Source organism: Bubalus kerabau, chromosome 9 (assembly GCF_029407905.1).
Source record: "Bubalus kerabau isolate K-KA32 ecotype Philippines breed swamp buffalo chromosome 9, PCC_UOA_SB_1v2, whole genome shotgun sequence".
Classification (NCBI taxonomy): domain Eukaryota; kingdom Metazoa; phylum Chordata; class Mammalia; order Artiodactyla; family Bovidae; genus Bubalus; species Bubalus kerabau.
Window position 1 is genome coordinate 110,643,836 of NC_073632.1, and position 68,367 is coordinate 110,712,202.

Here is a 68,367-nt window from a genome sequence, read left to right on the forward strand (position 1 = left end):
CGTCTCTGCTTTTTAATATGCTGTCCCTTTTCTAAATCCAGCTTGAACATCTGGAAGTTCACTGTTCATGTACTGCTGAAGCCTGGCTTGGAGAATTTTGAGCATTACTTTGCTAGCGTGTGAGATGAGTGCAATTGTGCGGTAGTTTGAGCATTCTTTGGCATTGCCTTTCTTTGGGATTGGAATGAAAACTGACCTTTTCCAGTCCTGTGGCCACTCACTGCTGAGTTTTCCAAATTTGCTGGCATATTGATTGCAACACTTTCACAGCATCATCTTTTAGGATTTGAAATAGCTCAACTGGAATTCCATCACCTCTACTAGCTTTGTTTGTAGTGATGCTTTCTAAGGCACTCTTGACTTCACATTCCACCATGTCTGGTTCTAGGTGAGTGATCACACCATCATGGTTATCTGGGTCACTGAGATCTTTTTTGTAGAGCTCTTCTTTGTATTCTGGTCACCTCTTCTTAATGTCTTCTGCTTCTGTTAAGTCCATACCATTTCTGTCCTTTATTGAGCCCATCTTTGCATGAAATGTTCCCTTGGTATCTCTAATTTTCTTGAAGAGATCTATAGTCTTTCCCATTCTATTGTTTTCCTTTATTTCTTTGCATTGTTCACTTAGGAAGGCTTTCTTATCTCTCCTTACTATTCTTTGGAACTCTGCATTCAGATGGGTATATCTTTTCTTTTCTCCTTTGCCTTTCACTTCTCTTCTTTTCTCAGCTATTTGTAAGGCCTCTTCAGACAACCAGTTTGCCTTTTTGCATTTCTTTTTCTTGGGCATGGTCTTGATCACTGCCTCCTGTGCAATGTCATGAACCTCTGTCCATATTTCTTCAGGCACTCTGTCTATCAGATCTAATCCCTTGAATCTGTTTCTCACTTCCACTGTATAATCATAAGGGATTTGATTTAGGTCACACCTGAATGGCCCAGTGGTTTTCCCTACTTTTTTCAAGTCTAAATTTTGAACTCCTTACTGAGTTCATGATCTGAGCCACAGTCAGCTCTTGGTCTTATTTTTGCTGACTGTATAGGGCTTCTCCATCTTCGACTACAAAGAATATAATCAATCTGCTTTCAGTATTGGCCATCTGGTGATGTCCATGTGTAGAGTCGTCTCTTGTGTTGTTGGAAGAGGGTGTTTGTTATGACCAGTGTGTTCTCTTGGCAAAACTCTTTTAGCCTTTGCCCTGCTTCGTTTTGTCCTCCAAGGCCAAACTTGCCTGTTACTCCAGGTATCTCTTGACTTCCTACTTTTGCATTTCAGTCCCCTATAATGAAAAGGACATCTTTTTTGGATGTTAGTTCTAGAAGGTCTTGTTGGTCTTCATAGAACCGTTCAACTTCAGCTTCTTCAGCATCAGTGGTCGGGGCATAGACTTGGATATTGAATGGTTTCCCTTGGAAACAAACAGAGATCATTCTCTCATTTTTGAGATTACACCCAAGTACTGCATTTCGGACTATTTTTTTGACTGTGAGGGTTCCTCCATTTCTTCTAAGGGATTCCTGCCCACAGTGGTAGATATAATGGTCATCTGAGTTAAATTCATACTCACAAAGTAAATGTCAGCTTGGAAAGGAACTGATGGGGCTCCAGGGTGTGGTCGGCCATTCTGGTCCAGCCACCGTGGGCCTCACCTGGGTCCAGGAGTGTCTCCTCGGAGCAGGTGGAACCAAGTCCTGGGGAGGTGCGAGTGGGGTCAGGGGTTGAGGAACGACCTGCCCCGGGGGTGACCTTCGTGGGGCTGTGTGGTGGGCAGGGTGGGCCCCGGACTGGCGGCATGCAAGGCCGTGAAACAAGCCTCAGTAAATTGAAATGGGCAGAAATCAGATGCAGTCTGTTATCATATTGCAATAGAGGGAAGCCAGGAATTAATGACAGAGAAGACTCTGATGAATTCACAAATATGTAAAAATTAAAAACACCTTCTAAATAACCAACAATTTAAAGAAGAAATCCAAAAAGAGATTAGGAAATATTTTGAGATGAATGAAAATTAAGGTTCCACACACCAAAATTTATGGGATGCAGCCAAAGCAGTGCTTAAAAGGAAATTTATTTAAGCACCTATATTTTAAAAAGAAGGTAGATCTCGTGCCAATGACCTAACCTCACCTCAGGACACACTGGATAAGGAAAATGAGACCCAACCTAGAAGAAGGATGGAAACACTAAAGATTAGAACAGAAATAAGAGGAATAGACAAAAGGAAAGCTATGGGGAGAATCATCAAAACCAGAAGCTGGCTCCTGGAAAAGATGCACAACATTGACAAGGCTTTAGGTTGACAGAGAGAAGACTCACGTTAATACAATCAAGAATAAAAGAGGGCTTGACTGCCAACCTTGCAGAGATAAAAAGGATTATACGAAAATACTGTGAGCAGCGCTGCGGACTGATTAGATACCTGGGGTGAAATGGTCAAATGCTTTAAAGACAAAACTGCCAAAGCTGATTCAGGAAGAACTAGAAAATGTCAACAGAGCTGGAAGAAGTAAAGAGATTAATAAATGAATAAAACCCTCACAGAGTAAAGCCCAGGCCCAGATGGCCCCACTGGCAATTTTTACCAAATGTTTACAGAGGAGCTAACTCCAGTCTTTCCCAAACTTCCAGAAAATAAAAGAGGAAGGGATGCTTCCTGCTCCGTGAGGACAGAATCACGCTGACACCAAAGCCACACATAAGTACCTCAGGGAATCTACAGAGCAGAGTCTCTTACGAATCTAGATTCAAACTTTAACAAACATTGGCAAACTGAACCCAGCAGTGTACATAAAGGGAAAAGGGTTATACATCATCACTAAACTGCAATTGGATTTATCCCCAAAATGCAAAGTTGGTCTAGCAACAAAAATCAGTTAGTGTAATAAACCACATCACTAGAATAAAGGCCAAAACCTCCACCCTTATTTCAATCAACCCAGAAAAAAGCATTTGACAATATTCAGCTCCCCTTCGTGAAAAAGCACTCAGCCATCTAGGAACAGAGAGGACTCCATCAACCTGATAAAGGGCACCCATGCAAACCCACAGCGACCATCAGGCCTTGTCCTTAATGATGAATAAGAGGAAGGTGCTTGTTGTCCCTGCTTGTGTCCAGTCTCATCCTGGCAGTGTTAGTCAGGATGATTAGATAAGATAATGGGGGGGTGTGTGGCATGTGGATCAGGAAAGAAGACTATACATGACATGATCTCATACACAGAAAACCCTAAGGAATTCACACATCCCCCCACCAAAAAAACACCTAAAAAACTATTAGCACTAAAAAGTGAGGTCAGCTATGGTTTTTCCAGTAGTCATTTAGGGATGTGAGAGTTGGACCATAAAGAAAGCTGAGCACTGAAGAATTGATGCTTTTGAACTGTGGTGTTGGAGAAGACTCTTGAGAGTCCCTTGGACTGCAAGGAGATCCAACCAGTCCATCCTAGAGGAAATCAGTCCTGAATATTCATTGGAAGGACTGATGCTGAAGCTGAAACTCCAATACTTTGGCCACCTGATGTGAAGAACTGATTCATTGGAAAAGTCCCTGATCCTGGGAAAGATTGAAGGCAGGAGGAGAAGGAGACGACAGAGGATGAGATGGTTGGATGGCATCACTGACTCGATATACATGAGTTTAAGCAAGCTCTAGGGGATAGTGAAGAACAGGAAAGCCTTGCGTGCTGCAGACCATGGGGTCACAAAGAGTTGGACATGACTTTGCAACTGAACAAGATGAGCTCAGCAAGGTGGTGGGATACACGGTCAATACACAGAAGTCAGTGGTGTTTCTACTCCATAGCAGTGAGTGGTATCAGCCAAGATAACCAGATGTTTTGGAGGGAATTTGCCCCCAGAGGGTGGGTAAGGCTTGCCCTCTGAAACAGTGCTTGGGGCCACCAGCCACCAGGCACATCCAGACCAGACCCCAGCAAGGTGCTGCTGCACACTCCCTGGAGGGCGGTCATCAGAAAAACAGACGGCAGCTGGGCGGGCCGGAGGAGCCGGAGTTCATACACGCTGCTGGTGGGGGTGTGAAATGAATGCAGCCCAGCGTTTCTTCCACCGGCTACAGACGGGTCCTGCACGCAGTGCCAGTCCTATGGCACGCTCAAGCTTGAGGAGAGCGTCCTCAGCAAAAGGAGGGACTCTAAGAGCAGCCCCGTTCATCACAGCCAAAGAGGGGAGGCCGCCCCGCTGGCCCTCAGCTGATGAGTGGACAGGTGTGGCCCCTCCGAACAATGGGATAGTATCAGGCAATAAAGAAACGAGATGCTGAAACATGCCGCAATGCAGTTATGCCTTAAAAACGTGTGCTGAGAGGAGGAAGCCTGTCACAGAGGACGCCATATCGTATGATTCTATTTACAGTGCAGAACTGGCAGAAATGCAGGAACTGGAAGTGAGTGAGTGGTTTCCCAGCGCTGGGTGTGGGGAGTCAGGGGTGATGAGGTGGGTTTCTTTTGGGGGTGGTGAACAGATTCTGAAGTTAGCTTCCGTGGCTGTCGCACAGCTGTGAATGTGCTCGGAGTCTCTGAGCCGCCCGCTCAGCTGGCCGGGCGGTGTGTGAGCTGTCGCTGAGGACAGCTGCAGCTGGGGGCGGGCGTTGACCATTGCACCTGTCGAGGTGAGAGCTGGTGGGGTCTTAGGATTAAGCGAACTCTCAGGGAAATATTTGAGGCGTTATTTTTTAAGAGGTAAAATTGACTGCGTTGGATAACAGAAATCTAGATGGCTCCAGGTTTCGGGTTTTCTCAGCAGTCACAAAGAGTTCACATGTTCACAAAGTTCACATGTCCTGAACTGACCGGGTTCCTTGTGAGCTGCTCGTCAAAGCCTGGGGGAAGGAGGGCTCCCCAGCGGGAGGGCCCCGCCTGAGCCCGCCTTCCCGGGAGCTGGCACTGTCCTCTCCCCCAGACCCCCAGGAGCTGCTGCTCTCAGCATCTGTGCATGGCTAATACTGAGACTCCTCCGCCCCAGCTCTGCAGCTCCTTCCTGCCTGCTCACACCTCCCTCCCGGGCTCAGGGAACCCTCGCTGCCGTGCCCCAGGCTGACTGGCCTTCCCTCTGTGCCTCCGCTTGCTAAGCTCACTCCTGCCACATGGCCTTTGCACGGGCTCCCGCCTTCACCCGCCCCCCTCCAGGGAGTGGCCTGTCCGAGCTCACATTGCCTGTTTCAGTTCTAGCAGAGCTGCTACTCTGTCCACTCACTGGCTCCATCCACGGGTGTGTGAGTTACCCCACAAGGGTGCTGACCCCACAGGCCCTGGAAGGTCCCCGGCACACAATAGGTTTCTAACAAGTGTATTCTGAGTAAGTGAATAAAAGGAAAGAAGCAGTGGGTTTTGATGAGCAGCATCTGTGGAGCCCTGCCTTTCCAGCTTGCGTGTGCCCACCGTGACCTGGAGAACTTACTGAAATGCAGACTTGGGTCCATTTGGGATGGGAGGGTCCCAGATTCTGGGTTTCTAGCAAGCCCCTAGCTGCTGGTCTGGGGCTCTCACCTGGGCCCCGGGGTCGCAGACAAGGGCCTGGGGGTCCACCAGGGCCCCGGGTGGCCCTCCTGCCCCCCGCCGCAGCCTGCTCCCCTCCTTGCCAGCCAAGAGCTTGCAGCCTTGTGTAAGCCATCATTCTGGGGGTGGAGGCAGCTGCTGGTGACTGTCACTGACGCTGGTCATTTGCTTTCTGGATCCTTGGTTGTAGGCCAAAGAGGAGAGAATAGTTGAGCTGGAAACGGAGAATGCTCTTCTTCACCTGAAACTGGCGGAGGTAATACTTTTACGTGTCTCGCGGTTGGGATGAATTATGTCCAGTGTGTGGTGACTCAGCATCCAGATTTGTTTCAGGCTCTGCAGAAGGAAGTGTTGAGATGCTCTTCTTCCCTCAGCAAGGACCCTTTAAAGTATTTTATGCTGAACCATCTGTAGGTCTGACTTCCTATTATCTCTGTGCTCATGAATATTTAGGAAGTAATAAATTAACAAGGTGCCTGTGCTTTTAAAGCCAGCTTTATTGAGGACTTACTCAGGTACCAGACATTCACTCGGGTGAAACGTATGGTCCGGCGTTCAGTAAGCTCACGGCTACAATCCCAGCACCGCGGTCAGCTGTGGACCTCTCCCTTCCGCCCCAAAGACGAACCTGTGTGTGATTCTACCCGCGTCATCTGCCTCCCTCACCACAGCCAGAAAAAAAGGAGGCAGAGCTCAAAGCAGTGCTGCCCAACTTCTCTTGCAGATTTGTCCTTCACTTTGACAAATGGGGAACGCTGGGGGATCCTGCTTTGCCTTATTCCTACGTGACTGGCTGTGGCCACCTTTGGTCAGCTGAAAAGTGGCCCCCAGAGATGTCCGTTCCCTCCTAATTCTGGACGCTGTGGACGTGACCTTGACCAGCGATAAGACCTCTGCAGACGGGATTGAATTTGGGGTGGGGCCGACCCTGGGTTATCTGCGGGGCCTTGGTGCCTTCCCATGAGTCCTTGTAGGATGGAGGCAGCGGTGACGGAGGACAAAGAAGGGAAATGCTTAAGACTCAAGAAGAGGGGCCTGACGACATCAGGACCGGTGGAGGGGGAGGGCCCCCTGAGCCTCGGAGGGCACGCAGCTCTGCCCTGGGTCTTGGAAGTCTGGCCTCAGGACGGGAGAGAAAACGTTCACGCTGTCCAGCCTCCCAGCTTGTGGTGCGTTGTTACAGCGGCAACAGAAAACCGACCCACCCCCATTGAATCACTCCCGCTCCCTGGAGGGACCTCTGACCATCCCCGGGGGAAGCAAGCTTCAGGCTCCAGGCGCCCTGCAGATAACCCTGTTGTTTCACTGAAAAAATGTAGTCACACTAAAACTGCCTGTTAATTTAGGGCTAGTCACACTAGCTTTAAACAAAACACATATTAATTTATTAGCTCCCCTTCAAGTCTGTGATTTTCTGGAGCTTCTGAGCACACTTATTGTATGGCTTCTCTCGGCCTCCAGCTGGCCTGAACTGATGGAAGGCGACACCCTGAACTCATTCTGCGGCGTTTCCCCGGCCTCATCGTCCTGGACTCAGGCTGCCCCGGCTGGTCACTGCCTGGAACCCCTTGTGGCCGGGGCTGCTCACACCTGAGAGTAAACTCCCCGCGCGTGTTTGGGGTTTCCACAGTGTCTGCACCATCAGCACAGGAGGTGGTTCTGCAGCCGCTCAGGCGTGTCCGACTCTCTGCGACCCCATGGACTGCAGCACTCCAGGCCTCCCTGTCCGTCACCAGCTCCCGGGGCTTGCTCAAACTCAGGTCCATCGAGTCAGTGATGCCATCCAGCCATCTCATCCCCAGTCGCCCCTTCTCCTCCCACCTTCAGTCTTTCACAGCATCAGGGTCTTTTCCAATGAGTCAGTTCTTCGCATCAGGTGGACAAAGTATTGGAGCTTCAACTTCAGCATCAATCCTTGCAGTGAATATTCAGGACTGATTTCCTTTAGGATGGACTGGTTGGATCTCCTTGCAGTCCAAAGGACTCTCAAGCGTCTTCTCCAGGACCACAGTTCGTTCCACCAGTGGGAGAGCTTCGGAATGCCAACCATTTTTCCAGTTTGTCATTGAGACAATTTTTTTTGCTTGTTTTACATGTAAGATCATTAGATATAGAATGTCAGATACAGCCTGTAAAATTTCGAGCATTTATAAGTCCCTGTATTCTTTTCTGAAAATTGACAGAAAAATCTCAGTCTCTGTGGCCCACATCCCCCATCCCGTCGCGGCATCCGACACCATCAGCTCAGCCCCCGGGCCTCGGTGGGAGCCGACTCTGTGTCTGCGCCGGTGTGTCCAGCACTCAAGGACCCTGCCACGAAACGGTGGTCTCATTTTCACCCCCTGCCGTGCAGGCCGAGACAGCTGTCGTCCCGATGGTAGGATTGCGGCCCTCCCAGGATTAACACTCACTCCTGTGTTCATTTCGCAGTCGCCTGAATGAGCCCTGTGTCCTTTGCCCGAGGGGCCATGTGTGTTCGTGTTGATCTTCATCCAGCCTGACTCCTGGTTCTTTCCCTCTCCCTGGGGGTCGCCCTCCCTAAGAAACATCCGAAACCTCCTCCGCTCTTCCCCAGCCTCTGCTCCTCCAGCCGCTGCCACGTGGCCCCTCGTCCTGGCAGGGGCGCTGGCCTCTGGTTTCAGTGGGGGCTTCCTCCCCTCCAGGGTCTGACACTTGTGTCGGCTGCGTCCCCTGGCGCTCTGGGCAGGGCTGCCCTTCCTGCGAGACTGGCTGCTCAGCTGCCGAGCCCCATCCCCTGGGCGGTTGGCCTCTGCCCAGAGCTCAGCGTCTGGTGCCGCCCTCGCTCGGTCCTGCCCGGCCTCCGGGGTCCATGTGCCCTCTTCCAAGCACATGCCTCGGGGCCTCTGTCCTGGTGCCCCCTGCAAATGGCATTACCTCCAGTGTCCCCTGCGCCCCTGCCTGGAGGCCGGCGTCCCACCAGCCGTGTGCGGGCCCCCAGCACACTCTCCGGACAGGAGGGCCTGTGTCCTCACCAGGATGCCCCACCGGACCCCCGGCCGTCTCCTCTGCCCTCTGCCCGCCCCGGAAGATAAGCAGCGGTTCCCGCTGATGAAGTGGAGTGCGCACCCACCTCTCATGTGGCTTCTGAGCCGTGTGTCTGTCTCCCGGGCAGGTGGTAAAGTGGGGTCATGGGTGGTTTAACCACACATTCTCACTGCGTGGGGACGTGTGCTTGCTGTTCTGCGGAGAAACTTTGCAGCGTCCTCTGGCTCGTGAGGACGTAGTGTGAGAGCGCAAACTCCTAGAGAAACCCCGTGGGAGTCAAACGGAACAAAGGGAAACCCAAGCTGGCTGGCTGTGCCCGGGGCCTCAGCGCCCTCCCCACCAGCGGCTCAGGCTGGAGCCCGTGTTTCCGTCCCATCCTGAGAGTTTGACCCATCGCTGTTCACACGATGATGCTCTGACATCCAGACCACGAGGGCCCATCGTCCGCAGTCTGAGCGCCTTGTCCCCTTCCGCCCCGTCCTCCCCGCAGGCACCAGCGTGAGCTTTCAGAACGTGCGCCTGGGCTGCAAGTCCCCCGCAACGTGGCACCACCTGTGTCTCCTCCAGGGAATCGCCCCACGGCCCTCCCCCGCTGGAGATGGTGGGGGCCTCTGGGCGCCCCCGCTGTGCCCCCAGCCATGGGCTGCTCCCCTCACCCCAGGGCCTTCCAAACGCTGCTCCCGCTGCACCCACCCTGCCCCTGAAGCAGCGCTGACCTGGGCCCTGCTCGCCCAGCCTGGTCCTTGCAGGCTTGTTTCCGGGGCCGGCGCCCTGCAGTCCCGCCACTTCATGGCAAATCCATGGGCAACAATGGAAACGGTGACAGACTTTGTTTTCTTGGCTCCAGAATCACTGTTGGCAGTTCTGGGGAGAACTGCAAACAGTGACTACAGCCATAAAATTAAAAGACGCTTGCTCCTTGAAGAAAAGCAATGACAAACCCCAACAGCGTATTAAAAAGCAGAGACATTACTTTGCCTACAAAGGTCTGTATAGTTAAAGCTGTGGTTTTTCCAGTAGTCATGTATGGATGTGAGAGTTGGACCATAAAGAAAGCTGAGTGCTGAAGAATTGATTTCTTTGAACTGTGGTGTTGGAGAAGACTCTTGAGAGTCCCTTGGACTGCAAGGAGATCCAACCAGTCCATCCTAAAGGAGATCAGTCTTGGGTGTTCATTGGAAGGACTCATGCTGAAGCTGAAGCTCTAATACTTTGGCCACCTCATGCGAAGAGCTGACTCATTTGAAAAGACTCTGATGCTGGGAAAGATTGAGGGCAGGAGGAGAAGGGGATGACAGAGGATGAGATGGTTGGATGGCATCACCGACTCAATGGACATGAGTTTGAATAAACTCTGGGAGTTAGTGATGGACAGGGAAGCCTGGCGTGCTGCAGTCCATGGGATCACAAAGAGTCGGACACGACTGAGTGACTAAACTGATGCCCTGTGGCCCCTGAGCTTGCCCGTGGCCTGGGCAGCAGCTCCTGGTGGGCAGATTGGCACCCTGTGGACAATCAGGAAGTGTCTCTGTCAGAGAAAAGGCCCCTGTGTCTGTCCCAATGCTCTAAGTTGTCTTTTCCTCTCTTCTGGGCCACAGTCCTGGGAAGTGACCGGAAGGGACCGCAGGGCAGAGACGCGCACGCTTCTCGGAGAGCAGATGCCCCGGCGAGGACACTCTCTCTCCGCCCTGACCCGGCTCTGCTGCGCCGCCCAGGTGAGGACTCCCTGGGGTCCGTCTTCACTCGCAGGAGGAGCGTTTGTGTTCAGTCAGGAGAGTGGTTATTTTCTGGGGAATTGTGTGAATCGTGCGGGTCAAGATAGATGTGCTCTGCTTTCACTTTCACTTTTCACTTTCATGCACTGGAGGAGGAAATGGCAGCCCACTCCAGCGTTCTTGCCTGGAGAATCCCATGGACGGAGGAGCCTGGTGGGCTGCAGTCCATGGGGTCGCGAAGAGTCGGACACGACTGAGCGACTTCACTTTCACTTGTCACTTTCATACATTGGAGAAGGAAATGGCAGCCCACTCCAGTGTTCTTGCCTGGAGAATCCCAGGGACGGGGGAGCCTGGTGGGCTGCCGTCTATGGGGTCGCACAGGGTCGGACACGACTGAAGCGATTTAGCAGCAGCACAGCAGATTATCCAAGAGAGCACCTCCTTTAAAAGCACCGCGGCTCCTGGCAGGAGCGGGGAGGCGTAGGCACACAGTCCACTGGCAATTCTCCAAGGTCGGCGCCTTCGAGCGCTGTTCACTTTTTGTTACAAACAGTGTGACCTGGGTAAAGATTAGAAGGAAAAAAGATCATCATTGCAACAATAGAGGCACCATCTGTTAATAGGATTAGTTTGCCCTGGGGTGGTTCCTCGCCCACCCCAGCATGAACTGCATTAGTTTATTTAGAATGGGTTTGTATGGAATTAATTCTTCATTCTCTTCCAACTGGGTAAAATTAATCCATCCTTCAATGAAGTATATACCTTTATCTGCGTTCCACAAAGTGAAAATAATTTAATCCAATTTAGTTTTGATGTTTTATGAAAATGTTTCCTAAACACACTGAAACGGTCTCCACTTGATAGCCAGAAAAGACTTAACGAAAGGGACCAAGAACATGTATTTCAGCTCAGTTAGGGTTCCATGAGTTAAGCGTTTGGTATTAAAGGGCAGCACCTCCGTTCTTTCGCTTCATGGACCGGTCTTCGCGCCAACATACCTTCAAGTTATTTCAGTGCTGTTTAGCTGGGCTGTTGCATTGTTCCAGGGGCTCTGGAATCCAGTGTTTGTGTGCCTGGAATTCCGCTGTGCACGTTTATAACCCAGGCGGGCATTGTTCTCATGCCTGGGGAGTAGATTAGAGCTTTGTTCCCGGGAGGGGAGCCCCCATCGCAGGAAGTAAACAGCAGGTGGAAAATCGTTGCAGGCGAGCTCTCCACCGGGCCATGGGCTGCGCTTCCTACCGAAGCTGGTGAGAGACCTGATTTTCTTAAGCACTTCAGCTGTACAAGTGTGTAAAGCCACCCAGGCTGCTTTGTGAAGTGCAGACCCCAGGTCTGGGCTCAGTGCTGGGAGGGAGCCGGGGCGTGTCTGTGTGCCTGGCGAGCGTGCCTGGGTCTGGGTTGAGGACTTCGGCCTGACCAGATCTGGGTCTGACCGACCGTGTGTGGTCGTCAGCCTGACCAGATCTGGGTCTGACCAACCATGTGTGGTCGTGCCGGGGCGGGCTGTGTCCTCACCCTGTGGAAGTCCGGTGAGTGCGCCGTGACGAGCAGCAGCCATGCCCATCATGTTAGTCGTGTGGGTCCTTGTTTTGCAGAAGCTGAAACAAGAGATGGAGGCGCTTCGGTCCTCTTCTCGGGGGCTTCTCCAGAGTTACCGGGAGGAGTATCGGGACTGTCTTTCTGAGATAGTTCAGGCCATCCAGACGGCCCAGCTCCACTGCGAGGCTCTGCTGGGTAAGACAGACCCCGACCGAAGATGCCGCGAGCAGCCCGCCTGGGGCCTGGGCGTCCAGCCCCCTCGGTGCTGGGGGCCTGACAACTCACGGGCAGGGCCGAGTCCCTGCTCTCTAGGTGACCGCTTGACCTCTTGACCTTAACCTGTGGCTGAACAGGGCCCTCTGTGTAAGGCCCCCACCATGGTGCCCCAGGAACCCATCTAGTACCCCCCACCCCACCATGGTGCCCCAGGAACCCACCTAGTACCCCCCACCCCACCATGGCGCCCCAGGAACCCACCTAGTACCCCCCACCCCACCATGGTGCCCAGGAACCCATCTAGTACCCCCCATCCCACCATGGCGCCCCAGGAACCCACCTAGTACCCCCCACCCCACCATGGCGCCCCAGGAACCCACCTAGTACCCCCCACCCCACCATGGTGCCCCAGGAACCCACCTAGTACCCCCCACCCCACCATGGCGCCCCAGGAACCCACCTAGTACCCCCCACCCCACCATGGCGCCCCAGGAACCCACATAGTGCCCCCCACCCCACCATGGCGCCCCAGGAACCCACCTAGTACCCCCCACCCCACCATGGTGCCCCAGGAACCCACCTAGTACCCCCCACCCCACCATGGCACCCCATGAACCCCCCTTGTGGCCCCCAGCCCACCATGACACCCCAGGAACCCACATAGTGCCCCCTGCCCCACCATGGCACCCTAGGAACCCACCCTGTGTCCCCCACCCCTGTCCAGACCATGGTGCAGGCCATCAGGATGGAGATGAGCATCCATGGCCGCTGTCCTGAGACCCAGGGCCTTCCCTGAGGCTGGCACAGGCTGTATTCCGGTGCCCTGGCTGCCAAGGGCCCGGCCCGCAGCGCACTGGACCCAGGGCTGGTGGAAGGGGTCGGGCCCTCCGGAGCCGCTCCGACGGGGTGACCTTGCCTGCAGCGGCCTGGCCAGCGGAGGCGGGGCGTCTGGAGCAGTCCCTGCGGGATGTGACCGAGCGCTGGCAGCGGGAGCTGCGGGAGCGGCGGCGGCTGCAGGAGGCCCTGGCGGTGGGTGACCCTCCGCCCGACCCTGACAACGGGGGCAGCGTGGGCGGAGGTCCCTGTCCCACCGCGGGCCGCCGCCTCCCTGGTCCTCTGGCTGCTCTGTTGGGGGCAGGGCTGGGCCCCCAGGCCAGGCTGGGCGATGCGGTGGCGGGAGGTGACCGCCCAGCACCTGGGGGGCCTTCGGGCGGGCCGGCGGGCGTGGGTGGGGCAACAGTTTGCAGAGGGGGAGACCCCCAAGCAGGACAGGAGCCCAGTAAAGATTGAGCCGCCTCTGAGACGCTCGCGGGCACAGGGGGCAGGCCCTGCCTCCTCACCAGCTCTTGTCCAGCCAGCCAGCGTCTGCGCAGAGGTGACAGCTGGGCAGGCCTGGGGATGTGCTCCGGCCTCCGGCCAGACCCGGACTCTGCGCCCTAATTACATGTGACGATAGAAATAAGCAGGCAGGTTGATGACTTTGAAGATACCAGTTTGGAAGGACTTGATCGCAGACAGGTTGAACAGCAAAATATTTCAGCAGGCTGCACCTGGCCTGTCCCCGGAACACCGGGCACTTGGTGTGGGGACCGGGTGTGCCCCGCCAGCGACAGCGCCGCCTGGCTGGGCCGAGGTCCATTTCTAGGCAGACCAGCAGGTTAGAGCCGACGTCTCCCCACCCTCTGAGCCGCCGTGACTGCGGTTACTAGTGGGCCCTCTGGCCGACCTGCAGCGCAAGCTCAGGTGACAAGTTTCCCGGGGTCGCTGTCCCTTGGCCTCCAGGCTCCTCTGACCTGCCTCTGGCTGCCCACCTGTCCTGGGAGGTCACGCCTGTCACTCGCAGCTGTGATAACCCCCGGGTCACTGGTGGTCTCCCTTCAGCCACTGCCTCCGGGCGTCCCCCACCTCGTCCAGCGGCTGCCTCTCCCCAGGCCTCTTGGGTCCCAAGGGTCCGCACGGCTCCCTGAGAAGCCGCGGCTTCTTCCCCGCATCCGGATTTCTGGCCTGGGGTGTTTGTGGGCATCTGGCAAGCCTGCAGCTATTTCTCCTGCTTTCTGGGACTGTCTCCAAAGGCTGAGGAGCTAGAGGAGGAGCTGATAGCTCCAGAGTCCCCTGGGCACCAAGGCACGGGGTGTCCGTGGAGTCCTGGTTGGGGCTGGCCATTCATGTCCATGGTTGCCAAGGAAGCTAGTGGTTTACCCAGTGGTGTAGACAGAAGCCCCCTCCAAGAAGGAAGGGGGTCCCTCTGCCTAGAGACGTGCTTCTTGTCCCCAACACGACGCTTCAGGAAGGATGCGGAAGGGCTGGGTTGATCTCAGCTGTGTCAGGAGGACGGTGGACGTGCCCTGGAGAAGCGAGGGCTGGCAGGGTGAGCAGGCAGGGAGGTTTCCGGGGGATGCAGGAGCAGGGCTTCCAACAAGCTGGGAGAGGAAGGGCCCCTTCAGTGTGGCCCCAAAGTTGTCAAAGGGCCGCGGGTCAAAGGCTGCAGCAGAAGCGTGTAGCGGTGACTCAGAGCTCACCCAGGAGACAGGAGCTCCCTGTTGGAGGGACCCAGGCACAGCCCTGTGGAAACGTGGCCGTGTCCACGGGGCTAAACTCAACATGCTCCTGCTGTGAATTCCTGAGATAGCGGGTGCCTCAGCTCTGTGAGTCCCGGTGCAGGAAGCTGTGGCTCCCGGGCTGTGCTGGTGGAGGTTCAGGGGCTTATTCTTCGTCTCTGTTCCTGCATCGTCTCCTCACATCTACCCCTGGGAGGGTCTGGGTGACGAGCCACTCAGAAGCCTTCTCAAATCCCTGAGAGATTAGCCCGGGGCGCGGTTACACGGCAGCCTCTCGATGTGCACAACCCCGTGGTAATCATCTGCCACGTGAGCACATGTAAGAGTGAATTTTTAAACTGTCTGCGTCATTTGAGGTGACCCAGACACTCCCCGCTCCGTGGGTTTCTCGCGCGTTGAGGCTTGGTGGCAAGTCCAGCCTCACGTCTCGGGGAAAGTCCTTAGCAGATGCTCTTCGAGGAAACGGTCCCTGGGTTCCACGGTGCTCCCAGGCTCACAGGAAACCTCCTGCTTCAGGAGCTGAAGGGCAACATCAGAGTCCACTGTCGGATCCGCCCTCTGCTGCCCTTCGATGACGAGGCTCAGGAGCCGGTCTCACAGAACAGGTAGCCTGCTTCCTCACTCTGTGTGCGTACATGTGCATACATGTGTGTGCGCATATGCACACACACATGTATTTATGTGTGTGAACATGCGTGTGGTATGTATATTGTGTGCATGTGTATTGTATGCACATGTGTGTATGTATCTTATGTGCACATGTGTGTTGTGTGTTGTCTGCTCACATGTGTTGTGTGCATATGTGTGTGTTGTGTGTGTATTGTGTGGACACGTGTGTGTGTGTTTAGGGACACAGCACAGAAGTGGCACCTGCCTCCTATGTTCTGGTCTCTGGATGAGGCCCTCTTTTCTGGATGGAGCTGATTTGCTAAGAGTGAGTGAGCGGCTGCCAGTCTCTCTGGAATGTGCCTGACGTGGCCAAAATACCTGAGCAAGAAAGAGAGGGGTTGTAGGGGCCCTGCTGCCCAGGCGGCCAGGCAGCCTTTAGTGGTGCAGGCCAGCTCTTGCTGGCCCCTGCCCTGATTGCCCCCAGAGCCCCCTCAGAGATCAGGGGGTGGTTACTACTGACTCAGCACTCCCGACTGAGAGAAAGTGCCCGTGGTGATAAGTGACACCAAATTACCTGAAATTCGTTTCCTTGAAAATCGTAATCCTGACTTTCCCTTCTTTCTCCGATGAAACACATGCCTGGTGGACGTCTTCACGGGGTGGCCCGTCGGAGCAGCTCCTGACTCTGGGCCTCCCCGGCCCGCGTCCCGCTCAGCCCACAGCGTCCTCTGCCCCGCCGGGTCGGGCCAGGCCCGCCCAAGGGCTCGCGGTGGCTGCTCACACCCGCCCCTGTGACTGTGCTCTCCGCAGGCCCTCCCCGTGCCCCGTCCGCACTTCCTTCTTCTGTAAAGGCCCATCCGCTCTCCTCTCTGCACGAGCTACAGTGTAGCACTTGACCTTGGAGGGCCTTTGGAAAGCCCTCGGTCAGTCCTGTGCTGTGAAACAAGTGGTGGAGTGTCTCGCTCTGCAGCGCGCTCCAGCAGCCGGCGGTCCCAAAACGTGGTGTCTCCGTGAATGTGCTCGTGGGTGCTGTTTGCAGATGGCCTCGTCGCATTACTAATCTGCTTCTGTGCTGCCTGACGGGGTCACTTCCTGCCTCAGGTGGTCTGTGACTAAATGAATTAAAGTTAAGTAATCTGGACGCGTAGCTTCTCAGCTGCTCCGGCCACGTCTAAGGTGCGCCGCTGGACGGCTCATCATCACAGAAGACTGTCAGACACACCGCCCTGGGCTGTTCAGCGTGGCGAAGCTTCCCGAGAGGCGTCGTGAACTGGGTTTCACGTTCTCCTGTCATTTGCGGTTACTCACTTCCAGCGCTGGCGCGTGTCGCCTCTCTCTGGGTTCGCGGTTGCGAACTGGGGCTCCTGCGGGCAGAGACCTCGGCAGGCCTTTCTTTGTGTCGGTCACCCCAAGCTCCCCACTCAGGCTGTCTGTGTAGGAGGCGTTTACATGTAGACGTACGTGTCCCACAGCACAGCTAGAGAATGCAAAAGTACCCAACGGAGCAGAGGTGTGTGGGCAAAATGCGACAAGATAAGGGGAGGGGGAGGGGAGGGGGAGCGGAGGAAAGGACAGAGAAGTCGAGACCCAGACGCAGGACGCCAGGGACCGGGAGAGGGGGAGCCGGAAGTGAGCCCGAAGTCTGGGAGATGGGGGCGGCAGGAGTCCCATCGTAACGCGTGTCTTCCATGCTGTTTATCCCTCAGCTCCGTGTCCGGAGGAGTGGTCCACGCAGTCGATGACGTGAGTGAATTTTCCTTACACTTTGTATCTGGGAGCGTTCCGTCTGATGGTTCAAATATGCCACCGCTGGGTGATTCGGAGGCTGAGTGAATAGGAAGCACCTCTTCCTTTATTGATGCTTTCTTAGTTAATGCTTCTGTTTCTTGATTTCTATCAGACGTGGAATTCGTGAGGTGTTGGGTGCCTGTCCCATGCGAGCCCATAAGGCTGTTCGCCTGTAGCTCTAAGGGAGGGAAGCCACACCCCTTTCATTAATTCTCCAGCCCCCACGTCAATCCATGCACATGAGTGAGTCCTAACATTTGCAGGAAAGAAGTGCAAGTATAAAGCAAATAGAGTTAAGAATGAACTTAGTCATGTAAATTTGAAACAGACACTTCTGTTATGAACTCATAATTGTGTTTTCCCTTTAAAGCCCAATTTTCCTCATATTTGAGCTTCCCTGGTGGCTCAGCTGGTAAATAATCCGCCTGCAGTGCGGGAGACCTGGGTTCGATCCCTGGTTTGGGAAGATCCCCTGCAGAAGGGAAAGGCTACCCACTCTAGTATCCTGGCCTGGAGAATTCCATGGATGGTGTAGGCCATGGGGTCGCAAAGAGTCAGACATGACTGAGCGACTCTCACTTCACTTTCTTTGCTCACATTTATCTGTTGAAAAGGCCAGAAGCAGCAGTGGGTGCAGGGCGGTGGGGTTCCTTAAGGGGTCATGGGTCACAGGTCCTGACGAGCCTGGGACAGGGGAAGGGGAAGGGTCAGGACTTCCTGCTGGAGGACTCAGAGCCTATTTAACAGAGCGCCCATGGGTGTCAGATGGAACAGTGGAGCTTAGGAGGTGAATGACGCAGACCAAAATAACATACTCTTATGAAAACCTTCAGTTCACAGCTATTATTATTTTTAGATCTCGTTGACCAGCTTGGGAGAGTGCTGGCATGTCGGTCCTTTACTCTAAGACATGATAAAGAAAGAAGGAGACCTTCTGTGGCCCTTCCTGATGAACACGTTTCGGGGCAAACGCATCACTGATGAGGGAAAGTTCTTCACTGGAGATTCTAGTGAATACATCCTGGAAGTGAAAAATATCAGTCGTCTCTGACTCTTTTGCGACCCCGTGGACTGTAGCCTGTCCATGGAACTTTCCAGGCGAGAGTACAGGAGTGGGTAGCCATTCCCTTCTCCAGGGGATCTTCCCGACCCGGGGGTTGGACCCGGTCTCCTGCATTGCAGGCGGGTTCTTTACTGTCTGAGCCACAGGGAAGCCCAAAGATACTGGATGAGGGTCCTCTATCCTGCCTTATCCAATTTTGTGTGTGTCTGAAAGTCTCCATAAATTAAAGTTTTAAAAGATGTCCTAGCTGTATTATGACCATCACAAAATGAATTGCTACAGTTTTAGCTCCTTTATTGACCATTTTCACTGAACATGAAAGTCCAGGCCCTTTAGAGTACAGCGACCTCTTGGAAGGTGACCAGTCCTGGGTTGCATCGATTGCCCTCAGTCTCGGCGCTTGTCTGCCAGGCCCGTTGTCTGAATCAGTCTTATTGTGATAACATATTATAAACTTGAGCAACTCTTTTTGTTTTCATTTTATTTTATTATTTTAAAATATACTCTTTTTGCTGGCCTCACAGTCAGGCATTCGGGATCTTAGTTCCCTAAGCAGGGGTCGAACCCTGCCCCCTGGACTGACAAGGAAGTCTCAGCAACTCTTTTTAAAGTAGTTTCAGTTAATGGATCGATAGCTTAATTTTTTAAAATAAAGAAACCATGAAAATTGTTGCAGCTGATTATGAAATTCCATATAAAATAAGCATTTTAAACTCCATGTTTTCAGTACTTTTCCATCTACTGTTCGGTGCCTTGTAGGCTGCTTTCAGTATGCGTGTCGTGGGGTTGAGCAGAAGACCAGCTAATCCTCATCATTAGGAGTTTGAGTCAAGGGAGTCCTCGGGACCACCATACAGCCCCCACCTCCGTTTCTAAGTGGTTAAGTTACTGCCTTTCCTACGTCTCCTGAGCTCTGAGGGCATCTGGTCCCTGCGGGGAGCTTCCTGTGGGGGCACATCTGCCCCCCATCCCCGCCCCCAGTGACAGGGCTCCCTCTGTGGTTTGGTTACATCTTCATCCTCCTCGTGGTCCCCGCCCGTCCTGGCAGACTCCACTGAGTCTTCACGCTCAGAACTTGGAGGGTTTAGGAAAATGTTTTACCCATCAAGATGAGATAAAGTTTCTTTCCACTGGGGCCTTTCGGATTGTGCTTTAGGAAACCGGCAGAATCCAAGTCATGTTTCACCTTCAGTTGACCCGTCTGTTAAAGGCCTTCCTGCCACTGAATGTGCTGAGGACGCAAGTGGTCTGCCCGTGACCCTGGCGCTCTGGGCTCCCGCGTTGTGCTTTTATTTCCAAGAGTCTGACGCGAGTTTGCATTTGTCGTGGGTGTGTAGCGCAGCTCTGCGTTTCTTGTTTTTGGCTGAGCTGGGTGTTTGTGGAGGCTCGTGGGTTAGTCACCCTGCAGCAGGTGGGATCTTAGTCCCCGGACCAGGGACCGAGCCCGTGTCCCCTGAATTGGAAGGCGGACTGCTCACCGCTGGACCACCAGGGAAGTCCTTTAGTGCTTGATTTTGATTTGCGATCCGATTCCACATTGCAGGGTTCTAGATTCAGCCTACAAATAAAGCCCGTCTCAGACGGAGTCGGCCTCTGTGCTGGCTCTGGGTCGCCAGGGCTGCCCGTTGCGTCTCTTGCTTGGTTTGCTTGTTTGATAATCAGATGCGGAGGAAGAGATTCTGGCTTGGCCGGGAGAGTGTGAGATGGCCCATTTGCGTCTCAAACACAAATGCTCCAGAGTGGGTTCTCATCGTCCCTCCAATGGCCGTCAACCCCACCCCGCGCTGCCTCAGGGCCTGGCACACGCCCTCCCGTCCTGATGCCCACCCCCACCTGGCTCCCCTACGCATCCTCAGCACACAGTGTGAGCATCACGGCCTCAGGAAGGCCCTTCCTGCTGTCTGGCCTCACGAGGATGCTCTCCCTTGCAGTCTCACCGCATCTGTATTTCTCTTCGAGGTTCTTTGTGTATTTCAGGCAGTTCTGTGGCGAAGCCCGTCTGTGTTGCCAGACAGGCAGGCGCTTGTCCCTTCTGTTTCCTGGAGGCTCCGTTCAGCTTCCAGCTCGGGCAGCTCTCCAAACATACTTGTCGTGAGGGAATAAAAAGGTGGAAGCACGTTTCTAGCTTGATTTGTTTCTGGGCAGATTGTATTCAGAGACTGAGACGGTTTTTTGCCAATAACTGACTTAACCCAGGTTCACCGTGGGAATGAAAATGGTTTCGTAAGCCCTTCGCATACAGGATAATGTCTCTTAAAAAGCCAGTTAAGCAGTAACACACTGAAGGGCTTCCCTGGAGGCTCAGTGGTAAAGAACTTGCTCGCCAACACCGGAGACACGGGTTTCATCCCTGGCCCGGGAGCATCTCACCTGTCTCGGACCAAATAAGAAAGATTAAAAACAAAGTAACATATTATAAACATGACGGACTGATTGTGCATTGCTCCAGGCAAGGGGGACGAAAGAAAGGAAGTGCTGGTGGAGCTGAGGCGAGCCTTGCTGGAAGCTGGCTCCGGCAGGGCGGCCTCCCCAGCCGCGTGCAGGTCCAGCTCCTACAAACCCGCCTGCCGGGCCCGCCTGGTTCCGGGTCCCTGCGCTCTGCTGCCCAAGGCACCTCCCTTAACCCCACGGCTCAGTCTCGCCCGCGTTCAGGCCGAGTCCTCGAGCCGCCTGGCCTGAGTCTCCTCCCTCGTCTCCCCCTCTCCCTGACCGTTGGTCTGTCCAGCAGTCTCGGCCCAGGACCTGGGCTTCTCCCACCGTCCACGTGACAGTGTGCCCTTGCCGCCCAGCGCACCGCTGTGTCTTCTGCACGTCCAAGGAGTGGACGTCAGGACCTCACGCTTGGCTGGGCAGCTCGATCCCAGGAGACGGGGGCTTTGGTGGGGCTCTGGTGGGGCGGCAGCGTGGGGATGAAGGAGGTGGTGGTTGGGGCTGTGGGCTCTCCCTGGAGCCTCTGACCGAGCCGCTGTCCCCATGCCTGGCCGGCCGGCGGTGCCCTCCACCAGGGATGCCGGATGACGCACTGCTCCTTCCCTGTAACTGATCGGCTCTCAAGCCGAGAGGCAGCTCCCAGCGTCCTGCGGAGGCCACCGGTGAAGTTCCTGCTGAGGTCGTGAGCATGTGGAGGGAAGCGTGTCATTGGGTTTTCACGCGCTGCTGGCCTCCTGGAACCCGAATGGTCCATCTTTGCCCACCGGGAGCTGCTTCAGGTCCCGCTCGTCCAGTCTCAGGGAGGACCCTGTTGCTGCCGTGGATTTATCCCGGGCTCACGTCCAGCTGACCCCTCTCCACCCCCTCGGGGCCTGCAGGTTGAAGGGAAGCCTGTCTCTCACTTTTATAGTGAGTTTTGTGGGTCTTTGGTTTTGCTATCTGATTGCTCTGTTTTTGAACGTGGAGATTTAAGGTGATTCAATATCTGTGCCTGCATATTTATTTTAATAATTTCTGAGCTTCTCTGAATCTATCACCGGGTATGAACCAACCTGTATTTGCTCCCAGGAAGTCGTTGCTTGGCTTCAGCTGTATTTTAGCCTTGTGGGTTTGCTGAGACTTAGCCACATTGGTGCAGGAACCGTTGGTGCGGGGGGCCCAGCACGGGCGAGGTGACAGAGGCCATCTTTTGGGGGTCAAGGTACCCTGTGTCCCCTCCTGGGAGAGTTTGTCACTCCAGGTCTGCAGACTCATGGCCTGTCACAGGGGAAGGAGCAGTACCCCCAAACGAGGCCACGTGCTGCGCAGTGGGGATCCCCAATATTTGCCGTGACGTCCCAGAAAGTGTGGGCTCACTCTTCCTGCTGCTGGGGGGCCAGGGTGTGACTGAAGACCCCTGACCTTGGAGAGAAAGGTGTCCAAGGCTTAGAAACCGCCCACACAGCCCGACAGCGGCCAGGGTCGGGGGGAAGCGGCGAGGGAACCAGAGGCTTGGCTTCCCTCCTGAATGTGCCTGGCGACCCATCTCAGCCCCAGATTTCTTTCTGGAAAACGTGGGAGCACAATTAAAATTTGCTGTTAGCTCTAAGACTACAGGACCGAGTTGATGGGTAAGAATTTTACACCCTATATGCTTTGAAAGCTTCCTAGGGAATTGCATGCAAGTGAAACAGATGATGAAGCAGCTGAATGTAAGGGAGATAGCATTACTGATGACTGACACTGAGCATGCTGTTCCTTCGGAGCCTTGAGATTGCACAAGGCGGGGACTATGAAGTGAGCTCTGGGGATGAACCCTGGTGTCTGGACCCGAGAGGATGTCTAAGGCTCAAGGGCATGAGGATTTGGATACGAGGGGTTACTCTGGACGCTTCTTTGCGAGAAGGCAGGGTGTGCGGTGTCATGAGGGGACAACGTAGGACAGGCTGGGGAGAACTTGGACGCAGCGACTGTGAAAATGAAGCCCTGCCCTCGGCGGCCTCTTGGATGCTGGTTAAATCCAGCGATCACGCCCTGGGATGGCATCCTGAGGGGTCGTGGGACCTCCTGGGGAAGGGCTGGTCTTCATGGCTTTGTATGGTCCTCAGATGGTGACCTGGAGCTTTGGGGTGAGACTGTACACCTTAGCAATTCTCACACAATTCTGTGTGGTTAAGCCCGAGGCATTTGTAGACTTCAGCCGGTCTTCAGACAGGGGGCATGCCTGCACCGTACCTCCTGGGGCACCGGGATTCATTCTGGCTGGTGCTAAAGGAGCAGCCCCAGAGTCAGGGAGCAGGAACATGAAGGCTTGCTGCAGGGCGGGGGCGCGGGGCCCAGGCTGCTGGGCAGACTCCAGGTCCAGTGGCCGGGGTGACAGGCAAACAGTTTTGGCCTGCAAAAAAACGCAAATAGGCCACTTTTTGGATGTGTATTTATTTTGCATATATATATATTTTGGAGAAGGCGATGGCAGCCCGCTCCAGCACTCTTGCCTGGACACACACACGTATAGGCGACGCCAGCATTACTAAAATAAATAAATATTAGCGTGTGTTCACTTCCCTGGCGGCTCAGTTGGTAAAGAATCCGCTTGCCAAGCAGAAGATTTGGGGTTGATCTTTGGGTCAGGGAAGACCCCCTGGAGAAGGGAATGGCAGCCCACTCCAGTACTCTTGCCGGGAGAATCCCATGGACGGAGGAGCCTGGCGGGCTGTGGTCCACGGGGTCGCAAAGAGTCGGACACGACTGCGTGAGTCGGCCGCCACGCACACTGATGTTAGTTGGTGATACTGGTCAGACGATGTCAGTAAGACTTCGAGCGCGCCCCCCTCTAGAGTCTCTGACTGCTGTCACGGAAACCTCAGGTGCCCCCGGGCCTCACATCCCTGCAGCTCTGGGGCTTTCATTCTTCCCTTTTCTACGTTGTGTTCGCATGATTCACGTTTTGTTTTAGAAGTGGAACCGGCTCCAGTGGCTTGTCCTTCCTTTGCTCGAGAGAAACTCAGGTTCCTTTCTTGCTCACAGATCGCCTTGGCTTCTCTCCGTACAGGATGTTGTGTAAGAAAATAGTTTAGCCAGATCAAAAGTTGATGTGTTTGAACAACAATCCACCAGTCGTAACTGAATTATAACAATATCTGAGAAAGATTCCTTTGGCCCCGGGAAGTCTGACGCCGCCTCACTTGAAAGAGCCGCCGGGGCTGGCTGACCAGGTCCGGGGCAGAGGAGGAGTGATGTGTGAGTCTGTCTGTAGACTTGACTTGCTTCTATCAAGAGCCTGGCAGGCTTTCCCTCTAAAAAACCAGAGAGTGAACCTCACCGTCCTTGGGACCATTTGGCCTGTGTCTCAGTTACTCATTCTGTGGAGGAAAACTGAGCCACAGACCGTCTGCAGACAGGGCGGGCTGTGTCCCTGCAGAACCTGTTTACAGCAGCTGCCAGCGGCCTGACTGGCCCAGGGGCCGCGCTCTGCCCCCTCTGCTCAGCACTATTAATGCAGCCCTTCGGGGACGACAGCTTGCTTTTTTTTGTTTTTAACTCTTTTCTACTAGGAGACTGTCCTGGTGGAGTGCAACCGGCCTGGCCACCCTTTGATTAATAAGACATACACGTTTGAAAGGTAAGTGCTTTTCAAGATGACAGGTAAAGCAAAGTTACACAAATGGAAACTTTGCACCAGGGTTTGATTAACAAAAGGCACAATTCATCCTATCATTTTGACTGGTTGCAAAGGGGCAAAGGCAGTCCAGTGGAGAAAGGTCAGTCTTTTCCACAAGTGACGCTGGGACAACTGGACGTCCACGGCAGAAATGGGATGGATCTTTGTCCACATGTCACAGCTTTGGCAAAAATGAACTAAAGTGGAAGCTAAGCGTCAAGCCTGAAGCCACACAGCTTTAGAAGGCAGAGCAGAGGAAAGTCTTTGTGACCTTGGGTGAAGAATGGGATTCTTAGAAACGTGCCCAAAGCATGATCCATAAAAGAATCAGAAGTTAAGCTTTCTATTTTGTTTATGATACTGTTAAGAGGATGAGGGGACAAGCCACACACTGGAGAAAATATTTGGAAATCACATAGCTTACAAAGGACCGGATCCAGAATACACACAGAACCCTGGAAAACCAGAGAACCGGAGAACCAGAGAACAGCCCAGTGAACAAGCGGGCAAAACACCCAAACGGACATCACTCCAAGGACAGAGGCTCAAGTTACAGTTACATGGGAAATGCGCTGATAGCCCAAGCGGCGATGGCAGGCGGAGCAGTAAACCCCTGACCACTGGACCCAGCAGCCCCCTCTGGGCGTTCACCCAAGACTCATGGAAATATTTACACACGTTTGCACAAACCGTGACAGCGGGTGTTAACAGCTGCTTCACTCATGACCGACAAAACCGGGGACAAGCCAGCTGTCCTCAGCCGCTGGGAGGTGGAGCCTGAGGGCCCGGGGATGGACTGCAGCCCAAAGGGAGGACAGACCACCGTCGTGGGCAGCGGAGGCCAGACCCAGAGGTTCACTGGGACTCGTTCCTTTACAGACATTCTGGACAAGACAGAACTCTAGTGGTTGCTGGGAGGTGATGGGGGAGAAAATGTCAGTCGCGCCATCGTGTGCGACTCTTTGTGACCCTATGGACTGTAGCCGCCAGGCTCCTCTGTCCATGGGATTCTCCAGGCAAGGATACTGAAGTGAGTTGCCATTTCCTTCTCTACGGGATTTTCCCAATGCAGGGATCGAACCCAGGTCTCCTGCATTGCGGGCAGACGCTTTACCGCCGGGGCAGCACTTGGTGGGGGTGGGGCTGGTGTGTCTGCTGAGGCTGGGGCATTTCCCAGTGAGGGCTCGCCCTCCCGGGCAGGCGGCAACGCAGTGTGCTTGTCGGCGGGCACAGGGCTGCGGCCCCAGAAAGTAGACTGCACTGTTTGAGGACTTTTAAAATATCAGCCATTTTTTCAGAGAGACTTTAACACACCTATCTGTCACTTGTGATAGGGGGATCCTGATTTAATCAAATAAACAAACCATTTAAAACAAATCATGCTGGAGTGACTCTATTCATATCAAAGTTGTTGCTGTTCAGTTGCTAAGTCGTGTCTGACTCTTTGTGACCCCCATGGACCGCAGCACGCCAGGCTCCTCTGTCCTTCACCGTCTCCCAGAGCTTGCTCAGACTTGTGTGCACTGAGTAGGTGGTGCCATCCAACCCTCTCATCCTCCTCCTGCCCTCAGTCTTTCCCAGCATCAGGGTCTTTTCCAAGGAGTCAGTTCTTCACATGAGGTGGCCAATGTATTGGAGCTTCAGCTTCAGCATCAGTCCTTCCAATGAGTGTTCAGGACTGATTTCCTTCAGGATTGACTGGTTTGGTCTCCTAGCAGTCCAAGGGGACTCTTAGGAGTCTTCTCCAGCACCACAGCTTGAAAGCATCAGTTCTTCAGCATGCAGCCTTCTTTACGGTCCAACTCTCACATCTGTACATGACGGCTGGAAAAACCATAGCTTTAACTATAGGAACCTTTATCGGCAAAGTGATGCCTCTGCTTTTTAATATGCTGTCTAGGTTGGTCACAGCTTTTCTTCCAAAGAGCGAGCGTCTTTGACATCATGGCTGCGGTCACCGTCCACAGTGGTTTTGGAGCCCAAGAGAATAAAGTCTCTCACTGCTTCCATTGTTTCTCCATCTATTTGCCATAAAGGATGGGACTGGCTGCCATGATCTCAGCCTGTTGAATGTTGAGTTTTAAGCCAGCTTTCCCATTCTCCTCTTTCACCCTCATCAGCAGGCTGTCTGTTTCCTCTTGGCTTGATTTCAGATTAATAATAATATTACCCGGGAGCAAGAGGGTCATTTCCTAGTAACAAAGGAGTCCACGCTGAGAGGGCTCACAGCCCTGAATGTGGTAGCAGAGCTTTGGGATAAGAGACAAATGCGGCAGAGCCTGAAGGAGGCTCAAGCCAATCTGTCCCTGTGAGCAGAGATGCTGGCACATCTCTGTGACCACTGGACGGGCAAGGACATGGGGCTCAGCGCAAACGTCTGCCCTCACGACGTGGGAGGGGAGCATCTCCCCGTCTCCCTCGGGTGGGGTGAGGGGCCCTGAGGGCGGTGGCCCCCCGCTGTCTGGTCGGGGGTGAGCGGCCCTGAGGGTGGTGGTCTCCCTGCTGTCTGCTCAGGGGTGAGCGGCCCTCAGGGCGGTGGCCCCCCTGCTGTCTGCTCAGGGAGCACGCAGGCACGATGCTGCCCTGGGCATCAGCCACCGGGAGGCGCACAGCCCCGCCTGGCTCTGACCCAGGACACTGCGAGGGCACCGATGCAGCTGCTTTTGGCTTCAGGGTCACGTCCCGTTATTTCTTTATTTGGCTGTGCTGGGCTTCAGTCAGCACGTGGGATCCTTGGTCTTCACTGAGGCATGAAGCATGTGAGAGTTAGTTCCCTGAGCCGGGATGGAACCCGCACTGGGAATGCAGGGTCTTAGCCACTGGACCACCAGGGAAGCCCCACTCAACTCCTTGCCTTTCAGGAAACTGTCAGTGGACCCAATGTCAGGAGAAAGTGGTCTCTCCAGAGTACAGAAAATAGTATTATTTTTAAAGTGACAGGAACTGACCCAAAATGCAGTGGGAAACATCGGGCACTTTTATTGTTTGAGGATAGTTTGCGCAGCAGGCAGCTGAGGCCTCCTGGCTGTGTCTGTCGTGTGTGTGTCTTTATGTGATGTATCTGCCAACATATTTGCAGTAATTTCTGTGTGTAGCCGTTCCAGTGTTGACTGAGCCCCTGTTATGAGCAAGACGCTGTATGGGGGCCCACGGAGCAGACGAGGCTAGCCGGTCCCCGCAGCCAGGGTCCGGCTCAGGGGAGGGCGGGGCAGGCAGAGGCGCAGGCTCTGGGCCTCCACAGCCAGCTGACCGGGTGGAGCCGGGAGCAGAGAAGGGTCCCCCCACCCCGGCCTGCGTTCCGCCCCCCGCTCCGCCCGCCTGTCCTGACCTTCTGTGTCCCCGGCCCGTGTGGGCCCCAGGTTGGCTGCTGGCCGTGGGGCAAAACGGCATCTTTCTGTGCCCCTGGAGGTCAGGTCCGACGTCCTTCCTGTGACTCTGACGTGTTTCTGCAAAGTCTTCCTGTCTCTAGCTGTTTTTCCATGAAAGCATAGAAAGGGTTTCTAATGTAAGGAATCGATTACAAGTTTAAGGAATGCTCTATTATACTCTAAATGTGCTCTTCTCTATTTTCAGGGGCACTTTATATATTAGGGAAATCAACCTTTTGTCTGTGATTAAGTTGCCTCTATTTCTCTCACAGTCATTTGTATCTTTTTCCCTGCGCCTGATAGTGTTCAGCCACGTAAAAGGTCTTTTCCTCCCTTTATCATAATCATAGTTGGGAGCCTCCTGGGTCACACAGGAATACGCCCACAGGCTCTGGTACTTGCACGGTCCGATTTCTTACATGGATTGGATCTCATGACCCACTTGGGACGGGACCCAGTGAACCGGGTGAGGTGGCGACATCTCCGTGGTGAGACTTCATAGCCAAGAACACAGTGCCGAATGCCTGCTCGCTCATTCACGTGGAATTACGTGTCTTTCAGGGGTGGTTCATGATTTTCTTCATAAAGGGTTTAGACATTTCTTTTCAAATTCCTGCCTAGGGTTTTTAAATTTTCGTTTTCCTATCTCGTGTACCATCTTTCTCCCGTTATACCTGGGGGCTCGTTTAGTTAGTAAGCCTGAATGCTGTTGGTTTTTGCTCACGAATTGCACCACTTGCTACTTCACTAAACCCTCCTGTTGATTTGGTAACTGTCTCATCATTCAGCTTCAGATCGCTGGGATGTCTGGCCGAATCGGCCCTGAGCAGAGGCAGCACGTCCTTCTGCTCAGCGACCCAAGGGTCCCTGAGTTTGCTGACAGGGCTCAGTACTATGCTGAGCAGCGGAGCAGGCAGCAGGCCTGTGAGAGGCCTTTCCTCCTTCGTGAGAAGGACTCCAGTGTCTCTCTAAATAAGATGTGCATGAAGCCTAAAATGCTTCCCATTCGGAAAGACTTTGCCACCCATGAACATCTGTGAAGACATTCGGCCAGCTGCTGCTGCTGCTGCTGCTGCGTCGCTTCAGTCGTGTCTGACTCTGTGCGACCAGATGCAATGGCACTTAGAAACCGACGGGAAAACACACCTCTCAGAACACGGGAGAAATGCGTGCACTGCCCTCCTCTGGGATGACATTAAGGAGTTAGTGTTAATTTTTAAAAGTGTGACGGTGGTAACGCTGTGATGACTTATTGAAGAGCCATCATCCCTTGGAGGCAGGTAGTGAGCGTTTATGGACGAGCTGGACCTGAGTCAGCTGCAGAGGGCTCCAGGCGGGGGCTCAGAGGAGGTCAGGAGGCGGGTGACTATCGGAGCTGGCGAGGCGCAGACTGGACTCATTCACTGTTCTTCCTGCTTTTGCTATTTGGTGGGATTTTGGGGTGACAAGTAAGAGCTCAGACGGTCCACTGCTCTAAATGTCCTCGCGCTCAGTGAGCAGCGTTTTATAAGGAAGGCCTCTGAAGTGGAAAACCAGCCCTGCTTCTAGAGATGAACTGACTCCACTGGGCATTAGGACACAGTTTGAAAGTGAAAGAAGAGAAAGCTTTGGTTCCAGCGAAATAAAAACCCGTGTTTCAGAAAACGAAGCTTAAAAGCCAAGCATGTTTGGTTCACACACGACTCACCACGGCTTCATCAGCTCTGGGCGCCGGCCCTGCCTCTCCCAGCCCGTGTTGTTCCCATTTTGTTCAATGCTGTGCAGTGAACCACGGTCTCTGGAAGTCACTTCTTGCTTTGGTTTATTCGTACATGTTTATAAATCCATAACCGCACTGCATTGCCTTCTCATAGCCAGCATTCCAGTCCCATTTTGTGTATTAACGTTCAGCTGATCCAACCTGAGGCCTAGGAAAACATTTTTAAGACCGTGAATGTAAAAATTAAGTATTACATATCAAATGTTTCCACAGTATGGTTTTTACATCCTTATTGTTGGACCCACTTAAGTGGAACTAATTTAGTTATGGGATAATTATATGATATCCTTTTTTTCTTGCTTGCTTTTTCTTTCTGCTTTGCAAGCATTTATAACTTTGCTTATGCTTATTACATTTTTATAACAGAGGAAGCAATTTTCATTCTTCTCTAACCTCTGTTAGCTTGAAAAGTAATAAAATTAATCTTTTATTGCTGAAAAAAAAAAAGAATGTTGACTGTGTTGGGATTCCTATGAGAAGTACGCAAGGATGTTTTTCTCAGGTTTCTGTATTTGGATAATAAAGTAAAGCTCAGGGCTTCCCTGGTGGCTCAGCTGGTAAAGAATCCGCCTGCAATGCAGGAGACCCAGGTTCGATTCCTGGGTTGGGAAGATCCCTGGAGAAGGAAATGGCAACTGACTCCAGTATTCTTGCCTGGAGAATCCCACGGACAGAGGAGCCTGGTGGGCTACAGTCCATGGGGTCGTAAAGAGTCGCGCATGACTGACTGACTCACACTTGCGTTACTTACTTACATTTTCTTCCAATAATGCACCACGTTCCCTTTGCCTCTCAGAGTTTACGGCCCAGCGGAGTCTCAGAGAGCGGTGTTTGAGGATGTGTGTCCCCTTCTCACGTCCTTCTTGGATGGGTGAGTGCAAATATTGCCGAGGCCGATTATCGCAGTGGGAGGTCAATGGCAGTAGATTTCACCCCTGCTACAGACGAGGGTCTGGCATTAGTGTCGGAGTATCTTGTGCGCGTGTAGAGCAGACCCACGGCCCTTTCCTGGGAGGAGGCGGAGACATGATCGGAGGAGTAACTGTTAAAGGAAAGGTGCTTTGGGTCCAGATGATCATCCCGTTACGTTGCGTGCAGAGCGTACACGCTCAGTCGGGTCCCACTCTTTGAGACCCTGTGCCCCGTGGTCCGCCAGGCTCCTCTGTCCACAGGATCCTCCAGGCAGGAACACTGATGACCCTCCCCTCCAGTCACGTGTCTCACGTGTCGTCTTCAGACTGAGAGGGCAGCTGCCTTCTCTCCGGGATTCTTTGGGCATTTCAGCCCTTCTGTAAAGTCTGCTAAGGAGGTTGACACCAAATCGAGGGGCTTGTCCTGGTGGGAAGGAGCGTCTCCCCGTGGACGCTGCTGCTGGCTCCCAAGGCAGTGGCCATGACCTAGGGACAAGGGTCACTTTTGGCAGTGCCGTGCACAGCTCTGTCGGCTTAGCTGAGACCCAGTAGAGCAAGACCTTCCACTTCAGGGCATTTTGAGGAGTCTGGGGTTGATGTGGAAGTTGACATCAAGCATCCAGAAGGCGTATCTGTGCCTGCCCAGCACCAGTGAAATGAGGACTGTCATGGCAGGGCTGGGCCAGCCACAGTGTGGCCGCCTCTGACCTCAGAGGGTGTGGGGAGACCCGTGACCCCAGCAGTCAGGTCAGCACAGAAGCCACGTGTCGCCCACGGCTCACGCCTACCTGGCCCACCCGCTGGAGCACTGGGGTTTTTCTGTCCATCTGACAAAAAGAGCTCTTCTGTTGGAAACGATAGGAGAATCTTTTTCTCTCTCTCTTTTTTCTTTTTTCCTAAGTAGGCATCTTTCAAGTAAGCAGATTCCAGAAATAAAAAATGTCATCGTGGTTAACATGGTCTCTGCCTGTTGTAAATATGAAGCAGATGCGCATGTCGAGTCCTGGGCTGTGTCTCCCCTGTCTATCCCTCAGTGGTCTGGAAGGTCCCTGCAGATGCCCCTCTGTCCCCACAAAGGCACTCCCCTCCCCACCCCACCCCCAAACACGCGCATCTCTCAGGGAAAGTGTGAGAGGTGGGATGCCGGGGGGTTTGTTACAAATGCCTGGAGTCCTCTCAGTTCTGGGAGAAGAGAAACGCAGGGTGATGGCAGAGAGGCCCTTGATGGGTTTTTGACCTCGCATTTGGTTCCTGTCGTCTCTTCAATTGAGGGAAACTGGCCTCACAGAAGACGAGGGCCACTGAAGGATCTCAACATTTTCTTCCATCTGTGCTGTTAGCCCAGAAGGTCAGTGAGAAGAGGGGAAGCATCTAGAGGAATATGTGAAGTAAGTCTGCGGTGTAGCTTTACACGCGTGGCTGCAGAGGTGCGTGGCCGCAGAGGTGCAGGGCCCTGGCCCACAAGTGGCTGAAGCTGAGCCCAGACTCCCATCCACCTCCCAGGGGAGGAGACCCCAAAGGCAGGCCCCACACTCGGAGGTTCTGATCCCGCTGCTTAACTCCGCTCAGGGCCCTCCCCTGCCAATGCGGGGGACACAGGTTCAATTCCTGCTCCGGGAAGGTCCCACGAGCCTCAGAGCAACTAAGCGCAGGGCCACAAGTACTGAAGCCCACGCGCCCTGAGCCCGCGCTCCGCTGCTCGAGAAGCTGCCGCCAGGAGGAGCCGGCGCTCCGCACCCAGCGGGGAGCCCCGGCTCAGCACCCCCAGAGAAGAGCCCGAGCAGCAGTGCAGACCCGGCAGGGCCAAAAACAAGCAAAATTATTTTTAAAAATGTAATGGGGAAAATATTTTTAAGGCATCAAAGGCAAACATGCAAACTTTGTGTGCATTCTCGTTAGCCTGATTTTATGAAGATGAACTTATTTCAGGTGACTCCAGACGTTGGAATGAGTGGAGTTTGGGAGGAGGGCCTGGCTCAGGAAGGACTCCTCGGGCGCGCTGTGGTCTCCTCGTGGTCTCCCGTGAGGAACTGCAGAGCTGCCTGCGAGACACAGGTGTCCCGACATGCATGTGTGTGTGAACACGGATATGACCACCCGTGTGCACCCAGACAGCACAGGGGCGGGTTATGCCGAAGACAGGTGTAGTTAAACGCAGGGCGGGCTTTTCAGGAAGCAGGATTCAGAGGGAATCACTCACAGAGACACTCTTCTCAGTCCGGTCACGCGCCAGGCCCTCCGCGTGTCCTTCTGCCCTGAAGTCTGGCTTGCATTTCAGGTACAATGTCTGCATCATGGCTTACGGGCAGACGGGAAGCGGGAAGAGCTTCACCATGCTGGGCCCGCATTGCCAGGAGGAGCCGGCCCTGCCGTCGGAACCCCGCGGCGACACGGGCATCATCCCCAGGGCGGCTGCAGAGCTCTTCAGGTACCGGGCGGGCGGCGAGGACCAGGGCGGGTGCGGCAGACACGGGCCTGAGACGGGAGGCCACTTCCGTCCTGCCTTAGGACACGTGAGAACGGGGCGTTACCACCACAGACGCTGCGAGTCCTTACGGCACGTTCGTCAGTGATGCTGACTGTTCCAAGTAAGGCCACGCTTCTCAAAGGGCTCCCCAGTTGGACAGCTTCTTGTGTGGGGGGGCGGAGGTGGGGCTCCCGTTCTGCAGCCAAGGGGCAGAGGGAGCCTGTGGTCTCGCCCCGGCCCCGCCCGGGGAGGCAGACACGCGGGGCCTCTTTGCGGGCGACTGGAGAGGCTCCCGTCCCACTAGGCCCGGGGGTCACGGAGCCGCATCCTCCACGCTGTCACGGGGTTGCCCCAACCGTTGCTCCGAGGAGAAACCGGGAACGCTGGCCCCGGCGGCCCAGGGGACACGGCTCTGGGGCTGAGACCGCGCGTCGTGACCTCCCGCCCGGGAGCCCGTGCGCGCCGCCGGGCCTCGCTTCTGCGCGTGCGCCCTAGGATTCCCGTGACGCCGTCCGTCCCGGGAGGAAGGCGTGTCCCGCAGCAGGGAGCCGCGTGGCCGGGGGCCCTCTGAGCTCCCGACCCCTGGAATTCAGGTTCTGTCTCCGTATCTCCTTGAGTCATCCTCCAGTGTCTGAAAATCAGGCGAAACGTAACTCCCACAAATGCCGGATGTTTTTGTGGAACCAACCTCTTGGAACCAACATTCTTTCATTATTGCTATGCTAAGTCGCTTCAGTCGTGTCCGACTCTGTGTGACCCCATAGACGGCAGCCCACCAGGCTCCCCCGTCCCTGGGATTCAACAGGCAAGAACACTGGAGTGGGTTGCCATGTCCTTCTCCAATGCAGGAAAGTGAAAAGTGAGAGTGAAATCGCTCAGTCGTGTCCGACTCTTAGCGACCCCATGGACTGCAGCCCACCAGGCTCCTCCGTCCTTGGGATTTTCCAGGCAAGAGTGCTGGAGTGGGGTGCCGTCGCCTTCTCCTTCTTTCATTATTAGTGCACAGAAAAGATGCACTTGTTAATTCGCTTCTACTAACCCTTTCTGAAAATAAACCTTGGTAAAATATTTCCCAGTTTTTGGTCGTTCTCTTTCTCCACTTGCCCCTCGTGATTTTCAGGATGAGACCATTTCCTACGAAGTCAGACTGTCAGCATTGGGGAGCCGCAGCCATCGCAAGCCTCCTGCAGGTCTCTGTGGGATGCGGCCCTCAGGGGTGCTGCTCGGGCGACCGTCAGAGCACACGGGGCAGCCTGGGGACCCAGGCCAGCTCGGGGACCCCGTGCTGTTTCATTGGCCCGGGCAGGTGACGGCCAGGTCTGAGCTCCGCGGGCGGGACGTCTGTGAACAGCAGAGCCGCTCTCGCAGACACAGGGCTCACCATTCAAGGGCGAAGGCCTCCTTCTGGGGACACAGACCACGTGAAGTGTTTGTTTCTAGTTCGAGAGACCGAGGCCTCAGCGCTTCCCGGGGAGTCTCCTGGTCCCTCCCTGGGGACCCGCAGCGGGCTGCTGGCTGGAAGCCAGGCGTCGCTATGTGAGAGCCAGGCAGGACCACGTGGCTCTCCTGGGCATCCTGGTAGAGGGACCTGGAGATGTGGGGAGTGGGTGGGAGGGCGGGCGGTGCAGACTGGCAGCCTCTGGGGAGAAGCCCCCGACTCCCCGCCCACATTTAAAGCAGCTGCACCTCTGCTGCTGAGACAACCATCCAGGCCCGTGGGCACACCGTGGCTGCGGAGGCCTCAAACCATCGACCGGCGATGCCTCCCTGCCCAGCCTATTCAAGGCCCAGAAACAGAGGACGCGATCGAATGAGCTCAGGCCAGAAATGGGGCCGGGACAGTGGGAGTCAGAGACGCCCGCTCTAAGCCTCGCGCCCCCACCACCCTCTCGAGCAGGGGCCCCAGGGGGCAGGCAAAGCCCTGACCTGCGGGGACATGGGCTGACGGCATTCCCCTGAGTTTGCCTTCACTGAATCCTAGTGCGAACCACGTGCTTGCTCGCCGGTCCGGTCCTGGCCAAAGCTGGACTTGCAGACACATGACGTCCAGCGAGTCCAGCGTAGGCAGTGCTCCCTTGACAAGTCGCGGAGCTCGTCCCCGAAGGCGGCAAGCAGAGGCCGAGGACCCAGGGCAGGACGGCGGCCCCTGGAAATGCTGGAGAGAGGCTGTTCAGACAACGCTCGGACAGTCAGCATCTCCAGAGACAGGACACCCGGCTTCGCCTGATGGTGGCCTCCCGTCGACGAGCATTTAAATCACCTGCTTCTAGAGCGGGTTTGTCACGTTTTGAGGCTTGGGAGTGAAATGAGTCAGAGCCTTCCAACTCAACGTTGACTCTTCTTCCGAGTGGTGGCCATGGGCACAGCTCACTGCAGTCCCCGCCCCGCCCCCCGCCCAGGACTCACTGCCATCGCTTGCAAAAATAGGACTAATGGTCCAGACAAGGGAAGTTTTCTACCTCTTTGATTTCTGATCAGAAGTGGACAAACCCCGGGAAGGAACGCGTGTTGGCGGGTGAGTCTGGGCCTGAGGCCAAACCCAGCACAAAACCACCACAAACTCAGGCGTCAGAGGGTGTCTATATGACCTCTTGCCCTAAAATGATTAATCCAAAACCGCGGACAGGACCAAAGGAAAGTGTCCCAGGCATTTTCAATAAAGTCCGGGGGGATTCTTTCTTTCTTCCAAGCCCTCCCCTCCCACCTCCTTCCACACCCTCCACATTAAGATCAGCTGCCCTTCTCAGCAAAGGCATTTGCAAGGCTTTTCTACCTGCTGGGCTTCACTGGGGGCTCAGCTGGTAAGGAATCTGCCTGCAGTGCGGGAGACCTGGGTTCGATCCCTGGGTGAGGAAGATCCCCTGGAGAAGGGAAAGGCTACCCACTCCAGTGTTCTGGCCTGGAGGATTCCATGGACTGTATAATCCACGGGGTCACAAAGAGTCAGACACGACCGAGCTGCTTTCACTTTCACTTTTCTGCCTGCTAGACACCGCTGAGGGCTTGCCTGGTGGCTCAGTGCTAAAGAATCTGGCTGCAATGAAGGAGACACAGGTTCGATCCCAGGGTCGGGAAAATCCCCTGGAGAATGGAATGGCAACCCACTCTAGTATTCTTGCCTGGAGAATCCCACGGACAGAAGAGCCTGGCGGGCTACAGTCCATGGGGTCACAAACAGGCAGACACGGCTGGGCGACTAACACGCACAGTCACGGCTGGAGGCACAGGGAATATGAACTGTGCATGTGAGCGCATTCAGCCCTCAACAGAATGGAAGCAGTCAGGACCCAGGGGCACACGTGCGGGAACAGACGCCCAGGACACAGAGCCGGGAGGCCTGGAGGGCCGCTTGTGGACGGGGGTGACCGCCTCTCTCCGCCGCCTCTGGGCCCAGCGACCGCCCGGCGGTGCCGTGTCAGGAAGCCTATTCGTATTTTATATGAAGCGTATCACACTCCATTGGGAGTCATTTGCCTATAAACACTTTGTTTCTTCAAAGCCAAGACTGAGGACTAGCTTTTAACACAGTTTGCAGAAATTTGCCACCAATTGAGTAATTCTTGTGGGACAAGTGAATCAATGCATTAAACAAATCAAATAATCAAACAGAAGAAAATCATTTCCCTGAGCTCCCGGGTACTGTAGAGATGAGACGTCTCACTCCTGTTTGGGGCCCCTCGGAGAGATGGAGCCACGTGGGTTTTTCCTGACGTGTCGGGATGGACGCACAGTGTCTAGCTTAGCTCCCCTTGGTTTTTCACTTTTCAGGCATTCGCTTAGAGTTTTCTCAGCAAAACCCAGTGCTGAGAACTATCCAGATATGAACTCTTTGCCAGCGATTACTTTCACGAGAGAGCTTAGCTCACGTTCTCCTTCTTTTTCATCTCCTTAGCTGTTCATCTTTAGACGAGGCTAATGCCTGGTTTTATCCTTAGACGTCTTGTGGATGCGGATGCAAAGCCCATCTAGCAGTGCTTATGGAGGACTCGCCCAGGCCGGGGCTCAGAGCGTCTTTACAAGAGAAACACAGTCAGAGTCAGACTGGCTTTCCTGGGCCAGCGCCAGGGACACGGTCATGCCCCGAGAAGACGGCCTGGTCCTTGGTGACCGCATGGTGTGGGGCGTTAGGTCAAAGGGACGGAGCCGGGACACTGTGGGGCGGGGAGGGAGCCAGGCTCAGCGGTCACTGCTTCCTGGGGTGGGACCGTGGGGTTTTGCTCCAAGTGTGTCTTGTCCTTACTTTTAAATTGATCCGTAGTCTGCATGCAGTACTTTAAAGCTTGAAACAAAATAAGATGTGTGGTGGTTTTCTTGAGCGGCTCGGTGGGTTTTAGAGAGGTCGTGGGGAGGGCTTAGTTGAAAGGCGTTGTAGGAGGGGGATTCACTCAACACCATGGACTCAAGCTTCCTGAAATGGAACAGATTTTAAAATAAACAAGCCTGGTTGCTGGACCAGGGCTCAAAGCCTGCTTTGGGCTTCTGTGTGGGACTCGGCTTGGGCGTGGTAACTTCTGGGTCAAGACTGTGGGCTCCTCAAGCGTCTTTACAGTGTATTTAGAGTTTGAGGGCAGAAAGCATTGATTTAGATACAACTCAGATAAAATAACTGTGTTCCCAAGACAGTCATTTTCTCTGCAGTTTAAAGAGGATGTTCCCTTCTTCCTGTGTGGCCAGGGAGACGCCGCCCAGTGCTCCTGAATCCTGAGCTTTGCAGCCCGTTTCTCGGCCTCTGGTTGCCACATGTTGGAAGTCACTCTTTGACCCCCGCCTCCCCGGGGTCATCTGTTCCTCTGATGGTTTAGCGTCGTGTGTGTCTCACCCTCCTCCAGGCTCATTTCAGAAGATCCGTCCAGGAGCCCGGAGGTGGGCGTTTCCACAGTGGAGATCTGCAACAATGGCATTTTTGACCTTCTGGCTAACGCCAGCTGTCGAGCGGCATCTGGGGTGAAGCGACAGGTGCTGCCGACCCAGCAAGGAAAGAAGGCGGGCTGCGGGCTGACCCACCGGTGAGTGGCCCGGTGCTGAGCTCTGCGAGGGGCAGCAGCTTCAAGGGGACCCACGGAGAACCAGGCGGGGCGTTGGACTTGGCGCTCCTCCCGAGAGAGGGCTCACTGTTCATTTGCCCAGGGTGTGGTTCTCCACTTTCAATTTGCTTTAGAAACGATCTTTTAAAGTCATAATGAAGACAAATTAGATGGTGCTTTAAAATATCTTCTCTAAGAGATGGTGGGACAGGCGTTATCCCCAAGGCTTGGCTGAGGGACGGGCGTGGAGAAGCCCCAGGACCCTCCAGAGGCCCTCGGTTAGACACCAGTGTCCTTTGGTCCCTTGGCATATCAGAATTTTACCGAATACACCAAGGATTCAGCTTCTCCTCCAGAGCTCCGTGTTCTTAAACTCACGTTCAGGAATCAGGTTTGCTCTGGGCAGGGGTCACCTGACTAACCCCCGTGGACAAGAAGGCACAAAGGGTCAAGGTCATGCCGCCCATTCTGGGGTCTCAAAGTCAGCGGAGGAAGGGTCTTCAGACTATTTCTTTTTAAAAAAAAGCCATTTTGTATTGGCGTATAGCCAGTTAACGATGTTGTGATAGTCTCAAGTGGACAGAGGGCCTCGGCCATACACATGTCCGTGCTGCGAGTCATTTCTAACATTTGAAAAAGCATAAAGGAAGTCACGCCTCTGACCATAAGTTTACGCAAGCTAACCCAAACTGCCAGCTTTTAACTGATGTCATGATCAGTTATGACATGATAACTGACAGAATCAGTTAGATGTCATGATCAAAACGTTTTCTCCTGCAGATCAGAAGTTCTGCTTATCTCGTCAAATTAGAAGAAGAAAGTAAATTAAGTTTGCATTTCATAAATTTGATGAAATTTGGTTTGATAGACAAAATATTTTAAAATCTCGGAGTCCTTGAGCGTACCATAAATTCAAGCAGGCTTGATGTCGAGAAGATTGGGAAGCTCCATTTGGTTCGAAAACAGCTGATTACTTCAGGCTAAAGCAATGAGTGACGAGATAAGTCAACAGACCTCGTTAAGTGAAATGCTGGATTTCTTATGTTTATATCTGTCTAAGACGCGCTGCTCTCCTGAGCCGGGAACACGTGGCTCATGTCAGAGGCGTCTGTGCAGGCGGGCCTCCCTGACCACCCCCCGGCCCCTCAGAACCCGCTCGTGCACCCGCAGGTCGGTCCGCAGTGCCGTGCAGTTCCTGACGCTCGTGGGCAGGGGTCTGAAGCTGCAGGTGAAGCAGCCCACCGCGGTGCATGCCGAGTCCTCGCGATCTCACCTGGTGATAACCGTGACCCTGGCCACAGCCGCCTCCCCCTGTGGGCCCAGCGGGCGGCCATCCACACCCGGTCAGTGCCCGCGGTAGAAATGCACGTAGGGTGGGAGGAGCCCTCCTGCTGCAGACTCTGAGCCATGCCCAGAGCCCAGGGAGGGTCTGCAGGAGCCGGGCTCCGGGAGCCGGGGGACTCAGGCTGAGAACGAGGGGGCCCAGGATACAGACTGCGCGTCTTCCCGGGAAATGTGACGTGTTCATCACGAACGACACTCTGACTGTGACCTGGGTTTAAGGAGGCACACACGCCAGTATAGAGGCACACGCCGGTACAGAGGCACGCGCGCTGGTATAGAGGCGCCCACGCCCGTATAGAGGCGCACTCCAGTACAGAGGTACACGCCGGTATAGAGGCACCCACGCCGGTATAGAGGCGCATGCTGCTATAGAGGCACATGCCAGTGTAGAGTCACACGCCGGTACAGAGGCGCGCGTGCTGGTATAGAGGCGCCCACACCGGTATAGAGTCACACACTAGTACAGAGGCACACGCCGGTACGGAGGTGCGCGCCCTAGTATAGAGGCACGCGCCAGTATACAAAGGGTTCCAGCCATGTAAGAAGATAACGCGCGTGCTGCCAGGTCCTCGTTGGCCGGAAGGTCTAGGGCAGGGCACTGGCATCACCTGCGGGGCTGGTGGGAGCGCTGACCCTCTCCTGCCCCCCGCCTCTCCCGCCCTCGGGGCCCCGGGGCAAGGCTGGAACCCTGAATACATGTTTCTCCAAGTTCAGGGAGCCAGTGCCCTGTGGAGAACCACCCGTCCAGAGGGAGGGCCGCCCCCATGCTCAGTAACGAAGGCCACGGAGAAGCCCGGGGCCCAGGGGCTAACCCCCAAAGGGCGTCCACACTCCAGACTCAGGCCAGGGAGCGGAAACCGTCCTGACCCAGCTTGTCCCGAGGCCACTTGAAGCACAGGGCATTATTACCAAATCTTTCTAAGAAAACTTCTAGTTTCCTTGGGACTGATTAGGCATTGCTTCCCGGGTGCTCAGTGGTAAAGAATCCTCCTGCAAGTACAGGATTCCTTGGATCAGGACACAGCAGCCCACTCCAGTGCTCTTGCCTGGAGAATCCCATGGACGGAGGAGCCTGGTGGGCTGCGGTCCACGGAGTCACAAAGAGTCGGATGTGAGTTAGCGACTGAGCACGCACACAGTTAGACTTTAATTCACGTTTTGACCCCTTCAGGGTCTCTGGGCCCTTTTCTCATCCATGTTCAAGAGGAACGGTCTCACTTCTTGTGAGGTGCAGGCCTGCGGGGCGAAGCTGGGGGGCTCCCGCCTTGGGGGGAGACCCAGGGAGCTTGGGCACCGTCTCTCGTCTCTTCTCACACCCCTGCTGCAGCTCCGCAGTCAGATCGGTCAGCATCCACAGAGCCCTGCCGGCCTGGACCCCGGTCGCTGGCCACCGGGAGGAGGCAGAGCCTGCCTGTGCCCCCGAGGACCCGCGGGCACGGACTCAGGGGGGCAACCCCGGACCCCCTGGGGCAGGTGCGCACCACCCTGCAGCTCGTGGACCTGGCGGGCAGCGAGTGTGCAGGTGAGTGCGGGGAGCCTGTCCCTGGGTGGCTGGGCCTCGGGGTCCTGACCGTGAGCAGATGGGGCTCGCAGGGGTGGCGTCCCCCCCATGCTCTCTGAGTCTTGCCCCTCCCTCCTTGCGCCGTCTCAGCACCGAAGCCCGGAGTGTTAGTTCACATGCCACCCTGCAGGCTCCCGACAGGGAGGGGAGCCCGGCTCCCCCAGGGCTTTCCCTGCCGGGGCCACAGGTCATCACGGGGGGACATCCAGTGACAGGGTCTCCTCCACGCAGCCCTGCAGAGGGCAGTCTCCCCATGCTGCCTCTGTTTTGTTTTTCTGATGCCTCTTGATGTCAGCAAGGATTCATGCGAATCTTGTATGAGGGGTCTCTGCATCCCCCAGGTGTGTCTGGAGTGACGAGGCCAGCCCTGAGGGAGACTTCCTGCATAAACCGGAGCCTGGCAGCCCTCTCAGATGTCCTGGGGGCGCTGGCGGAGGGCAGAGGCCACATCCCCTACCGGAACAGCCGGCTTACCCGCCTGCTGCAGGACCCACTCGGTACTTCTGCGCCACGGCTGCCCGGGGGGCCGCTGCCCCCTGCTCCTGCCCCTGTCCCCTGCTCTGTCCCATGCCCCTGCTCTGCCCCCAGCCCCTGTCCCCTGCCCCTGGGCCTGCTCCTCCTTGCCACACTGCCCAAGGAGCTGGCTGGCTCTGGGGGTCTCTGCCTCCCTCCCTTAGGATTTGCAGCTCTTGTTAACGCGGTGGCTGTCTCAAGGGTTGTGTGGCCTGGTGGCCGTGGAGCATGGGCACCACCAGCCCCTCTGGCTGGGTCCCATGTTCCCCGGGTGCGGCCCCCGCAGGGCTTCTCTGAGCCATGGGACCACACGGCTCCACCTCTGGTCTCAGGGTCTCCTCTTGCTCCGTCCACAGGATGAGGAAGGGGCCGCTTCCAGCTCTGCTGCTGCCCCTGATCTATGCCGACCGGGGCCGGCGCTCTGCGGGGCGCGTGGGGCTGGGTGGGGATGGGCACCCACAGCCCACGCTCGCATCCCAATGGCTGAGCTGCGGTTCCCTCCTTCCTCTGCCTCGCTGCTGTTATTCCCATCTCAGGTCTTTTTCCAAACTGCCTCCCCTACTGCTGGCCCTTCAAGCAACACGAGAGGGGGCTTCCACTTCAGGGAGAAGCCCAGGTGCCCCTTCCCAAGGGCCTGGAGGGAGCCCAGGGCCCGCAGAGCACCAGGCGGGGCCCCAGCCTCCCCGCACCCAGGCCTCTGTCTCGGCGCTTGTGTGGAGGTCACGGGGGGCCGGGCCGATCCCTCCGGAGCTGGGCTTCAGAGATGCTCTTCTTTCACTGGGGCTCTTCCCAACTGCACGTTGTCACTTCTTTCTCCAAGGAGGTGATGCAAAGTTACAGGTGATCGTGTGCGTGTCCCCAGGCCAGAGGCACGTGGCCGAGATGCTGCAGAGCCTGGGGTTTGGCGCCCAAGCGAGGCAAGTGGAGCGAGGCTGTCCAGCCCCCAGAAAACTCAGGTGAAGGAGCAGTGACGCGCTCAGGGCTTTTCTCCCTTAAATGTGTTCCTGGCTTTTCCTTATAATGTACGTGCTGTAAAAATAAACACGTTGAATGTGCTTGTGAAGTTGAGCCAAGTGTGGACAAACCATGGAGGCAGCTGGAGTCTGGGCAGGGGAGGGAGGAGGGAGAGGGGGAGGGGAAGGGGGAGGGGAAGAGGCGTGCAGGTGGGAAGAAACCCCTCCCCTCAAGGGCTGCCAGGCTTGGGACAGAGGGATCTGAGAGCCAGACGGAGTCCGGCTCTGGTTCAGATCTGCACCCTTTTCTTCATGGGAAAGTGACGGGGTGAAACGCTGACGGCCGGGCAGAGATGCTGTGGCTGCTCAGGGGTGGGTTGGCGTGGGCCCGGGGCAGCGCCCAGCACAGCCAGCACCTCCAGGAGGGGGCACACGCTGGCCCAGCCCAGGGGGCTCCTCTCCACAGTGACCCCCCGTGTCTCAGGCTGGACCCCACTGGGGCTCCCATGACGGGAGGGTGGCGACCGCTGGAGGGAACGGCCAGGGGATGCTTCCCGCGTGTCCCGGCCGCCAGGACATGGTTCCCCGGGGACCGGAGGGGCCAGCGCTGGGGGCAGAAGGGGGCTGCCTGGGGGAATCGCAGACACCACCGGCCCTGGGCCTGCGGTGGGTTCTGGCGTGGACGTGAGGCCCAAACAGGCTTGGAGCCCTCACGGCTGATGGTGGCCCTGTTGGCCCAAATGGCTTCAGTGCGTTCTGCTTCCAGTCCGTCCCCACTGAGCGTCGGGGAAAGCATTTCAGTCTGAGCCTGTCTGGGTGCGGGTGTGCCCGGCGGGGCCCTGACGGAAGCTACCAGCCTGAGGATGCCCAGGGCCGGGCCCAGGGCGAGGTCACTGACCGGCCTCCCAGCCCTACTGCTGCTGCTCGAGGCTGTGCTTTCGCCCAGCTGGTGGCCAGCAGGCCAGGCCCACTCAGGGCAGTGGGCAGACAGACAGGGGCACCGGGACAGAGGGAGCCGGGGTGCCCTGGGGAGAAGGCGCCCCCAGTGGCGGGGCTGGGCTGGAACTGAAGGGACCAGTCTGCACTCGCGGTTTTTAATATAGACAGTCAGCTCCACGGGAGGTGGATCAGTGAGACGGGACAGTTTACACAGAAGGGCTGCGTGGACGTGCTTCTGTGTGCGGCATCGGCACGAACGTGGCTACAAAAGCAGAACAACGCGGGAGAGTTTCATGTTCACAACTCAGGTGTGGCGAGCAGTGTGGCCATGGAGACAGACTGTCCTGCAGCGGTGAAAGCTCAGCACTGTGGCGAGTGCACTGGCGTCAGCCTCCCTAGATTCACATGCCGGCGGCCTTCCTGCCAAGAATGGCGGTGAAGCGGCGGGCGTGATCCTGCCTGACCCTGCAGGGCGGTGCCCCGGGCTCAGTGCCTGCAGGGTCGCCGCCCAGGAGTGTCCGGTGGGGTGTGAGCAGCAGGTGTGGATGAGAGGCGGCGGGCTTGAGGAACAGGCCTTCCTGGCACTGCAGGTCCTGGGACCCCAGCCTTGCCGCGGTACCAGCTTGAGACCCCTGCCCGCGGCTCTGAGACGTGCCCTGAAGGCGTCAAGGCTCGGCCCTAAGCAGGTGGAAGTGACTCCAGGGAGCCCGGTTCTCACGCGGCTCCTCGCCTGCTGGCCAAGGCTCGGAATCCCACTAGTGGGACCAGGCGTTGGGGGCGGATTGGAAGCCTTCCCAGGCAGGACTGCTGCTGGTCCTGCATCTGCTGTGGAGGGGGAGCTGGGGCCGCAGGCGCCCGAAAACGGGGACAGGCCACCCCGGGCCCCGCAGGGCCAAGAAGCCGTCCACAGAACACGCTCAGGGCCGGGCTGCCAAGGTGGTCTGTGCCCCCAGGGGACAGCGCGGCCCTGGGCCAGGCTCTGAGTGACCCTCCCAGTGAGCCTCCACGGGCACAGGGCACAGCGAACACCAGAGCAGGCGTGTCCACTGAACCTCCCATTAGACCCAGGTGCCTCCGTCCTGCCGTCCCGGGAGGGCCTGATGCAGGGACGGCTGAGGGAGGAGCTGCCCGCCCTCAGGATGCCGATACCTGCTTTGGGGCCTTGTCATCACTTTGGGGAACCTGCCTCCTGGACACGCTCGCCCAGCGCCAGGCCGAGCTGCCCGCCCAGCGCCCAAGTCCTGTGATGCACCCCACCCCACCTCCCCGAGCCCCCCACCTCCCCAAGGCCCCACCTCCAGCCACGCCCATGAGTTTCCTGAGGCGCCGAGGCCGTTCCCAGTGGCCGAGGTCTATGAATGGTGGGTATGTTTCTACATTTGCTCTTGGGGGAAAGTGGGGTTTGTGTTCACGGGAATCCAGCCCCATGGGGGAAGCAGGAAGCAGAGGGCGCTGGGACCCATCCCGTCTGAGAGCCAGGGCCTTGGTGGGCCCAGGGGTCTGGGCCTGCCGCCTGATCTCACATTTGTAAACAGAGAGTGACGGCCTCCTGCGGGAAGAGAACGGGCTTCGCAGACACAGAGAAAAGCTCGACACCATCAGGTCACAATGTCAAAGCTTCTAAAAAGCCTTCAAATAGCACAAATAAGCACAGCATTCCACCACTTTGTCCGACCGCACCCCCGCCCTTTCTGGTGTGTCTTTGATGAGTCCTTGATCCAGGAAAACACTGCTTTCTCCCGAGTCTCCTGATGCTGAGGTTTGGGCCGGCCCCCTTCACCCCCCACGGGAGGGCCTGCCTTCCTGCCATTCCAGCCCGGCACCGGAGGTCAAGGTCCTCACGAGACGTGACCCAGATCCCCTGGCCAAGCCTGCGGCCAGGGGGTCCTCCTGGCGGTCACTGTGAACCCTGCGGGTATTTCCCACCAAACTGTACCATGGGGAGGGTCATGGAACGCAAGCTAGGTGGAGACACAGCCAGCCTAATCACTTAACGGTTAGAAAAGTCCTGGTTCTGCAAATTTTTCCAAACGGTGTCACCCAGTGAACATGCCAGCGGGGCCCAAGGCCCAGCCCTGCCGGCCTGGCGGTCAGCCTGCCCTGCCCCGCCTGCCGGCTCTGGGGAGTCTACACCGCAGGGGCCCTGGGTGGGGGGATGGCTGCCCTGAGTCCCCTGAGCATAGCTGGGGGACGCCTCCCGGTTCTCCCGTGGGGCGGCACCTTGGGGAGCCGCGTCCCCTGGGGAATCATCAGCATGCAGGCTCCCAGGCCCCAGCAGCTGGTGGCTGGCCCGGGAGCGAACCCTGAGCAAGCCCTCGGGTCTCTCGTGAGGATGACCCGCTTTCAGTGTGACCTCCATCAAAGCGAGCTGGCAGGGCTGGGGGAGCTGTGGTCATGTCTGGCCTGTACTTCCTGAGCCATCTGCCCATGCTTCACAGTCCAGAAGGAACCTGGGGGCTTCCCTGTCCGTCCTGACAAGTGTGGAGGGAGGCATGTGAGGAAGCCCCCTGCCACAGCCCTGGGGCCCGCAGAGCCCTCGGGTGAGGGTGAGTCGGTCCACCAGCAGCCCTGATGGCTTTCTGTGAAGACCACAGCCCGTCCACCGCTCACAGCTGTCTTTCTGGGTCTCTCCAGTATCTGCTTTGCCTGAAAGGCCTTTGGTCTAATTTAGGCAAAATGAAAGGATGGTTTTTCTGATGTCCTTAAGAGGCCTCCTTCCTCTCCTGCTCCAGCCCTGGCCTTCTGCTGCCCCCTGGTGGGCAGAGACGGAGGGAGGCTGCTGAGGGAGGGGCTGGCGACCACAGCGAGGCCCCTCCCGGCCTCTGACCATCCCGTACTTGCCCAACCACCACAGATGGCCTGCTGCTGAGTGGACACTGGGCACAGTTTTCTGCGTCTCCACAAGGCCCAGAGGGAGCGCAGAAATAGGAACGGAGATCTGGTGGTTTCCGGGTCAGCAGCGGTGCCTCCGTCTGCGAGGACACAGGGTGCTGGGCCGGCCTCCCTCGGCCCTGGCGCTGGCAGCCCTCCGCCAGGCTGGACTGGATCAGGGTAACAGAAGGGCAGGCTGGACGCGTTGGCCCCAACAGGCCCCGCCCCTCCGCCCAGACACGCCCCCTCCGCAGGCAGCGCGCGCCAACAGGCCCCGCCCCGGGCCCCGCCCCTTTCCCAGACACGCCCCCTCCAAGGCAGCGCCGCCGCCAACAGGCCCCGCCCCGGGCCCCGCCCCTTTCCCAGACACGCCCCCTCCAAGGCAGCGCCGCCGCCAACAGGCCCCGCCCCGGGCCCCGCCCCTCCGCAGACAGCACCGCTCCCAACAGGCCCCGAGCCCCGCCCCTTTACCAGACACGCCCCCTCCAAGGCAGCCCCGCCCCCAGGGCCGCAGCGCCCTGTGCTGGCCGCCCCACTCCTCAAGCTCGGGCGGGAGCTCTAAAGAGGGCGTCCCTCCTCCTCTGCTCCGTGTCCACTCATCACATGCGCCTGCGTTCGTGTGCACACGCGGGCACGCCTAGGGGTGTGTGTGGGTCCTGGCCCCAACCTGACGCTCAGCTCTGCGCGACAGCAAAGCAGTTCATCGGGCTGGGCTCTCGCTCCCACAAGCTCCTTTATAGGAAAAAAGATCATCGTGGACCCCGGATCAGGGCAGATGTGGCCTCGTGTCCTACCACGAGGACCGTCCCGGTGTGACCTCAGGAATTCGCAGAGAAGCGGGGCTGCGCCCCCACCTGAGATCCCCGGGTGCCCCGCCTCCGTCCTCGCCGCCTGATCGTGTGGCCACAGCATTGGGTGTCCTTGGGAGCCCTGTTTGCAGGAGCCCAGCCGGGCGTGTGGGCACCCCCTGCTCCCAGGACTGACGGGCAGCCCCAGAGGTCCAGTCCCACCACAGCGGACCCTGGTGCTGACCACACTGCACGCTGGGAGGGCTGCCCCCGTGTGCCACCTCCCCGGGCTGCACCTGACCTCCTGGGTGACTCCCGCCTAGGGGAGAGGCTGCCCTGACTGGCCCAGGTCATTCTGCTGGCCAGCCCCTTGAGCAACCCCACACCACAGGTGAGGGTGGGTTTCTTGTCACACTTCTTCAAAAAAGGAAATAGATCAATGTGAGCTCCAATGGCGAGGGCTGGCCTTCCTGCCAAGCTCCTTCCGCCACACAGAGTTGTTTCCTCACAGGGTGAAACCCAGGAACCTTCACCAGGACAACTGGGCACCAGTGTGGCCGCGCCTCCCTGCCCACCCAGCACGGGCCGTCCAGGTGCAGACACGGGCCAGCATCCAGCTCTTTATTTGTGCCCGGTGTGTGCACAAACAAGACTCCCTTCACAGAAAGGACCCAGAGGCCCAGTTAAGACTGGGCTGCACCCTCTGCCCCCTGGGCTCAGGTTCCATCCTGAACTGGGGGGACAGTGCCATCTCGGGCACAGCGCTTGGAACCACACAGGTCAGTGCAATCAAAGAGGGCGGAGGGCTGCAAGGGGGAAGGCCGGAGGACCTGCAGTGGGTTAAGCCACACTGCCCGCACCCAGGTGCCTGTCACCCGCCTCAGGCTGGCATTGCCAGTGGAGTCCCACCTGTCCAGAGCGGCCCCCCAGAGCCTCTGGAAGGGAGGCAGGGGCCCATCTGGGGTCAGGAGGCAGGTGAGACGTGCACCGGAACGTCTGGGAAGACAGAACGCCAGCACGAGGCGGGTCCCTGCCCCAGCTGGGCCCAGCCCAGCCCCTCTGCACCAGCCTTCAGGTGGACGGCTTCAAGGGCCCACACACGTAGGGCCCTCCGGGTGGGATGGCGGGGCCGTGTCTCAGCCCAGGGGTGGCCGCCCTGACTCTGACGGGAGACAGCACATCTGCAGCCCGACTTCCCGGCACCCCTCGCCCGGCGGGCCCACACCAAGCAGGACGCTGGGCCTCACCTGCCTCTCAGGCACCCACAGTGCAGCCTCCAGCGAGGGTCAAAGTCTCTCAGCGTGCTTTTCCAGAAATCCCTGTGAAACGCCACTCAGCCGTTCAGCCGCCAGTGATGCCAAGCGAAGAGGTGGTGAAGCTCAGGGGGAGGTCTCGCTCCATCTCCCCCGACCTCCAGCTCGGCCTCCTGATGCGGGGAGGGAGCGGTGGCCACAAACGGCCCAGGGTTGTGGTGACCGGGGCTGACCCGACCAGAGGCCAGGGCTGCCTGACATCTAGATGGCCTGGGGCCGGACGGACACTGGGGCTGGAGGTGGGCAGGGGGCCTCCTTCAGAGCCTGACTTGTGACGCAAAAGGAGGACACTCAAGGCTTCCTTCTGGAACATTCCTTCCGTCCCCTCAGAGGGGACTGTGGCCAAGCTTGCCCCTCCCACTTCCTGTCGCCAGATTCATGAGCTCCCGGGACCAGTGTCCACGCAGCCCTGCGGTTCCAGGCCCAGTGCCTCCTGTATACACAGCAGACAGGGTGGGGTCCACCGGGGGTCTGGGCCTACGTAGCTGGGCCAACACCTCCCCCAGGGGCCTCTGTCCAGCGGGCCCAGGACTGAGTGGCAGGTGCTGCAGAGAGGGTGGGCTGGGGAGCCTGTGGCCAGTGCAGTGACCACGACAGTGACCCTGAGCTTCAGGCTCCTGGGAAGCTTGCTAAGACCCCTTCCCTGCAGGCTGGAGTCAGCACACACCCCGCTGAGCGGGGACCGGACCCCCAAGCTTTGGCTTCTGCCTCCTGGAGGCGGATGGGAGGAGCTCAGACTGGCCATGGTCCCCATGGCAGGGCAGGTGAGGCCTGCTGGGCACCTCCAGGCCTGGCAGTCAGAGCTGGCCCACACCTGTGCAGGTGAACAGGCCGCGTTCAGTGTGGCCAGGGAGGTGGGGGCCTCGGGGTGGCGGCTCGGGTGGACAGAGGGACTGAGCCGGGGGGCGGGCAGAGCCCCGAGTGGATGGAGCCACGCTGCAGGGACAGAGCCCCAGGCGGGTGGAGCGGGTGGCTTGGACCGAGCCCCACGGTGGTGAAGCAGCCCCCGGAGGCGTCTACACCACAAACTCCTCCGGGAGCTGGTCCTTCTGGAGCCGGCTGGGGGACAGGGAGTTCACGGACCCCCTCAGCCCAGGGTCCAGCGCTCGGCCGAGGGCACGGCTGCGGGGTGCTGGGCGTGGGGCGGGCTCAGGGCGCGTGTGGTCCAGGCTTCGACTGTGCTGGTCTGCGTGTCCAGCTGCCACCTTGGCCTCCAGGATCTGCAGGCAGAGACCACAAGGCTGTCCCGTAGCTGCCCCGTCATGGTCTGGCTCCCTTCCACTTCCCGCCCCCCTTAACTCACACACACACCCAGGAAGACCCCCATACTCCAGGCCAAGCTCTCAGTCCCCCACCTGCCTCGTCCCCCAAAGCCTCACCCGCCCTCCACTGCCCACCAAGTCTCCCGTAGGCCCTCTGGGGGGGCCCCTGGCCTGACTGGAGAGCAGGGAGAGAGCCAGCTGCCTGGCCCATGGGGGACCGACCTGGTGCAGGGTGGCCTCCGCCCTCGGGGCCCTCATGCTGACCAGCGTGACCCGCACCACGGCCAGCGGCTGCTGTGGGGAGGCTGCGGGGGCAAGGGGGTGTGAGCAGGTCCTGGGGACACCCCCCTGCTCCCGGCAGAGGGGGCCTACCCCAGGACCCGCCTCGGAGACCAGACTGGGCACGTCTGTGGCTCGCACGCCACCCACCCCCAGGCCTGGGGTTGCAGAGCGGCGGTCTGTGACCTCGGACCCCTGCCTGCAGGTCACCTGCAACCCCAAAGACTATCACACACGTTCCCCATGCGAGGGGTCAGAGCCCCTTTAAGAAACGATGGCTTCTGTGGGCGACCTGGGCTACTCCCCTCAGATGGTCCCCCAGGAGCCCCCCTACCCCCACACCTGCCTGCCAGTTCCCGCTGCCCCTCCTTCCACCCTGGCTGCTGAGGTTGTCCAAGCTCTGACATCCAGGAAGACGCCACGTTACTATTACTAACATTACTGCTTACGCTGGATCACAGATCACACGCTCGGACAACACCTCAGGGATGGAGGCCAATCTGTCCTTTACCGGAGGACCAGACACTCAGAAGGTGAAGTGGACAGGGCGGCTTGACCCAAACACACTGTGTGACCCTGGGTGTGATACTGAGTGATCACTGGGTGATCCTGAATGATGCTGGGTGACCCTAGGTGACCTGAGTGACTCTGGGTGGCCTTGGGTGGTGCTGGGTACCCCTGCCTAACCTTGGGTGACTCTAGGTGGACCTGGGTGGCGGGGCCCTTGCACTCATCACGTCCACTCTCCAAGGTGCTACAGATACCCAGGGACTGGCAGAGTCTGTGTAACCTTCCTGGGGTGACCCCTTCAGGGCCCCCCACTCCCAGACCTACTGTGGAAGCATCTCTGAGGACCAGGACCACGCTAAGCTGGGTGGGCTCTTGGTCCTGGGACTCCCACAAGTGGCAGAGTATGATCAGTGGGCTCCCCTCACGTGACTTCTGCTAACCCTGGGGGCAGCAAGAGAGAAAGCTGGTGGAACGCCTTCCCGTGGTGGGGTCTTTAACGAGGGGTGATGGCCGGGCCGGCTCCCTACAAGGGACCGGCTCAGGGGGGCAGGGGCCGCCACCTGCCGTGGCTGCAGGGAGCCCGGTCCTCCCTGCCCCTCCCCGTCTGCCCCCTGGTGCAGGGACTGCCATGTGACCGAGTGCCCAGGAACCAGGGTCACGCACACCCTGGCCTCCAGTGGTGCCCACAGCGATGGTTCAGCCAGGATCTAGCCGGGTGGCAGGCTCCGCTTCCCCTGGCCCCGGGGGGACCCCGCGCGCCCACCTCTGCCGCCGCAGCCAGGGCTGCTCCGGCTGGTGCTCGGGCTGCAAGGGGGCTCCTCTTTGGGGAGCGCCGCAACCCCCTCGGGGTCGTCCACCGACATCTCGCCGGGCTCCTCGGGCCCCGCCCGCTGGGGGTCGACCTCGAAGGCCGGTGCGTGGGAGCTGCAGCAGCTGCCGGCCGAGAGGAGCGAGCAGAGACTCGGGGGACGTTGGTCTGCCCCTGCGTGGTCCCCGCTGCCGGCCGGCTCCGGGTCCTGGTTGCCGTCCCGCGCGTCACTGACGTAGGACTCCCGGTAGCACTGCTTCTCTGTGCGGGGAGGGGCAGCGGCCGTGAGAACAGCGCGGGAAGCCCTGGGGTCCAGCCCGCCGCCAGGCCCTTCGAGCCAAGGCCTCCCCGGAGGTGTGGTGGTGGGGAGGGAAGTGCCACCCGAGAGCAGGGCCCCCGTGTCCGCCGTCACCGCCCGCAGCCCGGGCGGAAGCTGTCACCCGGCCTCGTCCTCTCTGCCCCAGGGCTCTTGCGTCTCAGCCTGAGCGCAGGCACACGGGCGGCCTGCGGGCGGGGTGGGGATGGCACGCACCCTCCGCCTCCTCGAGCTGCTGCGGCTGCTGGCGCGCCTGCTGCAGGCCCAGGTGCAGCTGGTGGCTGGTACGGAGCAGGTGCAGCAGGTGGCGGGAGCGCCAGGCGCAGCCCGTGTGGTACACAAGCTTCCGGGCCGCGGGCTGCCCGTGTGGCCAGAGCTCGAACCTCTCGCCCTGAGCAGAGAGGAGTCCCGGCTGTGACGTCACGAGGAAACCAGGCGGCGGCATGGCCAGGCCTGGCGCTGGGAGGCTCCCTCCCAGTCTCTGTCTCGCTCTCCGCTTTCGCCTGGAGCAGGGTTGGGGGCTGAGAGCAGCTGTAGCGTGGGGCCCTCTGCTCTGGGCTGGGGGAGTCTGGACCCCTGGGCCCACAGCATGTGGGGTGCCTGAGGCCTGAGAAGGAGCCGATGGCCCGCCCGCCCCCAGTGCCCACCCTCGGCCCCTGCCAGGTGCCAGGCCCAGCCCACCCCCAGCGCCCACCCTCCGCCCCTGCCGGGTGCAGGCCCAGCCGTGAGGTCTACAAGTGGAACCCGTGGTACAGGGTTTCCATGGCCCCTTGCTGACTCCTTTATTGTCCCCACCCAGGAGGCAGAAGTTCTCCTGGTGACAAGAACCGGGCAGCTGGCCCCTCAGGAGGGCGCTTCCAGGGCGGGGACTGTCTCCAAGGCCTGACCGCCCCCCGCCCCCGAAGCAGACCTCAGGCTGGGCCTGCCCTCGTGGGTGATGACGTGCCTGGTCAATGCCCTTTAGGACAAGCGTCTGCCAGGCTCCCCTGGGGGCAGAGGCCCACCCCCTAACCTTAACCCTCGGACACGCACCAGAAAGGCCAGCTTCTCAACGTGGGGCCAGGGGAAGTCGTAGAGCAGTTGTGGGGTGTGGTTCACCTCCTGCAAGACAGCAGTCGGCCGCGTCCACAGTCAGCCAGGGGAGGGGCAAGGCCAGCGCTTGGGGTGGGGCCGGGGGAGAGGGCCCCTGCAGTCACCTGGAACACCTGCACCCCTCTGAGCGTCAGGCCCAGGACGACGGTGGGTCGGTCGTCCTTCTTATCCTAAAGGCACACGGATGTCAGTGAGGTCGAGGCCCATGGACCTTCCCACAGATCCTCAGTGGTGGATCGGGGAGTCTGCAGGCTGAGTTGGGGTCCCCAGGCCTCCTCCCGCTTCCCCTCTGGCCTTGGGTCATGGTCCCGGGATGGCTGTGGGGACACTGACCCCCTCCCCCATCCTGGTGGGCCCCGGTGGCTCAGCCTCTCCCGGCCCTGGGGAGGCGTGCCCCCCCCCATCCGGCAGGGACCTTGTAGAGCCTGAAGAAGTGCACGGGGACGTCCTCCAGCCGGCAAGCCTCCCGGATGAAGCGCAGCTCGGCCTCCCGGGGGCTCAGGCCGCGCTGCTCGCGGTGCAGGGCGGGCGTGTGTCTGAGGACATAGGCGCTGCCCCTCTTGGCAATGAGCTGTGGGCGGACCGCAGCCTGGTCCAGCCTGCGCCCGCCCCTCTCCGATGGACCCCCTTGGCCCCCCGTGGACTCTGCCCCCCTGGACTCCTCCCGCTCCCCGCCCCCACCCCGCCCCCTGTGGATACCCCGCCCCCAGTGGATACCCTCACATACGTGGACTCCACCCCCGGCCCCCCGGTGGACTCCCCCCTCACCCCTCACCCCCGTGGTCCCCCCACCCCCGCCCCCATGGACGCTGCCCCCCCACCCCTGTGGACTCCCGGCCCCGGTGGACCCCGCCCCCCATGGGCTCCGCCCCGCTGTGGATGCCCCCAACCTCCCCCGCCCCCAGTGGACTCTCCCGCCTCCGTGAACTTTCCCCGGACCCGACCCCCACCCGTTCCCCTGCCCTTCACCCCCACTCCCCCCCTCCCGTGGACCCCCGCCCCCGGGAGGGAGAGAGACCCTCACCCACTGCGGGAAGTAGGCCTGCGGCTGGAAGTAGCGGCCGGCGTGCGCTAACCCGCGGTGGTTGCCCAGGTCGGCCTGCAGCCCGTAGGCGGCCAGCAGGAAGTAGGCCTCCTCGCGGTGGACGCACTGCGAGCCCAGCACGCGCTCCTTCAGGTGGTGGTAGTACAGGTGCCGGGCCGCGCGGTCCCTGCGGGCAGGCGGGCGGGCGGGCCGGGCTCAGGGGCCACCCCCGCGTCCCTCGGCCTCCTGGACCCCGACCGGTCACCCCGGGCCCTCCGGGCCTGGCGGCGGGGCAGGCACAGGTGGATGTGCGGCTCCTGAGAGTCCGGGTGAGCAGGGCCCAGGGACCGGCCTGCAGATGGGTTTGCAGCCGCCCACGCCCCAGGGTGGGCCCCTTTTCTCTGCTCACTCCCTGCACCGCAGGGGGCAGGGCACCCAGGGCCAAGTCCACTTCTAACACCAGTGGCGTGACTGGCCCCATGGCACAGGGCCACCCTCCCTCCCCCCAACCTGCCTGATCGCACCCTGAGACTCTTCCAGAACCTCGCACACCTGGGCAGGCTTGTGGGGGCCCAGCTCACACGCTGGGGGGTGGTTCCTGGACCCAGGCCCTGCTCACCCCCAGGCCTAGGCCCGGGTTCCAGGGCCCCTGTTACCCCACACAGGCTCCAGGGGGTTCTCTCAGGAACCCAGCCCAGGAGCTCAGGAGGAGCCTGCAATGTGCCCACCCGGGGGGGCACCAGCAGGAGAGCAGCCCCCCACTTGCGCAGGAACACTCAGACCCTGCCCCACCCACTGGGGAAAAGCCTAAGCCCAGGGCATAAAGACATGTGCGCTTGAAATGCGCTCATTTGTACCCTGGTCCTCACACGCATCTGATTGGAAACGCCGGCTGCCCACCACCCTCCCCTCCAGCCTCAGTGGCTGTGGCCTGACAGCTCATCACCTTCCAGGACGGCATGAGAACAGCGAGCTCCTACCTGATAAGCCTTCCGTTTTCCACGTAGTACTGCACCCCGAGGAAGGCCACGAAGGGGGCGCCCGGCCTGCCACGGCCCTGGGGCTGGAAGCGTGGAGCGCAGGCCTCAGTGAGGCCTTGGGGTGGGGGCTGACCGCCGGCTGGTGTGCCGGACGGAGCCACCACCCCCATCCCCGCAGACCAGCCTGAGCCCACGTGTGTCCTGCGGGCTGCTCGTGGCTTTATGTCACGTTGGTAGAGGGGAAAGCAAGCATCCAAAACAGTCGGGGCACTCGCCTGCACCCTCAAGACCGACTCCATGCCACGACCCAGGGGACGGGCTGCTCGAGGGCCAGCAGCCCAGGCTCTGACTTACTCCGCGTGTCTCTCTCTTCCAGTCCTTGGAGAAGTATTTGCTGAGCTTCTGCTCCAGATCCATGAAGACATGCTCGTTGTCTATGAAGAGAGGCAGGGCCTGGGCAGAGCGTGCTGGGAGTGTGTGAGTGTGTGCGTGCACATGAGTGCCGCCGTGCGTGTGCCTGTGTGCACCAGTGTGAGAATGTGTAAACACGTGTGAGTGAGTGTGTGCATGCGAGAATGTGCATGTAAGTATAATGTGAGTGTGTGTGAGTGGTGCATGGGTATGAATGTAGAAGCATGTAAATGTGAGATGGTGTGCGTGAGTGTGATCATGTGTGCATGTGGATACTTGAGTATGTGTGTGACTATGTGTGCAAGTGTGTGTGTGACTGTGCCTGTGTGAGCACGTGTGTGCTCTGATGCAGTGAGGAGGAGTCCCCCCATGCGCCTGGAGCATGGCACAGCGGGGCACCAGGCAGAGGCCGGGGATCGTCTGCCCCGAGCGCCCCCCACCCCTGCCCTGAGAACGGGTCGGGGTCCCGGGGTCGCTGGGCGGTGCTTGCTTACTTCTGACCACGCTGAGGCCGAAGAAGTGGGCTTCCCTGATGCCGGTCAGGTCGCACACCTGCTGAAAGAGCTCACGCCCCGTGGCCTGCACCTGTGGGAGGGGCAGGAGGCCCTCAGGGCGCAGAGCAGGGTAGCCCCTGGGAGGGCGGGGGTGCAAGGAGGGGCTCCACCGAGCAGAGCTGGTGCGCAGGGGCCTGGCTCAGGTGCTTCCCACCCAGCGGGGTCAACGCTCAGGGTCCCCGGAGGCTCCTGGGCTGACAGCCAGGTGTCCCTGCATGCAGTGGGCCTCCTGTGAAAGAGGGAGGGGGTGCCCAACCCCAGAGAGAGCCCGCCCCCTCCAGGGACAGAGGCTGGGTGTCCTCATGCCTCCTGACCCCAGAGAGAGCCCGTCCCCTCCAGGGACGGAGGCTGGGTGCCCCCACGCCTCCCCACCCTAAGCCAACGTCACTAGGCCACTCCTGGGCACCCCTGAAAGGAGCCTCTGGTGCGGGGGGGTGGTCTGTGGCTCCCCCTGCCGCACTCCTGCCACAGGCGCCTCCTGCTGGCCTCCAGGCCCAGGCCGAGCCCCCAGCCCTGCTGCCTCCCCGCCCCTCCCAGCTCCGCGCGGCCCGTCCTGGGTATGTGTCCACCCTGCACCGTCAGAACCCAAGCGGCCCTTCTCCCGCGTGTGCCCAGGGGAGGGCGTGCGCTCGCTCCGTCTGCTTTCTGTTGTCCAAAAATGCTTCAGTCCAAAAACGCTTCAGTCCGCCTAAAAAGCCCATTATACCAAACATCCCACAGGTTTAAATTCCCAGTGGTTTCACGAATGTCAGCGTTTTCCTGCTTTGTTGGTTGGACAGAGCTCAAGGCCTCAACTTGGGGGCACCCAGGTGCTGTCCCCCGTGGCCAACATGTCTCCTGGGTGCCTCTGGGCCTCCGTCTGCGTTTCCCGGGCTGGTGGTTGGGCCCGACAGATGGAAGCTACCTTGCGGCGCTGAGTCTGTGCGTGGGAGGCTGGCTGTGGAGGCTGCAGGTCATGGACCCGTTCACCCCAGGGCGGCCGTGGGGCTGGAGCGCAGTGGGGCTGGAGCGCAGTGGCCCCGCGTGGTGAGCGTGGGGCCTGGCCTGGGGTGTCCGAGGACGCTGCTGCAGGCTTCCTGGGGAGGCCATGGCTCCTGGGACGTCGGGAAGCTCTGTCATCAGGGCACCCACACTGTCTTCAGAGGGGCGTCCCGCCTCTTAGTGGTCAGTTCCTGGGGGGCCGGCCTTGCCACTGTCCATCTGACTTGTTGAGGGTCGGTCCCTCAGCCTGCCAGGATGGTGATTCACCATCTGGGTCTTCCCAACCATTGTCTCCTGACGCTCGGTGTGAAGCCGCAGTGCAGGTAAACGCGGGGTCCGCCCGTGCTCTCAGCCCGGCGTGCCCGTGCTCTCAGCCCGGCGTGCACGTGCCTGGAACTAAGCTGGCCCCGGGTTGCAGGCCCGGGCGGGGAGCCTGTGGGGCTCGCCACAGCCGAGCTCTGTGTCTGCATTGTCGGGCTCACCTTCCTTCTAGACATGCGTCCTCCAGGGAACCTGCCCCCGAGGGTCCCTGTGGAGCCAGGCTCACGTGGGCGGGGCCACACCTAGCACCTCCCTCCCCTCCTCCCCCAAGTCCTCCTGTTGCCCCCTCCCCACGGCCTGCAGCAGCTCTAAGGACACAGTGAACCCTTACTCCTGGAAGGAAAGTTACGACCAACCTAGGCAGCATATTCAAAAGCAGAGACATTACTTTGCCAACAAAGGTCCGTCTAGTCAAGGCTATGGTTTTTCCAGTGGTCATGTATGGATGTGAGAGTTGGACTGTGAAGAAAGCTGAGCGCTGAAGAACTGATGCTTTTGAACTGTGGTGTTGGAGAAGACTCTTGAGAGTCTCTTGGCCTGCAAGGAGATCTAACCAGTCCATCCTAAAGATCAGTCCTGGGTGTTCATTGGAAGGACTGATGCTAAAGCTGAAACTCCAATACTTTGGCCACCTCATGTGAAGAGTTGATTCATTGGAAAAGACCCTGATGCTGGGAGGGACTGGGGGCAGGAGGAGAAGGGGACTACAGAGGATGAGATGGCTGGATGGTATCACTGACTCGATGGACGTGAGTCTCAGTGAACTCCGGGAGTTGGTGATGGACAGGGAGGCCTGGTGTGCTGCGATTCATGGGGTCGCAGAGTCGGACACAACTGAGAAACAGAACACCACCAACGCCAAAAACCCTTCCATGAGGACTCCCCTTCCGGGAGCAGCCAGCTCCCTAGGCCCGTCTCTGTGCCTCTAAAGTCGACTAAGACGGGTCGGGCCGGCGAGGGGAGCAGCGAGGAAAGAGAGACAGAGTCCATGCCTGGGGCCCGAGCACCCGTGCCAGCTGAGCTCGCGAGACAGACGCGTCCCTGTGGACGGCAGCTTCCTGCACCCTTGTCTCCCATGCCCCCTCCACCCCGCGTTCCCAGGAAGGAGGTGCAGAAGCAGGAGCTTCCTCCTCACGGTCAGGGATGACCATCAGAATCACTCCCTTCATTGGCCAGGTGAGGGCTGCCCCCTCCCTCCCCAGCAGCCCACCACAGCAGGGCCCTGCCCCGTGGGCAGGGGCAGCCAGGCCTGCACCAGCGAGCTCGCACACAGGCTCTGGGACAGGGTTGGGCTCCCAGCTGGGCTCCCAGTTCCCCCCAACCCTGGGCCTTAGTTTCCCCATCTGGGAAGTCACACCAGTGCGGGGGAGGGCCCCTGGGCTGCGTGTGGGAAGGGCGAAGGGAGCGGGCAGAGCTTGACACAGCAGGGCTCGGGTCAGCGTGGAAGGGGCTGCCCTGGGCCGGACGGTGAAGAGAGGATGGGTCAGAGGAGCCTGCAGCTCAGACCCCCGGGAGAGCGGCCGCCCTGAGGGCCACACCAGGCGCAGAAGAACCTGAAGGCGCGTCACTTCCGCTCAGCACCCAGGGCGAGTGGGAGACCCCGTCCCTGACGGCAGCCATGACAAGGTCCCGGCTGGAACCGCCCGGCCCGTCACTGACCCCCAGCCGCCGAACGCCGGAGGCCCCAGGGGCGGGCTCTGAGTCTGCCGCGGCCACCTGCCCAGTGTGCCCCCGCTCAGACCAGCGTGCTCAGACCAGGCCCCACACGCCCCGCATGCCAGCCGCTCCCCGGGGCGTCCTGTCAGGGTGCTGGGGGCAGGCTCCGGTCCCTCCTGTGTTCCAGGAGCCCCTTCCAGGGACAGCGGAGCGAGCAGCGTCCCGCCTGCGTGCCTGGTGCTGGCCGCCCGCAGGGGCCCCGAGGCTGCCTGCGGAGGGTCCCTGGGGCAGGCGGTGGGGAGGTGAGCTTGGTCCCCAGGGCTGTGCCGGTCCTCACAGACGACTCGTGACCCAGAGTCGGCGCACATCACCCCTGCCACGGGCACAACAGCGGCTTCTCGGCCTGAGACCTCGGGCCGTCTGCTGGGAGCCCGCGGGGTGCTCGCTGCCTCAGAGCCTCCGCCCGGGGCCCGTGCCCGCTGTGCCCCCGTGCCTGCTGAGCGTTCATAAGTGGCAGTGCACACGGCTCCTGAGAGGACGGCCTGAGCCGTGAGAGCCCCAGGACACCGTCCGGTGGAGCCCTGCCCCACGCCCCCGGCCCAGCACTCAGGGGCTGCCCTTCGCAGGGAAGGCGGGGGCTCCAGGGTCCGAGCCTCGTGTCCACGGGAGGCCCGCACGGTGGGCATCGCTGAGGAGGGCAGGACTATGCGGGAGGCGGGGCTGGGGGGCGGCTTTGTGTGAGAGCCCCTCCCTGAAGACTTGGGACCGAGACCTCAGGAGAAACCTGGCCACTAGGGACGCCGGAAGTGGACAGTGAAGGGCGGAGGGGAGGAAGGCCCCGGGTCGTGTGACGGCACTGTTCTGAGAGCCAGGAAGCTCTGGGGTCTGGGGAGGACACCTGCTGTGTAAACGCGACTTTCCCCTTCATGAGAGGACGGACCGCGGTCTCCTCCCCTAGGCAGGACCTCACGGTCACTCACAGACAGGGCGGGAGGGGCCTGACTCTCATCGCCCGGGTCTCAGCCTGGTCCCCTAACCAGCTGTAGTGCTTATTCCAGGCCTATGACCCAGCTGCCCACAGTCCACTCCCAACCCCTCCAGGTCCCGGGATGAGGCTTCAGAAGGGATGGGACCCTCGGACAAAATAAGCCCACTGGACACTGGGCGCTGCAGGGGCACCAGGCAGGACGCTGGGCACCGCAGGGGGAGAGGGCAGGACACGGGGCACCACAGGGGGAGAGGGCAGGACGCGGGCACCGCAGGGGGAGAGGGCAGGACGCAGGTACTGCAGGGGGAGAGGGCAGGACGCGGGCACCGCAGGGGGAGAGGGCAGGATGCGGGGCACCACGGGGGAGAGGGCAGGACGCGGGGCACCGCAGGGGCACCAAGCAGGATGCGGGGCACCACAGGGGGAGAGGGCAGCCCTCAGTCCCAGGACACAGCCTGACATGGGCTCCAGGCTGTGTTGAGCCTCAGCCACAGCCAGGGGCTGCAGAGCAAGAGGGACACACGCCCCATGAAGGCGGCTGGAGCCAGAGTCCATTTCTCTGGGGTGTGGGGCGGCCAGTGGTATAGGTTGAACCCATGCTGTCCCCAGGCAGAGCCCTGCCTTGCTCGCCTCCACGCTCACCCCGGCCCCTGCTGACCCCAGGCCCTGCTCCCCTCCATGCTCACCCACAGCGCCCCTGTCCCCAGGCCCTGCTCCCCTCCACGCTCACCCCCATCCCCAGGCCCTGCTCCCCTCCACGCTCACCCCCGTCCCCAACCCTGCTGCCCTCTGCTCACCCACACACGCTCACCCGCACACGCTCACCCGCACGGCCAGCCGCAGCCGCTCCCGCAGGGGCAGCAGCACCAGGACTTCCCGGAGCTCGGCTGCCATCCCGGTGGGCGCGCGCGGTTCTCGGGACCAGGGTCCTCCGTCTGCTTCTGTGGGGAGGACTCGTCAGGGCCGGGAAGCGGTGGCAGCCAGCGTGCCCCCAGAGGGACGGGGCCGCGTGTCCCCACGCACAGGGCCCTCTTCTGCCGTCTGGCCGCAGGCCGGGCGCCGCACCCAGACTCACCCAGCTGCCAGCTTCCGGGGACGAGCGCCCTGTGAGCTTCTGGCTGGGCAAACGCCGGCACTGGGGCCAGGCCAAGGTCCAGGCTCCTAAGTAGCTGCGATGCCTGGAATGCAAATAAACACAGTGGCTGGCTCCACCCTGCTCCCGCTGACCCCTCTCCCCGGCGGACCACCTCCTCCTCCAGGTTGAGGACTGGGCATGGCCCCATTATGGCCCCAAGGCCCCCGACGTGGACCGCAGACCCAGGGCCACCGTGGGGAAGCCTGGAGGAGCTGGAGGGGCATCCCGGGGGCAGGTGCCCCAGGTGCCCATGGTTCCCCGCCTGCCTTCACACCTGGAGCGAGGTGAACCCAGAGGTAGCCAGGCCAGTCCCCAGACAAGGTCTCCCCGAAGGCTGCCCTGGCCTTCAGGTTTGGGTCACTGTCCCGTGCCGGCCGGAGGCCCTAAAGAGTGGAGCTCCTGACCTCTCAGCTGCTGGGAGCGCAGGGAACAGGCGGGCCCACAGGTGGGTTCCGCCCCCACCGCCGGCCAGCACGCCGAGTGTCTGACCCCAGGTGAGCCCGGGGGCCCTGAGCTGCCCCTCTGAGTGGGGCTGGGAGAGGCTTCCAGGCCACAGACAGGAGGCCCCGGAGGGCAGCTGGCCGTTCCGGGGAACTTGGTTCTCTCTGTCCTTACGTCCCGCCCCACAGGGCTTGGAAGGCGTGGGCTGTGGGCGGGGAGATGCAAAGGCCTTCTGGGCTCCGTCTGCCCCTTGATGCCCACCCTGCGCCCGCCCACAATGGGAGTCACAGGGAATCTGAACAGCCTGCTGCCCTGCCTTTTGTCTCCAGGGTCAATGCAGCCCTGCTCTCCTCCAAGATGTGTGTCCCTTTAACCTGCAACTTGAGGATGTGTCAGACGGCTGGAGACCCGGAAAGCAGATGCTACCCCCTGATGCTGCACGTGCGCCTGGGTGCCCGACTCACCGCCCGCGATGACCTGTGAGCCACAGATGGTCCTGCCATGCTGAAGAACGGACGCGGGTACAGCCCCGTTCTACGAGTGTCTGAGCGGCGGCAGCCACGCACCCGGACACACACACACACAGGAACCCACGGGGGTGCAGGCAGGGACGCAGAAGCGGGGCTTCTCCCAGGGAAGGCACCAGGAACGGACGGCAGCCCCCACCTGGCAGCTAATGAGCACAGCACAGGGGCTCTGCCCTGGGTTCTGGATCCTGGTCTGCGTCCTTCACTACGAGATGGGCCTGCCAAGAGTGTTTCAGAAATAAAGCTTCCAAAACATAGGCCCATGAAGTACAGGTTTCACAAAACGACGCAGGAAAACGATTCAGCAGTAAGTAGGAGCAAAAGGCTGGTTTGTGGACAAATGTCAAAAAATCACGCCAACCGGAGAACACGATTTACATGAGTCCACGACACGTGCACGAGGCCACACCAGAGGCAGAGAGCAGGTCCGCATTGCCTGGCTGGAGGCGGCCGCAGGCGGGGAACGGGCCGCGGTCAGACGCGGGGGCACGCCACTCTATTGTTCATTTGAATGTATCTGTAACATGTAAATCATACCTCAATCACGCCATTAAAATATGCTATAAAATGGTAGAAAACCACAAAAAACCCTTCCACAGATGGCACAGAATACAATGTGATCATCTGCCAGGAAAGCTGCTTCTAGCAGGCGTGTGTGCCTGTGTGTGCCCTGCGTGTGTGAGTGCGACAGAGTGAGCATCTGTGTGCCCTGGTGTGTGCCTGAGAGTGTGTGTGTGTGCACTGTGAGTGCGAGTGTGACTGTGTGTGCAAGCCCTGTGTGTGTGACATTGTGTGTGTGTGCCGTGCGTGAGTGTGCCTGAAGTGTGTGTGTGTGTGCCCTGCGTGTGTGAGTGTGCCTGAAGTGTGCATGTGCGTGCCCTGTGTGTGACAGTGTGTGTGCCCTATGTGTGCGAGTGTGTGTGTGCGTGCCCTGTGTCTGCGAGTGTGTGTGTGTGTGCCCTGCGTGTGTGAGTGTGCCTGAAGTGTACTTGTGTGTGCCGTGTGTGTGTGACAGAGTGTGTGTGTGCACTGTGTGTGAGTGTGACAGTGTGTGTGTGCTGTGTGTGCGAGTGTGACAGAGTGTGTGTGTGTGTGCACGATGTATGAGTGTAACAGTGTGTGTGTGCGTGCCCTGCATGTGCGTGTGACAGTGTGTGTGTGTGCACTGTGTGTGAGTGTGACAGTGTGTGTGTGAGACGAGTCAGCACCGCCTGTGGCCAGCGCCTCACCTGCCCCTCAGGGAGCCGGTTCTGATGGTCGCAACGGCTTGCTTTAGGGACGAGGAACCTGAGTCCAGAGGAGGAGCTGCTGGCTGAGTGGCCGTGACAGCCCCGCCCGCCCCCACCCCCACCCCAGCCCGGCCTCATGCACTTTGCCCCCCCCCAAGGGTCACCTGCCTGACCTACCCCCTGTCCAGTGAGCAGCCGGGTCTAGCCCCTGCTGCTTCTTAAGCTGCTGCTTTTATTCCCACTTTTCCTGGAGGGGCAGTTGGCCAGAGGCAATGAGGCTTGCTGACTCTATCCGTGGGGAGCCTGAGGCAGAGAGGCCCCTGCTCCAGTGACTCTGAGACCCCCACTGCAGACCCCGCTGGACTCAGGGACGTGCGCTAGCTCTCACCACACGTCCAGGGCGACTGAATTCTGAGCAGCAGACTTAGCCTGGTGGGAAGCACAGGGGTCTCACTGCCGCCGGGTAGGGGGCGTGTAGAGTGCTGGGGCCTCCCTGATGTATCCCCGCTGGGATCTGAGGATCCCCAGCAGCCCCGACCTGGTGATGAGACGCGGGCAGGATGCCCCGAGGTGCCCAGGACTGTCTGCATTTGCAGCTGAGGAGAGGAGGAGAGCCGGCCGAAGGGAGGGAAGGGCAGGGACGGGGCGCTCTCCCTGCTGCCCGTGCACCCGTCGTGCCTCTGGACCTCAGTGAGAACCCAGTGCCCCGGTGGGGGTGAGGGCAGAGCGCCCGCCGTCCACTTGCTCGGCGTGCAAGCCGCCTCTTGTCCTGCTGACCTCCGGCCCAGGCACCACCGCGGGCCCTGCAGGGAGGAACGCGCTGGAATTCCTCAGTCTCAGCATCAGCGCTGCTCACTGGGGAGCCGCTCCCCACCCCTGAAGGTGGAGGCAAGCCCTGGGCTCACCCCGCCACCCTCGCAGGGCACGTCGCAGGGCACCTCTGGGCGCAACTCTCAGGCTGAGATCCAGGGACACCACAGTGACAGGCGTGGGCCCAGGGGACCCACGGAGCCAGAGACACCATGACAGTGTACACGCTGCGGCGAGGGCCATGCCCATCACAGCGGCAGGGATGGCCCTGGACACGCCAGGGATGGCTGCCAATGACACGCCAGGGGCTGCTGCCCAAGACACCCGACGCTCCGCCACCCCAGTAACCCGCCCAGCCCCTGCAGCTCCTCCCTGGTCCCACCAGCCCTGTCCAGGAGCAGCCGTGAGTGAAGGGACCTGGGCCCAGTTGGACCCACTCCTGGACCCTCCCTGACTGGGCTGGGTGACAGAGCTCCTGGGTCGAGGGCCCATGATGGCGGCACGTGCCTTTTCCAGGAAGGGGGCCTGGAACCGAGGGCAGAGCAAACAGAGGGGCACAGGGTCGGCGGGGGCAGAGGTGACCTGAGAGGCAGCGCCCAGGTCAGAGCGTCACTCTCCTGGCTGAGGGGGCACAGCCCCTAACAGGAGGGGCCCCTGAGGCCGGGTAGAGCTCACCCCACCAAGGGCCTGGGCCCATGTCCGGGATGGAGCCCCTGGGCATGATCACTGCCCCCTGCTGCCCCCTCCCCACGGCCCCCCGCCCAGCCCCCCACCACTCAGCCAGGCTGTGCCGCTTCCGGAATGCGGTCCTGGGGGCCTGTCGGTCCTGGCCCCTCCCACGTCCTGGCCGCTGTCCCCTGAGCAGCACTTGCACACCCACCCCCACTTCCCGTCTCCCAGTTTGGCAGGAGCATGGCAGGCAGGGACCGGGGGTGGGGGGGGGCTGACGGGGGAAACAGGATGGACACCCTAAGCTCCACCCTCGAGGCTGAGAAAGGGGAGCTGGGGGTGCGGGGGGCCAGGGCGGCAGGGGGCAGACCGGGGTGTGCTCAGGCTGCGACCACTCCAGTCACCACCCACCATCACCCTCACCAGCCCCCTGAGGATGGCGGAGGACCCCTGGGATTGCCCCCCGGGGCAATGCCGGCCAGGAGCAGGGAGGTGCCGAAAGGACACGAGTCAGCGGTCGTCACCGAGCGGTGGCCGAGCCCACCCACGGCTCCAGCTGCCCTTCAGCTGGGAGAGCAGATTCTTAGAATTCCCTCTGGGAGCCTCCTCTCTGCTGACCCGGCCAGGACCATGAACCTAGGATTTAGAGACGCGATGACCCCACCCTCCCCGCCCAGAGAAAAGGCCAGCTGTGCGCAGAGGGCAGTTTGCCCAACCGCACGGAGCTGGATCCGGGGGCAAGAGGCTTTGGGGGCAGGTCAGCCAGGCCCGTGGCCTGCGGGCGTCTGGCACACCCTCCGCTGCGGAAGCACGTGCCTTCTCCCGCGTTTAGTGAGGGTCAGTAACAGTGTTAGTTGCTCAGTCGTGTCCGACTCTTTGCAACCCCGCAGACTGTACCCGCCAGACTCCTCTGTCCATGGGATTCTCCAGGCAAGAATACTGGAGTGGGCTGCCATGCCCTCCTCCAGGGGATCCTCCCGACGCAGGGATCAAACCGCGTCTCTTGCATTAAAAGCAGATTCTTTACTGTCTGAGCTACAGGGAAGGTCAGCGAAGATTAGCAAGGCTTAGAGCTTCCAAGTAGCGAGTTATCCAAACAAACGGGCCCTGAGGCATCTGTGTCTGCCGGCTGGGCGCCTCTCTCCAGCTTGAGGCACCGCCCAGCTCTCCAGAGTAGCACCCCCTGCCCTCAGCATAGAGTGCCAGGTGCCAAGGCCTCACGCTGGGGCCTTGTCTGGTCTCAGAGGCTGTTCTGGGCATGGAGCTGGCGCTTGGCCGCTGGTTCAAAGCCAGACTGGCCGCCGGCAGCGAGAGAGTGGGGAGGGGTCCCTGGGTCCCCGAGGCCCCGCAGGTCCTGGCCTAAGTGACCCGGTGGGTGTGGGGCAGAGGGGTGAGGCGGGGAGGGGCGTGTGCTTTACTCTGTGCAGGGTGAACTGAAAGCAGACGGGCGTCGCACGATTTTTTGCTGGTTCTGAGCCCTCTGCACACTGGAGGGCACTTCTCAGCAGTGCCCGGCAGGCGCGGCCCCTGCTCTCGGGTCCTGTGAGGCCGGGGGAGTCCCACGGGGGCTGCGCAGAACCAAGGGCAGACCCGGCCACAGCGGGCCTGCTCATCTGAAAGCAGGACTCTGCCCTGAAACCCGTATGAGGGTCTTGGTGAAGAAGGAAATTCTCGGGACACGTGGTGCCTGCCGGGGAGGAGATACAAGCCGCCCCATGCCTGGTGGGTCCTTCCTTCATTCTCTCTGGAGGCCTCTGCGGAGCCCGCAGGGCCATCCATTGCTGGGAAACAAGACGAGCCCCTCCGTCTGGGCACCCCGCCCTCCACCCAGGACAGCAGCCTCGGGGGTGGCCTGGGCACCCCGCCCCTCCCGCGCCCCCCAACCCCGGCCTGGGTGCCCCGTATCTCCTGCGCTCAGCTCAGGACAGCAGCCTTGGGGGTCGCCTGGGGTCTTTCTCCCACCCCAAGTCCGGAGGGCAGCAAATGCTCAGGGCTTCACCTTCAGGCCACGCTCCCCCTACACCTCCCGGTCCACACCCCCCTCACCTCCAGTGTGGACTTCGGGGGGGCTCCCAGATCCTCCTCTCTCAGCTCCCCCCACCCTAGGACCCTCAACACCTCAGCCCTGAATTCTTGCAGAAATGGGGCATATCACACACTCTAGCCGAGAAAGGCTCCCGCCTCCCGCCAAGGAGAAGTGGGGTCCTTGGCCTTTGAATCCCTCCGAGGGCCATCCCTGTCTGTTCTCTGCCCCTGGACCTCTGTGTGTGTGCCCCCCAGGACTCAAGGTCAAGGCCGTCTTGTCATTTCCCATGTCCCTTTCTTCTGGCTGAAGAAAAGCCCTGTCAAAGGCGGTGGACCAACGCACTCGGCGTTACACTTATGCCCCGAGAAGTACGTCACTGTAGACCCTGACCAGGATCCTTCCGAGTTTACGGTTTCTCGACTTTTACAAGGTGCCTCGGATTTCCTGGACTGACCCACCGTTTCCACTTGCTCGAGGTCACAGCAGGACACGAGAGACACGAACCACACGGACTCAGAGCCGCTTTGCAGACCCTCCAGGGGGTTTGTGGATCTCTGGAGCAGGCACAGCAGAGACCACGAGGTGTCTGGGACCCTGTTGACCGCATGCGCTGGAAGCAGTAGACCATGGAGTCATCTGGACCCGCCCTCGTGAGGAGCCTCTCGGAACGGCCGCCCGGCCGCCTGGATGGACGCTCTTCCCGCGCTTTCTGCTTCCGCCCCGGGAAAGCCGAGTTCTGGTGCGGGTGGACCCCATAGACGGGCCCCTCTGGTGGGCGGGTGGCGTGAAATGAGGCTGCCGTCCCCTGTGCCGTGTGCGGTGACCCCAGGGCCCCTCGTTCCGCGTGGGACCCTCGACACACCAGGTTGCCCCCCACTTGCTGGCAGGGGCCTCCAGCGAGCTAGGTGACTTGTCCCGACTGGCTGGTGTGCCCGGAGGATGTGCCTGGACCCCACGGGGCAGGCCTGATCCTGTATGGAGCCCCAGGGGGGATTGGGGGGGCGGCATCCCTGGGGGAGGGGAGGGTCCCCAGGATGGGGAGGGGAGGGGAGTGGCTGTTGCCTTCAAGGTTCCCAGGCTTCCTGGAGGAACCCTGCCAGGCCTTCCAAGGCCCTGAAATAGACCCTGTAAAACGTCCTTCCTTCCTGCCTTCCTCTATCAGTGATGGTGGTGCCGAGGACGGGGGCGCCCCGATGTGCTGATGGCGTGTGCTGCCCCTGAGCCCTCTGCCCACACGGTGGGCTTCTATCCTGACATGCTCGTTCCAGAGCGAATCTGAGGGTCAGCCCAGGACACAGAGGCCCCAAGGCAGGGGAGGGCTCAGGGCCCAAGCTCCACGGAGCAGGAACCTCACCCCCACAGCGGGGCACCTCCTGGGAAGCAGAGGTTTCCTACACTGGGGACCCAAGGCCTCTCTGCACGCACACATGCTGTAGCTTCAGTCGTGTCTAGCTCTTTGTGACCCCGTGGACTGTAGCCCGCCAGGCTCCTCTGTCCGTGGGATTCTCCAGGCAGGAATCCTGGAGTGGGTTGCTGTGCCCTCTCCCAAAGGGTCTCCATTACCATTTATTTTGCATCTACCACGAGGACCTGCAAGGTTATGGGAGGGGCCCCCTCCCTTGAGTCCCAGCCTGGCGACCTCCAGGGCTGTGCCAGCCTGTCAGTCATGGCCCTTGGAAGAACACCGTTTATTCCATGATCCAGGTCACGCACATGTGTGTGGGCTGTCAGGGACTGTGAGACTTCCAGTGGGCCCCCCGTGGTGGAGGGCGTGACTGCCGGCTGACCACCGGTTGGACCCAGACCGTCCATGCCCCTGTCCTCGGAACGCAGCCTCTGCCCACCGTTCGCGCACCAGGGACCATGTTAGGGAGGTGGCCTTGCGGCAAATCTGCAGGGCTGAGACGGCCGGGAGGTGACCTTGATGGAGCCCTTTACGGCCTCTGTGTGGACCTGAGCTCGTGGGCTGCGGGCCAGTCCCACCTGGTGCTGCCCATGGCGAGCGCGGCATCTGAGGCCCCCGCTTATCAAGTGAGCCTGCCGTCCGGGACTCTCCGAGTCCTCCGTGTACTGAGCCGGTCCAAGTCTCACCCAGAAAACTCCTGAGACTGCGAACCAACCAAGCAAAGCGTGGTCAGTGGTGGAGAGCGCTGCTCCCTTCATGGCTGTTCCCGATCTGTTGGCGTGCGCTGGGAGCGGCGGGAACCTCATCAGGGCCCAGTCACAAATGTTAGCTGGCCGCCCTGTGACCCCAGGGCCCAGCACCCCGCGACCCCAGGGCCCAGCACCCTGTGACCCCAGGGCCCAGCACCCTGCAGGGGCCGACAGCGCTCAGGACCACGCCCAGCCTCGTGGGTGTGTCCTCCCGGCAGGCCCATATGCCCGGCGGGGGATGCTGCTGTGACGGGATTCTCAGATGTTGCGATCAGTTGGCCTTAGCTAAAGCCCATGAC

The 68,367-nt window shown here is 59.2% G+C and overlaps 2 protein-coding genes and 1 long non-coding RNA gene across 3 annotated transcripts; 2 read left to right on the plus strand and 1 right to left on the minus strand.

Annotated features, from left to right (window-relative positions):
- Positions 1 to 4,321: 4,321 nt before the first annotated feature.
- LOC129619512 (uncharacterized) lies at positions 4,322 to 7,620 on the plus strand. Its single transcript, XR_008697920.1, has 3 exons — positions 4,322 to 4,403; positions 5,705 to 5,770; positions 6,976 to 7,620. It is a non-coding gene; the product is annotated as an uncharacterized LOC129619512 (long non-coding RNA).
- Positions 7,621 to 15,455: 7,835 nt separating this feature from the next.
- On the plus strand, positions 15,456 to 42,034 carry KIF25 (kinesin family member 25). Its single transcript, XM_055591452.1, has 10 exons — positions 15,456 to 16,673; positions 16,870 to 16,906; positions 23,978 to 24,045; positions 30,008 to 30,082; positions 32,401 to 32,550; positions 37,419 to 37,595; positions 38,784 to 38,956; positions 40,285 to 40,479; positions 40,860 to 41,015; positions 41,852 to 42,034. Exons 1-10 carry the CDS (start codon positions 16,648 to 16,650, stop codon positions 41,989 to 41,991), a joined length of 1,197 nt encoding a protein of 398 aa, XP_055447427.1. The 5' UTR covers positions 15,456 to 16,647; the 3' UTR covers positions 41,992 to 42,034.
- A 6,877-nt stretch (positions 42,035 to 48,911) lies between these two features.
- Positions 48,912 to 60,360, minus strand: FRMD1 (FERM domain containing 1). Its single transcript, XM_055591454.1, has 13 exons — positions 60,322 to 60,360; positions 60,153 to 60,255; positions 59,903 to 60,018; positions 55,072 to 55,162; positions 54,521 to 54,600; positions 54,167 to 54,243; positions 53,187 to 53,373; positions 52,578 to 52,733; positions 52,267 to 52,332; positions 51,287 to 51,461; positions 50,710 to 51,015; positions 49,380 to 49,462; positions 48,912 to 49,115 (listed from the first exon to the last, which is right to left on the minus strand). Exons 1-13 carry the CDS (start codon positions 60,358 to 60,360, stop codon positions 48,912 to 48,914), a joined length of 1,683 nt encoding a protein of 560 aa, XP_055447429.1.
- Positions 60,361 to 68,367: the final 8,007 nt, after the last annotated feature.

Coding starts and splice junctions, on each gene's coding strand:
- FRMD1 (XM_055591454.1), bottom strand. CDS start 60,360: ATGGGGCCATGCCCAGTCCTCAACCTGGAGGAGGAGGTG. Junction 54,244..54,520: donor GGAAGAGAGAGACACGCGGA/GTAAGTCAGAGC, acceptor TTCCAGCCCCAG/GGCCGTGGCAGGCCGGGCGC. Junction 51,462..52,266: donor GAGGGGTGCAGGTGTTCCAG/GTGACTGCAGGG, acceptor CTCTCTGCTCAG/GGCGAGAGGTTCGAGCTCTG.
- KIF25 (XM_055591452.1), top strand. CDS start 16,648: ATGCAAAAGTACCCAACGGAGCAGAG. Junction 16,907..23,977: donor TGGTCCACGCAGTCGATGAC/GTGAGTGAATTT, acceptor CTTTTCTACTAG/GAGACTGTCCTGGTGGAGTG. Junction 32,551..37,418: donor GCGGCTGCAGAGCTCTTCAG/GTACCGGGCGGG, acceptor ACCCTCCTCCAG/GCTCATTTCAGAAGATCCGT.